This window comes from Molossus molossus, unplaced genomic scaffold (assembly GCF_014108415.1).
Source record: "Molossus molossus isolate mMolMol1 unplaced genomic scaffold, mMolMol1.p scaffold_m16_p_14, whole genome shotgun sequence".
NCBI lineage: Eukaryota > Metazoa > Chordata > Mammalia > Chiroptera > Molossidae > Molossus > Molossus molossus.
Window position 1 is genome coordinate 49,570,668 of NW_023425349.1, and position 72,089 is coordinate 49,642,756.

Below are 72,089 nucleotides of genomic sequence, written 5' to 3' on the forward strand. Positions count from 1 at the left end.
CTTACTTGATTTGGTTTGGCGGGTGGTTAGGGGAGGTTTTTCTGAGTATGCAATGTTTAGCTGAGATATAAAGGATGAATAAACCAGAATTAGTTGGAACCAAGCATACAGAACATTGTAGGCAGAGGGAGGATCTTGTGCAAAGCCTGAGGCAATGGGGAGAATGAGCGATTCTACGAATGACATTTCAATAAATGTCTATTAGTAGTTACTTAACCAACCCCACTGCTACTTTTCTCATGATACCTATTTTATGGGGCTGTAGAGATAAAATAATATCCATTTTGTAGTGTTGTATGGATTAAATAAGAATGTATTTAGAGACGTACTATAATAAATATATAATAGATATATAATATATAATAGACATGTAATAATTGCTTTTCCCTCCAATAATACCAAGGTTTTGCCACTGAGATGCTTAATGTAAATAAATTATTTCATTATTAGTTATAAATGTAAATTAATGATTTTTATACACACACAGACACACAGACACACACACAGATGCCTTACACCAGTGCTACCCCCAGAGTTCTGGTTTTGTTTGTGAAAGGTGAAGTTTTAACTTAACAAAACCTGTGCCTTCCATTTTTGGAGGCTTATTTCAAAAATATTTTCCTTGTGTTAATAAATTTTCTTGTCAAAGCCCCCAAAGTTGGCTGATATGAGAAAAATAAAGTTGTCATGATCACTACAACGTTCTTCAGCCTTACCCACTTCCGGCAATAGGCTCGTCTCTTAGGATACTAATGAGGCACTCATTTCAATTCATGACAATTTAATGTACAACAACTATGTGTTAGATATTACCCTAGTTGCTGGGTAATAAAAAATTATTAGAAGAGAGTTCTTATTCACAAGAGGAGAGATTCACATAAAAAACAGTATTCTTTAGTATTCTACTTTCTTGGAGGGCAGTAAACCAACCTTGGATGTCTGCAGTTGGAAACAATGCTGTCTTAAGAAAACTCTAATCCTGCCCTAAACTGTTCTAGTGCCATTTCCCTGCATTGCTGCTTTCTGCCCGACCCCAGTGGTTTTAGAGACCACACGGTAACATCTTGCCCATGTCAGCCCTGAGAGAACCAGGCTCTCCTGCTACTGCGCTTCGCTGAACGCCTCACCTCCCGGAGCTGCCGTATTTCCCTGTCCTCATTTCTACTCTCAGGTCTTGAATGAATGTGTTTTCTTGTTGGCACGTAGGTCACATGAAAAGCCCCAGCTAAAAGGGATTCTTAGAAATGAAGGGTTGACTTTTCACCCTCTATTGTACAAAAAAGCATGATAAAAGGGTTGGGATTAAGAATTGAGTAAGCAAGTTTGTTTCCACATTTTACCTCTATCCCGGTCCACAAAGACCTACAATTAAACTTCAAAATAACAATAACAACAAAAACATCTTCACATAAAACAGCATCATATATTATTCACTTGTTTAGAACGAACTTTAGAAGAGCAAGTCAACTTCCCAGCTAATGTTATGGCTCTTCAGTTGGCATTTTCACTTTCAGTAAAGTCAACTGTGATGGAGAACATGATAAGATCAGTGACTTCTGTGACTTGTACCTATTGCTTTAGTTCTTTTGCTATTAAGTTGAATTAATTAGTCAGAAGTAATATTTTGTGATCTATTTTAATGGAGAGTCCAAGGGTTGTGATGTTGCATAAGCATGGCTAGCAGGAAAGGCAAATATATATTCAAGATAAATGTCTATTCCAGAGAAGACAAATTACTTTCTCCAGTCCATCAGGTGGCTGGCTGGTTTCTTAGCAGTATGGTGCTAGCAGTTGGTTTCTGTGGTTGGAAGTCTGCACAATTATCAATGTTATCAGCCAGGTGAACCTTGGTGATATTATACCTATGCATCATTTCCATTCCATTATTTTTACTTGATAGGTGAATCCATTGAGAACTGTCTGGATAAGATGCCAGTTTTCTCAACATGATTATTGTTAAACACTATAAGAAGGGGTCTTTGGATGACTATTGGTATAAAATGTATTTATACTTGGTGCATTCTGAAATATCACACATATAATTCTTTCCTGATACTGTATCATAAATTCAAGTCAACAACCATCGAGACAAACCATTAGCCACTACCTTCTGTGAATTACTATAGGTCTGAATCTCCAGTCATTTCTCCTCTAGACATTTTCCTCCCGCTGTCCTTTCGGGTCAACCCTGATTAAAATAATATCCACTATAAGTCACGGCTCTCTGTGCCTTTGGCCAAGAGTAAAAAAAACTGGAGCATCTAATTTTCTATTTTTATTTTTTAAGATGTTTAAAAACTGATTTTTAGAAAGAGAGAAAGGGAAAGGGAAAGAGAGAGAAACATGGATGTGAGAGCAAAATACTGATCAGCTGCCCTCTACTGGGGATTGAGCCTGAATCCCCAGGCATGTGCCCTAACCAGCAATCAAACCGGTGACCTTTTGATGCATGGGACCATGCTCAACCAACTGAGCCACAGCAGCCAGGGAGTCATTTTCTTTTTTTTTTTTTTAATCCTCATCCGAGGGTATTTTTCCATTTTTTGTACAGATAGAATGGGAGGAAGAGAGAGGAAGGGAGAGAGAGAGAGAAACATCGATGTGAAGGGACACATTGAGTGGCTGCCACCCGCATGACCAACCAGGGCCGGGGACAAACTGCAACCGAAGTACATGCCCTTAGCGGGAACCGAACCCGGGTCTCTCCGGACCGCAGGCCGACACTCTAACCGCTGAACCAAACTGGCCAGGGCGGGAGTCATTTTCTTTATTAAAGCTCTGCAGCACAGGTAGAAATATCTAGACCACCTCTATTACCACTGTATGTCTCATGTTCTTCAAAATAGTTTTTCATAGTGGAAACTTTGTTGAACCAAAGCCCTCTACTATTTTATTTAAGGGGATCACAGTGACACCGAATTCCATAGAAATCCATTGGACAGCTAGTGTCCCAATCTGTAATGCTAACCACCACTGACCAACTTCACACCTAACCAAGAGAGATAACTATTATGGACTAAATGTTTGTCCCATCCCCTACCTTCAATTCAGATGTTGAAGCCCTAACCCAAATGTGGATGGTAGTTGAAGGTGGGGGTCTTTGGAACATAACTAGGTTTAGATGAGGCCATGATGGTGGAGCCCCTGTGATGGGATAAGTTGTCCTTATAAGAAGAAGAGAGACCAGTTCTCTCTCTCTCTCTCTCTCTCTCTCTCTCTCTCTCTCTCTCTCTCTGCCATGTGAGTACACAGTGAAAAGGAGACCATCTGTAAGCTAGGAAGAAGGCCTTCATCAAGGAACCACATGAACCAGCTCCTAGATCTTGAACCTTCCGGCTTCTATAACTATGAGAAAATAAATCTCTATTGTTTAAACACCTAGTCTTTAGTATTTTATTATGGCAGCCTGAGCACACTAATACAATAACCAACATTAAATTCCCATTTCTTAAAGGGTTCATTTTGGGCAAGTGTACCAATTTCTATGTGGGCCAGTAGACCACAGAATCTACTCTAGGTAGTTGAAACAAAAAGTGACTAATTTCAGAGAATTAAGTAGCATACCATATTTCTAGGATACCTAGGGAACTAAGTTTGGGTATTATCAGGAACAACATGGAGTAAACTCTAAACCACTTTGACATTGTTTTTTAATGGAAAATTTTCTGTTGCTGTTGCATGCTACTTGACATCTATGATGTTAGTAACATGAGAGTAGAACCTCAACCACACTCGCCCCAGGAGATCCAAATGCCTCTTCTTGTCCGAAGATCTGATCTACCTTTGTGACTGCCACCTCCGATTGTTTGGTTGCGCATGACAAGTCTCTAAGGGGGTATTTCTATGACAGAATATGGGTAATGTAGATACTAACATTTAGTCTATGAAGGCAGATACTACAAAGAGTCTGAAATGCATGTTGATTGGACCTATCTTTAGTATCTACTGTAACTTCCATGGAGTCTAATGAGAAATAATTGTGAAAACATAAATAGAGAAGATTGTCAGTCTGGTCCTAGTTTTAACATTCAAAAAAACCCTCTATTTTGGGCATTCAATCCATTGGTATTAATTGAGTCTCTTTTGAGAAACAAGCCATTATTTTAACTTTATTCTATGGGACACACAAATAAGTATCATCCTTCTATTTTAATGAGCTGCCCATTAGAACTATGTTATTGAAACTGGATGCCTCATTTCCTGACTCTAAGGATAAGCCATTCTTTCTAAGGGTGCTTTAGGGAAAACTGGTCATGGGGGAGAAAAACTAGGTTGAAACTGTAGCTGTTTCTCCTTTTTCAAGTATTACTTACCATATGAGTCCAGACTGTGTACATTTCTCAGTTCTCCAAGATCTAGGCGATCCAAGATCAGGGCTTGGTTGTTGCTTTCACAACAAGGAGGAAGTTGAAAGGTTATAGCCCACTGTCTCGCTCTGTGATCCTTTTGTATTTATACTTTTCCAATGGCATACGAATTCCTTTTTAACTATCCTAACGATAAAGTATGTTTAGTAACGAATGCTGTTTTTTGGTAATCTTTTATCTTCTGTGCAAAAGCAATTTGTCTTCTCAAGTCATAAACTGCAGGGACTTTTATTCTCCCACACGCATTTTCTCACATTCTTCTTAGGTCTGAGTGTTGAAAAAAGATCTACAATATGTATACAAAAAAGCTATTGAATGCATCTCTGAGAGCTTTGGTGTCTTTAATAGGAGCGATGTGGCCTTTATCGAGGGGCAAGAGCTAAGGGGATACTGGATGTTTTGATGCCTTGAAAGACTTTTCTGTCTTTCTTTTGTAGAAAAGAAACAAACACCCACTCAGGAACCTTGTTCAGGCATTGAGAAGAAGCTATAGACTGTTCTTTAATGAGAAATGTATTCTGCCTGAGAGAGAAATGTTTGGGCAAAAAAACTGCTAAGGGGGTAAGGATGGTCAGGCTTATTTTGTTAAGAAATGGTAAATGTGTTCTTTGGAAGGTAAAGCAATGGTTTTTAGAAGAAATTTTAGAACAGGTTTTTGAAGTGGGTCATACTTCAATCGAAATTCTAACTATTCCACTTACTACGTATGTAAGTTTGGGCAAGTTATTCTCTCTTTGAAACATAAGTTTCCACATCAGTATAAAGGGTATAAATATTAATATCTGCCCATAGGAATATTGTGAGGATTAAATGTAATAATGTATAAAATTATTTTAGTACCTGGACATAGCCAGTGCTTATCAATATTACTGGTGAATTTAGAAGCATCTTGAACAATATAAGATTGCAATGGGAACATTGACCTAGACAGCTTCAGGACAAAAACCATTTATATATAAATGTGTAAAATATTAAAATATATAAACTTTTTTAGGTATCTATAACTGATCTCTTAGTTTCATTTTTTAAATAAATAAAAATAATGAACATATATTGGAAGTTTAGATGGTTGCCTATCTCTTTTCTCGTTTTCCTAAGAAAGCCCTAATATGCCATGATAAAGAAAAACCACACCGAAACACTAGCATCCCTACAGCTAGGAGTGGTTATGTTATGCAGTTCTGACAAAGGAAAAGAAATCTGTGTATGATTCCCGGAAACATTTTCTATTCCTAATAGTGCTACCTCCTCTTTCTTTTTCTCTTTTTGGACTTTTTAGTTGGAAGGTTGAAATGAGGATGCAGGCAGAGTTCTGGTCTTGAGGACACAAGGAGACCATGAGGAAATGGGCCACGCATGAGGCTGGCAGAGCCGTGCGAAGGAATAACTGGGGACAACAATAACACTGTGCAGGTGATGTCTTGGACGTGAAGTTTTTTGAGAAACAATAACTTCCTATTTGTAATCCCTGAGGTACAGTTTCTGTTATTTGTAGCCGAAATTAATCCCTAAGTGGTGAGCTTTTCTATTTGCTGGCAGAATGCTCTCTGTTTTTCATGAATTCTCTGATTTAACCCTGACAACAATTCTATCTTATGAAATACAAATTTTACACCCATTTAAAAGATTAGGAAAGCTTAGAATCATTAAATGACTGTCTACGGTCACACAGCCAATACATGGAAGATCGAAGATTTAAACCAAGGCAGTCAGACTTCAAAACCATTGTTTATCTATTTATATCTTTAGTTCATAAAAATATCAATAGGAGATAAAAACCAAGGGGGCAGTTCCAAGGGGGAATACAAAACAGATATATGGACCCTAGGAAAGATCCATGGTATCTGAACCTTGGGTAGAAACAATATACTCATTCGTCATGGGAAACAAAGGTTTTCTTAATAGTGAATTCTAAAAGGAATTGTTAACATAGGGTTTCATATGGGACATAAATATGCATCAGACCCATATTCCCGGACCCCACCCTCAGAGGTTCTGATTCAGTAGGTCTGTAGTAGGACCTGAGAATTTGCATTTATTCCATATTGATTTTGCTGGTCTGTGGACCACATTTTCAGTAGCATAGACATAGGTCACATACATACACCCAGAGGTGCCAGCCAAGTACTGTGAGTGGGCCCTGTGTAAGACAGTAGGGAGAGGTTGCAGCTGTGGCAAATTAGGAAGTTAATGTTTCATTTTAAAGGGGCAGCTGCTTCTCCACATCAGCCAATTGTTGCCTTGTGAAAATGCAGGCAAATATTGCTAGATTTTAAACTATTTCAAGAGAAACCCAATGTTATCAAGAGAAAATTATGTGAAATTTGTATTTCTAAAAATGCTGTTCAGGTTAAATACATCCATCTCTTAATAAAGAGGTGTGTGTGTGTGTGTGTGTGTGTGTGTGTGTGTGTAGGGAGGGAGTGGAGATTAATATATTTTATTGCTTTTGTTGCAATTTCTCTATATTTTTGTTAAATTTTTTTTTTTTTTTTTGCATGTTACTAACATAGTCATTTGTGATTAGGGAGTTCCTCCTGAGATAATGTGTATTTATTGTTGTACTGTATCAGTGATTAAAGACTTCATTCTGTACCTAATGGGAGTTCTTATAAAAAGGGGTAAGTCGGTGGGCATGGCTGCAAAAACCCACTTTAACATCTTAAAGCTGAGGTGGTTGCTTCCATTTCCTTGGAGATCAAGGAGTAGTGTGAAATTTATTTATCGCAAATGATTTTTTTTTTTTTTAGTTTCTGGTTTAGACCCCCTGCTCCCTGCAAATATGTGCTAGAAAGTTTCATATAGTCTTTTCTTCAAGGTAAATTTTTCTCCCAATCAATGGACAGAAGAGAGATCTCTGTTTAAAAGTTTTAAAGTAGTTTCTTTTTGTTGACTTGTCTAATATAGTGGGATAGCACATTTATTATTTCTTTTTTTCCCCCTGGGATTTCTTTGCTTGCTTTTTATTAAAAAATAGTTTACATACTGTTAAAAACCGCCCTTTGGAAGCATATCATCCACTCATTATTAGTATATTCATAGTGTTGTACAATCATCACCACTTTCTAACTCGAACATTTTTGTCACTTCCTTTTCTCCCTCTCCTTACACTCTGGCAGCCACTAATCTACTTTCTGTCTTTATCGTTTATTTTTAACTTAAACAATATTATCTGATTGTCCTATAAATACTCTGTAGCTTGCTTTTCACTTAGTGATATAGCTTGAACATTTAAAAAAAAATTTTTTTTTACAAGTTGGTTTCATATTTTTTAAATCCTGCATAATATTTTATGGTTTATATTCATATATTGATAGATATTGATTTGTTTCTATTTTTTCACTGTTGTTAAGAATGCCTTAATATATCTTCCTGTATTTAGCGGCTACTCTTTTGTGTCAATCAAAGTTCTCTAAGACACAGATCTAACCATGTACATTTATTGTTTCTTTGATAATTTCTTTCTTTTTATATCCTGTACTTTTCCCCCTAGGACTCCTATTATTCAGGTATTGTCTTAGACTGAACCTCTAAATGTTTGCTCTGCAGCTTTTGTGCAGAAACTTTTTATAAGATTAAGGAAGCTCCTGTTTTGCTAACAGCTTTTTGTTTTAAATCATAAATGAGTTTTTAATGTCATCAAGCGATTATTTTTTACTGAGACTTAAATGACTTTCCTTTTGTTAATATGAAGAATTTCCTTGACTGATTTTAGATTTTTAAATTATCTCTACATTCCAGAAACAAACACTACTTGATTAGCCTGTATCACAATTTTTATGCATTACAGATTTGATTTTCTGAAATTTTAAAATTATGTGAATCTCTTTATAAGAGACCTTAGCCTGTATATTTTTCTCTTACAATATACTTGTTAGATTTTGGGATAAATTATAATGACTTTATCAAATAAGGTAGAAGTATTTTTTCATGTTTGTTTTCTGGAAATAAAAAATATTAAATAGTATTCATATTTCTTCCCTAAATACTTGGAGGATCATTGATGAAACCAGCTGAACTTACAAATTTTTGTAGAAAGGTTTTTAAGAAAAGGTTCAATTTTTTAAACAGACATAGGACTATTCAGATTTTCTATTTTTTCTTATGTTAGTTTTGGTAAGTTGTGTTTTTCTAGGAACTTGTTCAGTTCATCTAAAGTTTCAAATTAATTAGTAACAAAATAGCTTCTAATATCATCTTATTTTTTTTACAAAAATGTCTTTTAAATCTGTGGTGTTAAGGGTAATTAATGCCTTTCTCTTTTTTCCTTGATAAATCTTTCTAGAAGTATATCAATTATTAATCATTTTTTAAAAAGCCAACTTTTAGCTTAGTTAATTTTTTTTCTGCTGAATAATTTATTTCCCCTTTCATTAATTATTTTTTTGTAACTTTGTCATTTCTTTAATTTTTTTTCTCCTTGAGTTTAATTTGATTTTCTCTTCTTTTTCTAACTTCTAGCGATGTAGTTTTAGGTCATTCATTTTCAATCTTCGTTTCTAATATATGTAGTTAAGGTGCTACAGTTCTCTATATGAACTGCTTTAGCAGCAAATCACAAGTTTTGATGTGTTATAATTTTATTATTCAGTTAAAATGTAATTTCCATTGTGATTTCCTCTTTAACCCATAGGTTATTTAGAAATAAATTGTTTAATTTCTAAACATTTATGTTGATTTAATGTTTAATTCAACAGTGGTCAGAGATTTTTCTCTGTATGACTTCAGTCATTTAAAATTGTTGCAGCTGGTCTTATGGTTCAGTATATAGTCAACTTTTTGTATATGTTCCATGTGCGCTTGAAAAGAAGAAGTATTCCACAGTTGTTTGCTGAGTATTTTATGTGTTAATTAGGACTAGTTGGTTAATAGTGTTGCTAAAATCTTCTATAATCTTATCGACTACCTATTTTCTTGTTCTACCAATTATTGTTGAAATCATCAACTATAACATAATATGTGGATTTGTCTATTGCTCTTATTAACTTTATCAAATTTTTTCATTGAATAAAAATGAAAATTTTTGTATATTTCTGGTTGATTGACCCATTATTATAATAAAATGTCCAGCTTAATCTTTAGAAATGGTCATGACTTAAAATCTATTTTGTGTAATATTAGTATAGTTATAAACTCTTATTGGTTGATTTTTGTATGATTTATATTTTTTCTATCATTTTGCTTTTTTTAAAATGTGTTCTTTTCCTCCCCAGCTTTATTGAGATATAATTGACATATAACATTGTGTAAGTTTAAAGTGTCCAACATGGTGATTTGATATCTGTATATGTTGCAAAGTGCAATCATTTTAGTTTTATTCATTCTATATCCTTATATTTGAAGTGTGTCTGTTGTAAATAATTAGGTTTTGAATTATATCAAGTCTGGCATATCTTAGTTTAGGTCTACAATCTTATTATTAGTTTTTTATTTGTACTACCTATTCTACGTTTCTTTTTTTCTCCTTTCTTGCATTTTTTTATTAATTAAATATTTCTTATTATTCATGTTCCTTCTACTTGTGTGTTAGTAATACATTGCACTACACTTCTTTTAATGGTTGCCTAAAAATGACAATACGCATCATTATTTATTATAACCTAATATAAATTATTCTTTTAATATATCCAGGACAATGTGAGAAACTTAATAGTTTACATCCCTTAACTTCCACCAAGTGGTGGACTCATACCAGCTCCTGAAGGTTTGCTAATAACTCTTCAGGAATTTTGCAAGCCAGTTGTAAAAACATTGGTAGTTTGAAATTGGCTATGGTGGAGGTATACATACCACAGAAACTAGAAGAACTCAAAGTGGAATGTTTTGGGTTTTTGTTTTTTTTTGCAGGGGAGAACTTGTTAAACACTCACTAGCACATTACTGTTTTTATTCCCATTTATGTTACTGTTTTCATGTATTTTAATAATATCTATCTATATATATATATATATCCCACAACACATTATTAATATAATTTTTCACTATTCATATACAAACGGAAGGAGTAAAATCATGGATCCCTGACAAAACTTCCTATGTTTTTCACAAATCAGCATGTTTTCCATAGCACAAAGGGTGGAAGTACTGATAAATAATGACTTATTCAGGTGGATTGACATGAGTTGTGGGCACAAGATTTGCCTAATTTGCCTAAGTTGCTTCCTTTCATGTCAGCAACTTGAGGATTGTCATCTGTCTTCTTAGGCATTCAGTTCAGTGTTTGTTGAATTAAAGACAAAAATTAATAAATACACACTCAATAACTCATTAATTAATGCTATTTTTGAAACTGCTGCTATTACTACTAATTAAATAAAATTAAGAAGGGAATCCCTTTTGCTATGTACCTGAAACACAGTGTACATTCAGTAAATATTTGTGGAATTGGTGGGTGAGTAATAACAAGCCACAAACAAGTACCTACCCTCACCCAACAGAATCTTCCTAAAACTGGAACATTCCTCTGCTGTATTTTGAAAAGTCTACTCATCGTTTGGGCCTCAGCTTCCTCTAGAAAGCCTTTCGGGCTTTCTAAGAGCATGTTAGGTGCTCAATCATGCTCCCATACCATCCCAGTCTTCCTCTAGCACCACACGTATCACAATGCATCGTAACTGCTTATTTAATTATCTGTCATCTCCACCGTTCTGTATATGCTCTGGGAAGGCAGGGATCATGGCTCTCTTGTCACATAATACATGCTAAATACATTTAATATATGTATTTGAATACATAAATGTGGATTCCCAAGGTCTGGTGATACGTCTCACTTACTGGTTAGCACTGCATTGCTACATGGTTTTCAACTAATACTTCTTGTTTGAAATTGCCTCCCATTAAGACCATGTGCTAAGAAAAAAGAAACTGCTTTTAATATTCACTTGGACAAAACACAGAAGACTAATCTTGGCTTGAATAGCCCTGCGATGCTACTTGAAGTATTTTCCACGTTAGCGTTCCAGCTTTTGTTCCTCTCCAAAACAGGTGACTAAGCCCCTTTGGCATTTGCAAAAAAAAAAAAAGGAAAAATATAGTCACAGAGCACATTAATGATAACATTTCAAAAACAGTTAATGGTATTGGAAAGTAATATTTAGCAAAACTTAGGCAGGATTGAATCAAATATGATATCATAATCGGCCTTTAATTTAATCAGAACTGACTCCCAGCTTTATGTAACTTCGTTGCATTTGCTCAGCAGGCAGAAGGCCTTGGAAGCTTGTTCCCCATATAGCACCATGGTCTGTGTTATGCCCAACAAGTCAGAATCTAAGTGCTTCAAGCCAATCGTCATTCTTCCACAAGCCTTGGGTTCCATTGAACAACTGCTTTAACTGAAATAACATCCCCTTTGTCTTTCCATTGTGAAAGTTTAGAGACCAGAAGTACATATTTGGCACTGCACGAAGTTTACAGAACTCCCTGAACATGGCCTTCGGCTCAGAACCAATTGGCAACTCCAACTGGTTGGAAGAGTCAATTACATTTGTAAAGACTTTAGTTCTTAGAAAATCATACTCTATGAATAATGAGAGGGGGGAAAAAGAGCCTCTCTAACTTGGCTGGGATGAGGCTAGTCATGTCATCTGTCTTAAATTTAAATTTGTTGGGAATGGAGAAGACATAAGCTCTATTTTTAATGATTACAAGTCATGATTTTCATAGCCTCACAGATTTGGCAACATAATATTGTGTTAAACAGCACATAGTTTTAAAACCCAAAACGTGAGATTGTCCTGTTTTTTATTTTTTTATTTTTTATTTTTATTTGCTAATCACAGCCTGCTTTTTCTAGAACTTCTCTTTGGCTCTGTGCTATTAGAGAATCCTAATCAGACTTTCCTTAGGGATTATTCTTCTTTGGGTTGGTCACTGACCATATTCTTTTACTTAACAGAGCACTTTTTATGAGTAATTAAAACCAGAAGACGGTCTATTGTCTAGTTTGGAGAAATGATTCAGTTGCTGGTGGCAAGAAGTGGGCAGGGCATGGAAAGAAGGTGGAATCTGTGCTTGTTGGGGGAGAAGCTTCGCTGTCAGAATGCTTGCTCTCAGTCAGCATCCTTGATCTAGCTCCTACTTCTCTCATCTCTCCTGGGCAAGCGATATTCCATCCCCACCTCACATGAACAATTGTACGTTTATTTTTGCATGTTTTATTTTCCAACAGTGTGCTTACTTTCTTTGTGATGCCTATTAGTACAGAGAGTAACGGAGTGGGGTGTCAAGGTTACTTAAAGAAAGCAGGGCAAAGTCCCTCTGCTTTATAGATCCTCTTTTTTTTTTTAAAAAAATTTTTCATCTGGGGATATTTTTCTATTTATCAGTGGGAGAGAGGGAGAGAGACAAAGAGAAACATCGATGTGATAAAGCCACATCAACTGGTTGCCTCCCGCATGACCCCAACCAGGGCCAGGGACGAATCACAACCAAGGTACGTGGCTTTGACCAGAATTGAACCCATGATTCATTGGTCTGCAGGTTGACGCTCTAACCGCTGAGCCAGACTGGCCAGCTCTTACATATCCTCTTTAACCTCTGCAACAAATGGACTCCCCTGCTTCTCATCTCTGACTCATCAGCTATGGCAGAACCTCTCTGAGGCCATCTGACAAAATCTTGATATTGAAGACATAGGGTGATTTTGAACTACAGAGTAGTAAGAATGAAAATACATTGCTATAAAACCCTGTTACATACATTAAAAATATGGGACCATAGCATTAATACGTTTTTGTAATCTACTTTATAAAGTAATGTATTGTGGATAGCTTTGTGTCCTCAAAAATAAACCTGCATTGTCATTCTTACTGAATCCATGCTATTCCATTATAGTTTACTTGACCTACATCTGTTAATATAGAAAGTAAAATATTTTATTAATACAACTCTTTTGCACAGAGCTCATAGTATTTGCTATGATTTATTTCAGGCCCAAAAGTTGCTACCTCCGTACTTTGGTATATTCTTTTCTAAGTCTTTGAAAAGAAATTGTAAGTCTCTTAAGGATTTTCAGAACATTCTAAGTAAACTTAATGCTCATATCAGCTATTAACAGTCAAACAATTGCTAGTGAGGTTTAAGGTCTTAAAGAAGATTAGAATGCATTTCAGAAAAATTCCCTAACTTTCAGGACTTACTGATAAATAGAGTTTAGATCCCTGTATCTGGCTAAAGCTGGGCCCAGATCCCCTGGACAGATATTCCTTGGCCCCATCATTGTCAATGTGATGTCAGAAACAGCTGCTTGCCTCAAATATTTTGCCAATATTTGAATACTCGGAAATCCTACTTATAATAACCTCATTATTTTACCTTATATTTTTGGTCCCATGGTTATGAAATGCCATTGTCGTTTGCATCATTTATACTATGATATGACTCAGTTTCAGAAGCCTTGTGGGTTTTTTTTCTCGGATCCCTTTTTGAAAAAATATTGTGAGAGGAAGAGAAGATAAGCACATTAGGCACCTAATAAAGGAAGGTGGCCTGACAAGGGTGATGGGGTGGGGAGGGGGGGTGGGGGTCAGAGAGGTAGGTGTCCTGAACTTGAGGTCTGAAATCACCACAGGGCAGCTTGGGCAGTTTTAGTTTTGTCCACCACAATTTCTGACCGGATCATAGAAAATAGTGTAGATTTCAGGTCTTATGGTGGAAGGGGAGATTCTCTTGTCCCGTGGTCTGATTTGATAAGGAGCTTGAAGAAAAAGACTGATTTCACAGATTGGCAATGAGGAGAGATTCTCTTTAACATTTAACAGTCGACAGTCAGTTTCGTTTATGTAATATATTGCAGTAGGCAGAAGAGCCTGTAGTTGCTATGGAGGTACTAATTTACTGGCCCTTGAGCGCCCCCTAGGGGAAGGCAGAGGAGAAGATGGTCCAGGTTCCTGAATCTTGGCCCACTTTTCACTTTTCACAGTCTATGAGGCAATGTCTGAAGCCAGATGGGGATAAAAAGAGCCTCAGGGATCTTAGTCATTCATAATGGAGCAATCATAGTCCCAGCTCTGTTTATGTCTGGCAGTTGTGAGAATTAAGGTAAGTGACAGTACTTTGCAATCCATGAGGTGCCCCATAGATGTTAGTTAGTAGTCATTACTGCTAAGACCACTCCCTGTAGGCTGTTTGAGACCTTATTTGAAAGAGAATATAATTCAATCTTCTAACAACCCTGAGAAGAGGGGAAGAAACTATTTTTTTTTTTTACAAAATAAAAATAGCTTTATTTTTTGTCTGATTGTGGAAATAATTATATATAGAATATCCAGAAAATAAATATAACAAAGAATAGGGAGCATATCTTTAAAATTTCGATACATATCACTACAGAGTCCTTTAAAAAGATTGAATCAACCAATATACTAAGAAGACATGTACGAAAGCAACGTATGCACTTACAAATGCTGGATTTTTATCCATCTTTTTTTTTTTTTTTTTATCTTCACCTGAGGACATTTTTCCACTTTTTGTTCAGATTGAGTGGGAGGTGAAGAGAGAGAGAGAGAGAGAGAAACATTGACGTGAAAGAGACACATCGAGTGGTTGTCATCCACATGACCCAACCAGGGCAGGGGACAAACTGCAACCGAGGTACGTGCCCTTAGCGGGAACAGAACCAGGGTCTCTCTGGACCTCAGGCCAACGCTCCAACTGCTGAGCCGAACCGGCCAGGGCCCATCTTTTTAATTATAGTCAATCTATTGTTTTGTTTGTATTTCTTTGATTACTAGGGGGGCTGAACATATGTTCATATATTTACTGGCCCTATTTTTTGGAATTGCCTATTCATATCCTTTGCCCATTTTCTTCCTATTTTGTGCTGACTTATAAGAACTTGATGCACTATGCATATTTAGCCTTTTCCTGGTGCATATGTAGCAACTATTTTCTCCCAGTTACTGTCTTTTACCCTTGACTGAAATCTTTTTATTATTAAAAAACTTGTTTTTTGCAAATATATTAACATTTTAATTTACGGTTTCTGGGTTTATTGAAAGAAATAAAATTATTCACCAGTATGTGCTTTGAAAATAACATTTATTGGATGTGCTAAGAGCTGTGTTTGTTTCATAACATACATAATTTCATTAAAATTTTACCAAAGTCTTATGAGATAGGGTATTATCATTTTGCCCATTTTACAAATGAAAAACTTAAAGGTCAGAAAACATGATTTACTCCAGGTCACCCTGTTGAGAAGTGGTATATTAATGAGTGGAGGTCAGATCTCTGACTCCAATTAATATGAATTTTTCAAGTGTTTTATATTCTAGAGATGACTCTGCCTGAAGATATTTAATTTGAATAAATTCATAAGTTAAAAAGAAACTGTTACAAATACGTTCCTCAGAAACATATACCCAATCCTGAAAAAAATTACTTTAATAGCCTTATGCAGGCTAGATAATAAAAAAATATTAGGGATAATGGCAGAGAATGCAAGAGCTAGTCTATCAAGTAAAAGTCATTCATTTACATCATGTAAATAGATGGAATATTTTGATTATCCATATATTCTGTTAAAATAAAGTGCAGGGCAGTGTTGCCACGAAGCAGCAGATGAGCAGTCTGAGACTCTTTCTGGGCGGTAATTGTGTTCTTCTCCACAATCAGAAAGAAATGAATGAAGGTTATGGCCCCTTTTACTACAGCCACTTAGTAGAGGCAGCGTTTTATTTGTACCTTTTTACACATTTTATGTGTTAATTTATTTTTATCATCAAACTTTGGTTTCATACATGTTCTCTTCCAATACAATTATTGCTTGATACTATACGCAATTGTTTTCTTGAAATTCTTTGTCATGTTATACATTTGTGAGCGACTTCTAGCAACATCAAACCTGTCAACTATAAAATGTTCTAGAAATGTGTTATCCAGGCTCTTGCTAATATGAGAACTGGTTGGTAAATTAGGAAAAAAAAAGTATGATAAAGATATTGGTGTTGATATGATTCTTTCATGTTGATACTTTGAGTTTTGGCTACTTTCAGAGGATTTGTAGAGGAAATGAGATGTGCAGAATCACATAGAAAAAGAGTTATGAACATTCCACTGACAATTTTATATCAGAAAGAAGATAGTCTTTTTCTTGGTTGCTAATTAAACAGTTGAGGATGATTTCTAACATTTAAAACCAAGAAAAAAACCAACATGGAATACAAAGGGAATGGAAAATAGTTTAACCAGTGTAATATTAGAAAGTGCTGAAGAATAATTTTAACTTAAGAAATGTAATATATGTAAGAAACAATATCCAGGGAATTTTTGTTTTTGGGCTTGGGTTGTGCTTTAAAAAAACGGAGAGATGATCCACAAGCTCTGAAGAGGAGGCTTGCAGGCGAATGACCCCCCAGGTAAGAGGGTGCAGTGAAGTGAGTCTAACCTTTGCTCTTTTCAAGGAATGATTCTGGATATCAAAAGCCTAAATAGATTGTCCAACCACTATGCTGTACACCTGAAACTAATACAGAATAATACTGAAAGCAAACTGCAATTGAAAAAACAATTCCTTTAAATAAGCCAAATTTCTTTTGTCTGCCTGTCGTTAGAAACATGAGAGGTGGGGAAGGGAGGGAGGGGAGTTAGAGATTGAGACTACAAGGTAATAAGTTAATTTGGGGGGGGGGCAGGTGTGATCCATACTTAATGGAGAGTTATGCAGAATTGGAAGATTATGACTTGAATAATTACACAAATAATGGTTCCTTGACTAAAATGGGCTACAGGAAGGAAGGCTGGGGAAAATGGACATGACAAGGATCTGGACTGGAGAAACAGATTCATGAGACATTTATTCATTTAGTCAACAAATATCTATGAAGTACCTACTATGTGCCAGGCACATTTGGGGGAGCAATATTGTCTGTTCCTTGCAGCTTTAGTGCATAGACTAATTGAGGGAGTAGTAGGAAGGGTGCTTTGTCTCGTCTCGCACCCTCTCATATCCTCGTTGCTAAGGTGGAGAGAAAAGGTTCATCAATAGCTCAGAACTTGAAATTAATGGGTTGCAATTTATTGTGGGCATCGCCCCTATGTTATGGTGAGTGGTATTACTGACATGCTCTCTTCTTTCATCCACTTTCTGGATCCATGCTGCTAGGTTTAGACTGTTAAGGACTTTTCCCTTAACAGTGAAGTAGGGGAAAGTATTTCCTTTCTTTGCTCTGTCTTCCCCCATGGGGCTGTAGGAACTACAAAGCCAGGTCAGCTCAGAGGAAAGCTTTGGAGTTAAGCTTGCTCTTTCTGTGACTCTCTCTCTAGTTCTCTCTGTTTGTCTCTCTGTTTCTGTCTCTGTGTTGGGGCTGGCAAGGCTGCTTCTGATTCTTGTCCGTGTGGGAAGCTGTGTAAGAGAATTTGGGGTTGCCCACGCAGTGCTGGCCTTTATTGCTCACTTAACTCCAGGCATAGCTGAGTCCCAGGGCTCAAGGCTGGGAAGCAGAAGGTCCCGGGCGACCTTGAGCCGGAGCTGTGTTTCCCATTCCAGCTTTTACTAGAGCTCTGCTCTTCTAATGCCATTAGCAAACAGCATGTTTTAATTGACTGGAGATCTTTGTGTGCATGCTTCACTGCTGGGCCTTAAGGGAAGAAGGAGAAAATGGCAATTTAATTCCACTCTAAGGGCATTTAAATAACCTATACGGTATCTGAAGCCTTGGAAGTAAGTAGATAAACCAGGGCCAGTATATAAAATGAGAAAAGAAGGAAAAAAATGACAGAATTTTAGAAAACACAAAACAAAAACACAACAGAGCATTGAAGGGGCAGGCATTACGTCATATAACTACTGTGAAAGAAGAAGTAGGGAGAAGTCAGGTGGAAACACGCTGATAGTGACTGTGTGAACACTGACCCCGCCAGAGGTTCTGTTACTTCTCATGTCCACATTTGTACCATCCCCCATTTTAACAAGAGCAGCAGCTACTTATATAATAATTTAAAGACACTTAGAAAAAAATCAGATAGACTCAGTCTATCTGATAGAGAAAGAGTTTATTAGCCTGATTGAGGTAGAAGAAAACCCCTTGGAGTAGTAAGGTTTAAAATGTTAGCTGATTCTAAAATATTGCTGTCGCTCTGTGGTCTCCTGGAAAGAGGCATCTTCCTTCCACCTTGGGCTGTGATGAACCACCTCAACTGCAAGTACATGATAAGTGATTTTCACAGGTATGAACCAAATGTGGATTTTGAGAAAACGCTTGTCGTGAGGAACCATCTGGGGACCGTAAAGTCTGAGGCCAGGAAGCACATGCCAAGGCTGGGGAAAGTGTGCAAAGGGAGAGAAGAAATCTGATCTGAGCTGGAAGCATTTTATTTGTCCATTAAACAGTCAGAGAGTGCCTGTGTATCAGGGTCTATGCGAGGTGTTAAGAATACGATGGTCACCAATATCAATGTGGTTTTTGTCCTCACTGACCTTCCATGTTAGCGAGGATGCAGGCAGGTAAGAAGGGGCTGCCACAGACTGAAGATGCTACGATGGGCCATTGCTATGGGAGAAGCTGGAAGCATCTGAGACAGACCTGAGCAAGAGATGGTAGAAGTACTAGGCAGTGACGGAGATGGTGGTGGTGGAGATGAGCACATAACTCTGCTACAGACCTATGCTTTCCCTAGCTCTGGACCTAAAGATTCCTTTCCAGGCAAGAAAGTAACATTTCCCCCAAGGAACTGTGTGCTAAGCTGTGGTGCTTCAGTATGGATGTGCTGATGTTTCCGTGACTAGTAAAGAAATGACTGTTTATTAACCAACAAAACAGCTAAATATTATTGGTACTCAGCCCAGTAGCTGAATGTGCTTTTTTGTTCTGCTTGAGAAGCCTCTTTTACTTTAGACGCTGTCTGGTTTCCATACCTAAACCCAGCTGAAAAGCTCATTTGTGAGCGGAGGGTGGCGAATGCCCAGACAGACAGGCCGTTCTGCAGCAGCTGTAGCAGACTACGGCCTGTTAAGTTTGTAAAGACAGATGTCACTGTGCCACTCTGCTTCAGGGAAGCCATATGTTCAAACTCGAATGCTTTGGGGCTGAGCTCCCCCAGGGTTTCAGCTCTGTGGCAGTGTGTCTCACTGATGTGTAGGGAGCCAGGGACCTCAGAACTGTATCTCCCAGGCTTAAAAAGGAGGAAAATTGCCTGAGCTGAGACTTGAACTAGAGACCAGGTAACCTTATGGTTTTATTCTCATTGCCATATGGCTCTGAGCCTATACTATGCCAAAATATTCAGTCCGATTTCTGGTAAGCTTTTCATAGTTGGAATCGGTACATGTAAAATGACCAGGCTAGCTGTCTCAGGGGCTCACCTCTGCCTTTTGGGTTTAGAGATGCCTGGAGGTATGTGGGAGAGTGAGACATGGGACCCTAACCCAGGCCAAGCAGGGGGATGCTCCGAGAAGTCTATGAAACTGTAAAGTTGTGAGACTTTAATGAGAATTCGAATGCTCATGAAAGTACTTAGTATATATGATAAGTACTTAATACATGTTTTTCTCGTTTCCTTTATTAAAATCATTTCCCTTCTCACCCTGGCCCTCAGATCCTACCAACGCTTCTGCAGTTTGGGGACCAGAACAGGCTTTGTGGAAGCAGGACCGTGCTGGCAGGTCCGCGGTTTCTGCTTTGGCTTTCAGGGCAAGGACATCGTTTTCTCAAATTGTGATGGTTTTGGGGTTTCCTTGCTTTTGAAGCATCTCCCAGGGTGGTTCAGTGCCCACAACACATTCGGTCACTCAGGGCCCGAGGAGAGATGATCAGAATGTTGGATGCAAAAGAACAAGGTTCTACTTATAACAGTGTTCCCTGTCCCTCCCTCCCCCTCCCTCCCTCCCTGCCTGCCCCTCTCTCCCTCCCCCCTTCCTTCTTCCTCTGTCTTTTCCTATCAAAAAGAGAAATAAAGCAAACACAATTTAGAAGGAGCTAAAGGGCCCCCGAATTAAGAAACAGTCTAGCTATTTCCTGGAGCTAAGTACCAAATGTAGTTCTGGACTTGCCAGCAGCAAAGCAAAACTACCTAAGCTGTCCAGAGGCCAAAAAATAGCCTATTTTACCAACTTGGAAAGAATACATTTGTGAATAATCCTAAACCTGGCCCAGCAGAATGCATTGTTTATGCAGCTAGAGGTAAAAAGAAATAAAAAAGAGTGTTTCAATTCTCACCATCTTTATTGCTTGGCCCCTTTGCATCAGTGACTACTTGTAATTATATAAAATTGCACATTTACTAGTTTCTTATCGTCTCTCCTGTTAGACTGTAATCTGGACAAACGTGCCTGTGTTGGTTGCTACTGGATACCCCTTGCCTAGCACAGTGCCTTTTTTTTGCATGGCAAATGCTCATAAATTTTGGTGAACACGCTAATAAATGAGTTTGAACAGGTGCATTTTCTGATAGCACACAGATGAGTAAATAAAGTCAAAATGACCCCTTGAAGATGAGACCAAGGATGAGATTACCTCATGCTAAAGTTTAGGAGCGCTAAGACCAGTAATAGTTCAGCATATCATATCACATGAATCTGTTTCCAATAGACCCAAGATATTGAAGAGCAAATCATTAAAAGGACATTGTCCTCTTAATAATCATAATATTAATAATATCTCTCTTGGTTAGTAACTGAGTACCACATTTGTGTTGTCTTTCTGCTAGAGTATTTCATAGACTAGGCCCACTGAATTTCTTCCTCTTAGGTGGGAAGACAGGAACAACCATATCCTATAAATAAAGGAAGAAAGGGATGACTTGTCTAAATCTAAATGGTGACTCAGTGACAGAGATGCCATAAATGCCAATGAGCTATGGGACCTCTCCCAGGCACTGAATTCCTCTGAATTTCATCTGGCAGGTGGGTATAGTAATAGATGTCCTATGACTCGTCTCACAGGCTGATTGAGAGAATTAAACCTACTAGATGTGAAAGCCTTTCAGAGACACATTATATAAGTGCAAGATAAGAAAGCGTATGTTGTGTTTCGCCTGCCAGCAAGTAGTTCTGTATCATCGGGGAAGGCTGAACTGCTGAAACCATAGTCCTAAAACTAGTGGCTCAAACAAAAGACAACTTTCTGCCCTTCTCACATAACAGCCAAGGCTGACAGGTGGTGACAGTGGTGGTGGCCAGTGTGGGGGTAGATTCTTCCACGTAGCCATTCAAGGACTTAGGGTCACAGTGGCTCTGCTGTTCTCACGGTTGCTCGGGGCTGTGCTGTTGTTACTCAGAGGTCTGACAATAGGTTAATGCTCTTGCCTGCAAGTAGCACCATGATTTCTACTCACTGGGGAGAACTTTGTCACATGGCCATACCTAAAGGCAAAAGAAGCTAGGAAACGAGGTGCATTTGGGCAGCCCTAATTTGGTCGTCTGTAACAGAGACCAGCAGTGGGTTTTGGTGGCCAGCCAGTAGTCTCTGCCCTGTTCTTTGATTTGGATGGGATTAAATCCTCCCTTTATAGGATCTCATGGCAGCATAAAACTCATGTGTTTCACATTGGTCGAAGGCACAATTTTACGATTATTTTCTTAATTTTGCCCCACGAAACAAGGCAAGGGTCATGCCTCTTGTTCATTGTGTATCTCGAACACTTGACAGAGTACCAGGCTCACAATAGACCTTCAATCAATATTTGTTCCATGAGAAGGAATACATGACTATATCAAAAACACTGATTGATACTGAAGAAACTCAAATGAGACTGTCTGGAAGTGTCTGCCGAGGTGTTGGGGCCTTGCACTCATCAAGCATCTCTGTGTAAGTTTTGGGGAAAGGAGGTGATGTGGGCAGGATTCAAAGATGACCCCCCATGACTCTTACTCTTGTATAATTTCTTCTCCTCGAGAGTGGGTGAAACCTTTAAATATGGTGAGATATCACTCCACAATTAAGCTGTGTTGTATCGCACAGTTGACTTTAAAAAAGGGAAATTATCCTGGGAAAACTCAACTTACTTGGTGAGCCCTTGAAAGGACTTGGCTCTCCCTGAAGAGATGAGATGTGTGAGAGGGATTCAATGCAAGGGAGATACTTTGTTGATGGCTTTGAAGCTAGAGAGGGCCACATGGCCAGGAATATGGGTGGCTTCTAGGAGCCGAGAGTGGCCCCCGACTAACAATCAGAAAGGAAACAAGAGACCTAAGTTCTACAACCACAAATAATTGAACTTGACCAACAATCTTAATGAGCTAAAGAGAACCACCAGGTGAGAACTCAGGCTGGCTGATACCTTGATATCCACCCCAGAAGACCCTGGGCAGAGAACCCAGTTGAGACACACTCAGACTTCTTATCTACAGAGTTTCTGACATAATAAACGAATGGATATTATTTTAAACTACTAAGCTTATGGTAATTTGTTAGACAATAATTGGAAATGAATACAGGTTTATCTATATTTTCTGGGGGCAAACACAGATGGGTAGGGACTGGGGGCATGAGGAGGTTGGAGAAGAGAGAATGATGTCTATTTCCCTGAGGGCTTTATATAGCTGGTGCCTGAAATTTAGGATGAATAACTGTTCTGGTTTGCTGGGCTTGAGGGTTTCCAGAAATGTGGAATTTTCAAAGCAAACACCAGGATGTTCCTGAGAAAACAAGGGCAGTTGGTCCCTCTACCAACTGGAGGAGTTGCTTGGTGAAAAGCAGTGCGATGAAACATGACGACAGGATGGCATAGCCCACTTCTGCACGGTAGGCAGCAGAAATGCAGTGCTGCTTTGGCCCATACTGGTTTGTTATGTTAGGAGTGCTGACACCAATATGATAGGGTAGAACCTGCAGTGGAGGCTATGGTGAGGCAGACTGAAGTGAGGAATCTCTGGGGGGAAATTAAGTGAACCTCAGATGTAATCACAAGGACACCTCCAGGCCCTTCCCAGAATTAACCACACACATCTCTAAAATGGATCTGCAGTTCCTGCATGGTACAGATGTGGCATGTGCCAGGGAAGTTTGCACCAATGTGACCTTATTGTCACCACAGGCTCATGAAAGTAAGGTGCATGCACATTCGCTGTGCTAGGCACTGTGCTAGGTGCTTTCACACATGCTAGGTCGCTAAATCTCACCAAATCTTACATGGTAGATATTTTAAGCTCCATTTCGATAATGAGCAATTTGAGGCTTAGCAAATCTACATAATTTACTTAGGGATGGCCACCTGGGGCTATTCTACATGCATTCGAAATCTCCAGGAAATATGAAAAACAACTTAAAGAATTAGTACATAAAGCATCTGCAAAACTCAAGGGACTGCTGAGGAGAGCACAGTGGTGCTTATCCTCCCTGTTTGCCTCTGCTGACTTCGCTTGGGAGCTAGAAGCTTTGTGGAGAGAGGGAAAGAACACATTGGGCATGAAAGCCGTGTGCACAGGATTTCTGTGGCCCAAACATCTGCATTTATCAAGGATAATTTAATTCTTCTATCTGATCAGGAACTGACATTATTTAAAAAGTATTTGCAGATAGATTAATTGGAGTAATTGAATTAATGTAAAAAACAAGCATTAGCACATGCCCTACTAAATGTTTTTTCATAAAATAAAGAGTGTCTGGCAGTCAGGACAGACATCATGCTTCCTTCACATTTGCTTCTTATTTGTAATGCCAGGGCTAATGCTCACCAGAAAATGAGCATCCCTCCCTTGAGTTCTTGTTTGTGAAGAAAGATCGAGTTTCTCTTTCTCATGCTCTCTTTCTCTCTTTTTGTTAATCCTCACCTTAGAATATTTTTTCCATTTATTTTTAGAGAAAGCAGAAAGGATGGGGGGGGAAGAGAGAGAGAGAGAGAGAGATATCAATGTGAGAGAGACACATCAATTGGTTGCTTCCTGCATGTGCCCTGACTGGGGCCTGGGATCGAACCTACAACCCAGGTATGTGCCCTTGATCAGGAATTGAGCTAGAGACCCTTCAGTGAGTGGGCCAGTGCTCTAACCACAGAGCCATGCTGGCCAGGACAAGTTATTCATTCCTTGACCAAGTGCCACTGTGCACAGTTGGGCAGGTTGTTTCCTGCACAAGAGTGTCTGGCAGAGCAGGCATCTTCTTCTACTTTGCAAAGAAAAAGTGCCCAGCTGGATAGAAGCAGCCCTCCTAACCTCAGCTTGGTGCCATGCCTCTCTCTCACAGCTTAGGTAGAGCCTAAACTCTAAAGAGATGCGGTGTAGGTTGGCAGGATAAGCCCTGTCAAATAGTACTGTCCACTCTGTCTGTGGGGTGGGATGAGTATGGAAGAGATGGAATGAATATTGTTAAGCCTGTATGTTGAGAGTTAAAATTTTCATGTACTGCTTAGTATATCAGAGAACAAAATATGGGGATCACAGGAAGATATTTCTGGGTCACAGATATCCGGACCTGCCCAAAACTTATGAGGGGGTCTGAATTGCTAACCAGATGTGCAAATGATAGCTTTCTTCCTTTTTTCTGTACTACAGCTTGTCTTTATTGTCGGTGCCTGATGACAGAACATAGTCTCAGTCATTCTGTTTGTTTGTTTGTTTCTCTAATCTCAGTTATTTTAGGTTTCAACTCAGACAATTCAGGTCTTTATCTTCTCACCCCAACTTCATCAAGTGAGAGTTTATTTTCTCCCTTCTTTTCTCAGGTCCAGGGGTTTAAATAGCATGATGGTATCACAGGAGGGGTCTGTCCCCAGTCATTTCCAGCTGTCCCTTTGATAGGTAGGAGATTTCACTCATCTCATTTGGACTTTGGTTTTTCACACCTGTGCCCAGTGACCGTTGGTCCTACACAGGTGTCAGGGCACTCAGGGTCCACCTACTCCTGTTTCTAAGGAGCTGCACAGGCTACAAGCTTTTCTTAGCCGTTTCTGTATCCTTTCGAAAATAAAAAAAAACACTCAGCTCTTCTTGCAAACTTCTTGCATGGACTTGTGCAGGAGTCCTGGGGTACAGTTTAGGTTTTTTGTGGAAAATTAAGTAGGGTCCTTTCTGCTTTCTAAGCCCCATTGCACTCTGGGATTTTACTGTCCCTCTCATGAGATCTGTCCCAAGAGAGGTGGGCCCTTGTCAGAGATATTGAGCAGGATCTTTAAATGTACTTTTAATCAAGTCCTGGGTTTGAGAACGGGCTTTTAAGTAATCTGCTGTTTATACAATAAACTTTGGTCCTTGGTGCTTAAAACCCAGTTTCTGAAACTCAAAAACATCTCTTAAAGTATTACCTCGGCTGAGCATTTCAGAACTCCACACGAAGAGAACTGAGACATGACTCTGTTGCTCCCCTGTGTCCTTCCTTCCCTAAAACATAACCCTGAAGGGGCTGACTGCAGCCTGGAAAGGGAGAGTGAAAAGACTGAAGCAGTTAATACTGAAGTATTGCTCCTTGTGCTTGCCAGAAAGAAATCAGGAACTGGACTGGGCTGGACAGGAGTGGACAGATAGCAGGACCATAGGTCACGGCCACAGCTTGTCCATGGACAGTCACCCAGCCCAGGCAAATCATGCTTGAGTTGAGGGTGAGAAGAGATACTTAACCTACACAAGCTCTGGGAAGAAACCTTGTAGAATAAGGGAGAGGTAGTTGTACCTGGTAGACTCAGAAGAAGGGCGGAGCTTTGAAAAATCACCTAAGCAGCATCCACAGAGGAAAGGCTATCATCCTCAAAAGAATACATGGAAATAATAATAAAAAAAGAGTGCATGGAGAATAAAAAAAAAAAGAGTAGACTTTGTAGTCTCTGCTCCTACTTAATTATACTTGAAGGAGAATATGACCTTGGCTTCATTCTGTCCATTTGAGTACTAGGTAAATTTCTTTTCTTTTTTTAAATACGTTTTTACTGATTTTTTTAGAGAGAGAGGATGGGAGAGAGAGATAAAAACATCGATGTGAAAGAGAAACATTGATTGGCTGCCTCCTTCATGCCTCCTACTGGGAATCGAGCCCAAAACCCAGGTATGTGCCATGACAAGGAATCAAACCAGGACCTCTCAGTCCATGGGACGACGCTCAATCCGCTGAGCCACACTGGCTGGGCACCATTTACATTTCTCTTGGTGTCACAGGTGGATGGTAAATTAACATGTTTGGTTCTACCTTCCCAACTTCCAAGATATTCTCTGCCTTTAGATACTAATATGATTTTTAATTTGTTTCATTAACTGTGCAGAGAATGCAAATATCTCTTAGATTTGGTGGTATGTTATATCAGTTTTAGATTTTGGAAATAGATTATGTTTTCAATTTTTTCTATTTCTAATAATAGTTTGCTGAAAATTTTGGAAAAGCTACATTGGGGCCATCATCCTAAATGGAATGTCCCAACTTATTATTATTATTATTTTTTAAAGAACATTTACTAATAGTACAAATAGATATTTTTTATTTGCTAATTATTAAAGGCATTTAAAATATTAAAAAACAGATTGTTTTATACCATTGCTGGAGTCAAAATATCCTAAAAAGCATTTTGTTTAAAAATAGTTAAAAGTGGAGATTCCAAAATGGCAGTGGAGTGAATGGAAGCTACACAGTCCATCTCCCAGGACCAAACTGGAATTACAATGAAAATAAAGACAAATCATCAGGAAAAAGCAACAGAAAAGCAGCTTGGAAGAACACATAACAAGGGACACTGACTCAATCCTGGTAGGCTTTTGGAGATGTGAGAGGGGAACTAGGAGCCCACGCTCGGCAGCGGCCTTACCCATGAGCGGCAGCCTTAGCTGGGAGCAGCATCCTCAGGTTAAACTCCCAAGAGGCTCCACAGCGCAGGCTTCCAACCAGTTGGAAATTAAAAACCACCAAGGAGAAATGAAGAATGACATATCAGAAATAAAGAACACATTGGAAAGTCTGAAGAGCAGATTAGAAGAAGCTGAGGACCGGATCAGTGAATTAGAAGACATGGTAGAAAAAATCGCCCTGGCCGGTTTGGCTCAGCGGTTAGAGCGTCGGCCTGCGGTCCTGAGAGACCCGGGTTCGGTTCCCGCTAAGGGCATGTACCTCGGTTGCAGTTTGTCCCCGGCCCTGGTGGGTTGTGCGGGTGGCAGCCACTCGATGTGTTCCTTTCACATCGATGTTTCTCTCTCTCTCTCTCATCCTCTCTCTCCTTCCCTCTCTACCTGAACAAAAAATGGAAAAATGTCCTCGGATGAGGATAAAAAAAAAAAAAAAAAAAAAAGAAAAAATCAGCCAATCAGAAAACCAAAAGTAAAAAATAACTAAAAAACAGGAAAACAGTTTAAGAGAACTTTGGGACAATTGGAAACGTAGTAACATTCGCATCATAGGAGTCCCCGAAGAAGAAGAAAATGAGCAAGGGTTAGGGAATATATTTGAAGAAATAGTGACAGAAGACTTCCCTAATTTGGTGAAGGAAGAAGGAATTCAAGTTCAAGAAGCACAGAGAGCCCCAAGTAAGAAGAACCCAAACAGGCCCACACCAAGGCACATAGTAATCAAAATGCCAAAAATTAAAGACAAAGAGAGAATCTTAAAATCAGAAAGAGAGAAGCAACAGGTTACCTACAAAGGAACCCCCATTAGGCTCTCAGCTGACTTCTCACAAGAAACACTACAGGCCAGAAGGGAATGGCATGAAGTAATCAAGGTCATGAAAAACAAGGATCTGAATCCAAGACTACTCTACCCAGCAAGGCTATCATTCAAAATAGAAGGTTAAATAAAGAGCTTCCCAGACAAAAAACGGCTAAGGAAATACATGAGCACCAAACGAGCACTGCAAGAAATGTTAAAAGGACTGCTGTAATTAGCAGGAGAAATGGGAAGAAAAATAGAACCACACTAAACAAAAATGGCAATGAATAAATACATATCAATAATCACCTTAAAGGTAAATGGATTGAATGCTCCCATAAAAAGAGACAGAGTAGCTGATTGGATAAGAAAGCATGACTCATCTATATGTTGTTTACAAGTGACCCACCTCATAACAAAAGACTCACATAGGTTGAAAGTGAAGGGATGGAAAAAAATCTTCCAAGCAAATGGAAAGAAAAAAAAGCTGGGGTAGCAATACTCATATCTGATAAAATAGATTTCAAAATGAAGGCCATAACTAGAGACAAAGAAGGCCACTACATACTATTGAAAGGATCTATACAACAGGAAGATATAACCTTGATAAACATGTATGCACCCAATATAGGAGCACCAAAATATATTAAAAATCTTCAGGAGGACTTCAAAGGAGAAATCGATAGCAATGCAATCATAGCAGGGGACTTCAACACCCCGTTGAATAGATCCTCTAAACAAAAAATTAGCAAGGAAACAGAGATTCTAAATGAAGCACTAGACCAAATGGATTTAATAGATATCTACAGAGAATTACATCCCAAAACTACAGAATTCATATTCTTCTCAAGTGCACATGGGACATTCTCAAAGATAGACCACATGTTAGGACACAAACTAAGTCTCTACAAGTTCAAGAAGATTGAAATCATATCAAGCATCTTCTCAGATCACAATGGCATGAAACTAGAAATCAATTGCAAGAAGAACATGCAAAGACATTTGAACACATGGAAGCTAAATAGCATGTTATTAAACAACAAATGGGTTATCGAGGAGATCAAGGAAGAAATTAAAAACTTCCTGGAAACCAATAAAAATGAACACACAACATCACAAAATCTATGAGATGCAGCAAAAATAGTTCTGAGAGGGAAGTCCATAACTCTACAGGCCTTCCTCAAGAAACAAGAAAACTCTCTAATAGACTATCTAACCTCACAACTTAAAGAACTAGAGAGCAAACAAAAAGAATACCCCAGAGCAAGTAGAAGGAGGGAAATAGTAAAGATCAGAGCAGAAATAAATGACATAGAGACCAAAACAAACAAACAAACAAACAAACAAACAAACAAACAAACAAAACAATTCAAAGAATCAATGAAACAAAGAGCTGGTTTTTCAAAAAGATAAACAAGATTGATGGACCCTTAGCTACACTCACCAAGAAACAGAGAGAGAGAATCCAAATACACAAAATCAGAAATGAAAGAGGAGAAGTAACAACTGACACCACAGAAATACAAAAGATCGTTAACAACTACTATGAATAATTATATGGCAACAAATTCGACAATCTAATAAAATACACAAATTTTTAGAAACACATAGTCTACCAAAACTGGACTGGGAAGAGATAGAAAACTTGAACAGACCAAGAACACCAGAAGAAACTGAAGATGTAATCAAGACTCTCCCAGCAAGCAAATCCCAGGCCCGGATGGTATCATGGGGGAGTTTTACCGACATTCAAAGAACCAACACCCATTCTCCTCAAACTATTTCAAAAAATTCAAGAAGAAGGAAGACTTCCAAACTTGTTTCATGAGGCCAGCATAATTCTAATTCCAAAACCTGAAAAAGACACTACAAAGAAAACTATAGGCCAATATCCCTGATGAACATAGATGCCAAAATCCTGAACAAAATACTAGCAAATCGAATCCAGCAATACATCAAGAAAAATTATTCACCATGACCAAGTGGGATTCATCCCAGGGATGCAAGGCTGGTACAATATTCGCAAATCAATAAATGTGATACACCACATAAACAAAATGAAGAATAAAAACCAAATGATCATATCAATAGATGCAGAAAAAGCCTTTGACAAAATCTAGCATCCATTTCTGATAAAAACGCTCAGCAATGTAGGAATAGAGGGATCATATCTCGACATAATAAAGGCCATATATGAAAGACCTACAGCCAACATCATACTCAATGGGCAAAAACTAAAAGCATTTCCCTTAAGAACAGGAACAAGACAAGGATGCCCACTTTTGCCACTCTTAAATAACACAGTACTGGAAATCTTAGCCACAGCAATCAGACAGAAAGGAAAAAGTAAAAGGGATCCAAATTGGAAAGGAGGAAGTGAAACTGTCATTATTCACAGATGACATGATACTATATGTAGAAAACCCCAAAGACTCCATCAAAAATTTACTAGACTTAATAAATAAATGAATTTGGCAAAGTAGCTGGATACAAAATTAATGTCAAGAAATCGGTGGCATTCTTATACACCAATGATGAACTCACAGAAAGAGAAACTAAGAAAACAATCCCATTTACCACTGTGGCAAAAAATTAAGATACCTAGGAATAAACTTAACCAAAGAAATAAAGGACCTATTCACAGAAAACTACAGGTCATTGAAAAAAGAAATAGAGGAAGATATAAAAAAGTGGAAGCACATACCCTGTTCATGGATTGGAAGAATTAACATCATTAAAATGTCCATACTACCCAAAGCAATCTATAGATTCAATGCAATCCCCATCAAAATACCAATGATATATTTCACAGAACTGGAACAAATACTTCAAAAGTTCATATGGACCCCAAAAAGACCTTGAATAGCCACAGCAATCTTGAAAAAGAAGAAAAAAGTAGGAGGGATCACATTACCAGATTTCAGGTTATACTACAAAGCCACTGTAATCAAAACAGCCTGGTACTGGCACAAGAACAGGCATATAGACCAGTGGAACAAAACAGAGAACCCAGAAATGGACCCAAGGCAATATGTTCAATTAATTTGACAAAGGTGGCAAGAGCATACAGTGGAGTATAGACAGCCTCTTTAATAAATGGTGTTCGGAAAATTAGACAGCTACATGCAAAAGAAAAAAAAAAAAGGAACTAGATCATCAACTTACACCCTACACAAGAATAAACTCAAAGTGGATAAAAGACTTAAATGTGACTCATGAATCCATAAAAATTCTAGAAGAAACTGTAGGCAACAAAATTTCAGACATCATACACAGCAGAATTTTCAATGATACATCCCCTAAGGCAACAGAAACAAAGGAGAAAATAAACTCATGGGACTACATCAAACTCAAAAGCTTCTGTACAGCAAAAGATATAATCATCAAAACAGAAAGGCTACCCACTGTATGGGAGAGCATAATTGCCAATGATATATCAGATAAAGTGTTAATTTCCAATATATATAGAGTGCTCATACAACTCAACAAAAGGAAGACAAAGAACCCAATTAAAAAATGGGCAGAGGAACTAAATAGCCACCTCTCCAAAGAGGACATACAAATGGCCAAGAGACATATGAAGAAATGCTCAACATCACTAATCATCAGAGAGATGCAAATTAAAACAACAATGAGGTATCACCTCACACCTGTCAGAATGGCCGCCATCAACAAATCATCAAACAACAAGTGTTGGCGAGGGTGTGGAGGAAAGGGAACTCTAGTACACTGCTGGTGGGAATGCAGACTGGTGCAGCCGCTATGGAAAACAATATGGTGTTTCCTCAAAATGTTAAAAATTGAACTGCCATTTGACCCAGTGATCCCACTTCCAGGAATATACTCTAAGAAGCCTGAAACACCAATCAGCAAGAATATATATATGTACCCCCATGTTCATAGCAGCACTATTTACAATAGCTAAGATCTGGAAACAGCCCAAGTGTCCATCAGTAGACGAATGGATCAAAAAGCAGTGATACATATATACAATTGAGTACTATGCAGGTGTAAGAAAGAAAGATCTCTTATCCTTTGAGATGACATGGAGGGACCTGGAAAGTATTATCCTAAGTGAAACAAGCCAAATAGAGAAAGACAAGTGTCACATGATCTCACTTATTTGTGGAATATAATTAACATAACAGTCTGAGGAATGGGATAGTCCCCGAGATGTGGAAATGGGGTACAGACTGACAATCCCCAGAAGAAGGGGTGGTGGAGGAGAGATATACCACAGAACACATATGCATGTGTACATGAACAATGGACAAGGACAACAAAGGTGGGGACAGGGTGGGGAGGGTGGGGGAGGGGGGAATCAGGGGGGGAAAAAGGAGAAATATCTGTAACAAAAATAAATAAATTAATTAAAAAATAGTTAAAAGTGATAAGTAAAATACATATATAAATAACATGTGACCAACTTACCCTATACCTGTGTAAGTTGTGCAGGGTAAACGATGCCCCTGTAGCAGATTGATTCAGCAGCTGATTGGAGTAAAATTAATTCTGACATCTATTAAATGCCATAAGAATTGTGTGTGTGTGTGTGTGTGTGTGTTTTTTTTTTTTTTTTTTTTGAGAGTATTAGGTGACAAAGCAAGGGTAATTTATCTGAAAGGGAGGGGAACAATAAGATCAACAGAGGGAGGCATCTGTATATGTGTGGATAAGCTAATACAGTGACACTAATTCTAAACATTGTTTTCAATCCAATAGCCATCAGTGTAATAGTCATAATACCTTCTGGTTTTGCTATCCTTGCAAATGGTTCTTTGGGACACAATGTTGTTGCCTTTGGTCAGTCTAAATGGTTGTTTTGCCCTGTTTTAAATTTCCAAAGGTTCCAGGCATAAGATGAGCAAAGCAGCTTCCTCTGCGATGGTAGCTCCAACTCCATTTTAAAGTGGCTCCATTTATATTATTATTATTTTTTTCACAAGGGTTTTGTTTCCTACCTGTACACTGACCTGAATCCTGAAATCTTCTAGTTTCCTCCAATATATAGCTAGAATCCTCCAAATTAACATTTTCCATTTTCTCCCACTCTTTTGACTTGGAATCACTACGAAATTATACTGCCCTTTTCCTAAAGCCATGCAAACTAACACTTATTATCAACTTGAGAGAGATCACTACCGTAGCTGATATGTGGACAATCTTTGTGCCACTCTTGCATCAGAGACATTCCAACTGCAGACCAGGGAACCTGTCAGACTGTCAGTGCTTGCCCGTCACTCCATCTGAAGATGTTTCAAATCTGACATCTAGAACTCATCTCAACTGGCTGCTCTCCCAACTCAGAAACTGAATTTATAATTTGGTCAAACTATTAACCTTTGTTTTTCTTTCATTTCATAGAAATGTCTCTCATTAAGTTATCTGATTGCTCACAATATATAGAGGCCTAATTTAGATGGAAGCTCACCTGTAACACCACCTCCCGAAATAAAACATCCTTATGTTCATCCCGTCCCAAGTTATGATGAGGATAAGTTTGCCAATACTTATGTTGTGCCTGTGTAAACAACTTTTGTTTTCATGGTTTTTCTTTTTTAGCTTGATTTCTTTTTCTTTTTAAAAAAATTATAAAAAATTCCTTTTAAAATTTCAGTTGACATACATTATTATATTAGTTTCAGATGTACACCCCAGCGATTATACATTACATAACTCACTAAGTGATCATCCTGATAAATCTTGTATCGATCTGACACCATACATTGTTATTAGAATATTACTAGTTTCCTTGTACTGGACTTTACGTCCCCATGACTATTCTATAACAACCAGTTTGTACTTCTTATTCCTTCAACTTTTTCACACTTTCCCCCAACCCTCACTCCCCCCAGTCTGGCAACCATCAAAATGTTTCTGTTCTGCTTGCTTATTTATTTTGCTTTTTAGATGCAATTATTGATAGATATGTATTTATTGCCATTTTAGTGTGTGTGTGTGTATACATATATATATTATCTCTTTTTCTTCTTCTTTTTCTTAAAGAAGGCCCTTTAACATTTCATGTAATACTGGTTTGGTGGGTGATCACTGGGTGATGAACTCCTTTATTTTTTTCTTGTCTGGAAAGCTCTTTATCTGTCCTTTGATTCTAAATGATAGCTTTGCTGGAAAGAAGAATCTTGAGTGTAGGTCCTTGCTTTTCATCACTTTGAATATTTCTTGTCCATCCCTTCTGGCTTGCAAAGTTTCTGTTGAGAAATCAGCTGACAGTCTTATGGGAGCTCCCTTATAGGTAACTAACTGCTTTTCTCTTGCTGCTCTTAGGATTTCCTCTTTTTCTTTAACCTCTGGCGTTTTAATTATGATGTGTCTTGGTGTGGACCTCTATGGGTTCATCTTGTTTGGGATTCTCTGTGCTTCCTGGACTTTTATGTCTGTTTCCTTCACCAAGTTAGAGAAGCTTTGGGCATTCTTTTTTCAAATGGGTTTTCAATTTCTTGCTTTCTCTCTTCTCCTTCCAGCACTTCTATTATGCAAATGTTGGTATGTGTGAAGTTGTCCCAGAAGCTCCTTGTAGTACCCCCATTTTCTCAGATTCTTTTTTTGTGGTTGTTCTGATTGGGTGTTTTTTGCTTCCGTATATTCCAAATCACTGATTTGATTCTTGCTTTATCTACTCTATGGTTGACACCCTGTAAATTATTCTTCATTTCAGTTATTGTAGCATTTATTTCTTACTGCTCCTTTTTTATGCTGTTTAAGTTCTCATTGAGTTCATTGAGCATCCTCAAAACCAGTTTTATTTTTTGCAATTTTTGTTACAGATGTTTCTCCTTTTTCCCCTCCAGACACCCTCCTCACGACCCCCCCCCCCCCACCAGCATTGTTGTCTATGTTCATTGGTTACACCTGCATGCATATAAGTTCTTTGGTTTATCTCATCATGCCCCCCACCTCCCTCCTCTGAGGTTTGTCAGTCTGAATCGTACTCCTTTCTATATCTCTGGGTCTATTTTGTTCAACAGCTTATTTTGTTCATTATATTCCACAAATAAATGAGATCATGTGGTGTTTGTTTTTCTCTGTTTGGCTTATTTTGCTTAGCATAATACTCTCCAGGCTCCTTCATGTCATCTCAAAGGATAAGAGATCTCTCTTTCTTATAGCTGCATAGTGTTCCATTGTGTATATGTACCACTGTGTTTTTTTTAATCCAGTCATTTGTTGATGGACACTTGGGCTGTTTCTAGATCTTAGCTATTGTAAATAGTGCTTCTATGAACATAGGGGTACATACATTCTTTCTGATTGGTGTTTCAGGCTTCTTAGGATATATTCCTAGAAGTGCAATCACTGGGTCAAATGGCAGTTCCATTTTTAAATTTTTGAGGAAACACCATATTGTTTTCCATAGTGGCTGCACCAGTCTGCATTCCCACCAGCAGTGCACTAGAGTCCCCTTTTCTCCACACCCTCACCAACACTTGTTGTTTGATGATTTGTTGATGGCGGCCATTCTGACAGGTGTGAGGTGATACCTCATTGTTGTTTTAATTTGCATCTCTCTGATAATTAGTGATGTTGAGCATTTCTTCATATGTCTCTTGGCCATTTGTATGTCCTATTTGGAGAGGTGTCTATTTAGGTCCTCTGCCCATTTTTAAAATTGGGTTCTTTGTCTTCCTTTTGTTGAGTTGTATGAGTACCTATATATTTTGGAAACTAACCTCTTATCTGATATATCATTGGCAATTATGCTCTCCCATACAGAGGGTAGCCTTTCCGTTTTGATGATTGTGTCTTTTGCCGTGCAGAAGCTTTTTAGTTTGATGTAGTCCCATGTGTTCATTTTCTCCTTTGTTTCTGTTGCCTTAGGGGATGTATCAGTGAAAATTCTGCTGTGTATGATGTCTGAAATTTTGTTGCCTACATTTTTTTTATAGCATTTTTATGGATTCATGAGTCACATTTAAGTCTTTTATCCATTTTGAGTTTATTCTTGTGTATGGTGTAAGTTGATGGTCTAGTTTCATTTTTTTTTTTTTTGCATGTAGCTGTCCAGTTTTCCCAACATCATTTATTAAAGATGTTCATTGTATGTTCTTGCCACCTTTGTCAAATATTAATCAAGCATAATGTCTTATAACCAGTGTTTTGAACTCCTCTTCTAATAGATTGCTTGTCTTCATTTTGTTTAGTTCTTTTTCTAGAGTTTCCTTCTGTTCTTTTATTTGTTTCCTTATCTCCTTTTTTTGGCAGCTTCCCTATGTTTGTTTCTATGCATTAGGTAGAGCTATTACTTCTCCCAGGCTTGGTAGAGTGGCCTAATGTAGTAGGTGTTCTGTAGGGTCCAGTCACACAACCTCCCTGATCACCAAGCTGGGCACTTGAGGTGCACTCCCAATGTGTGAGCTGTGTACCCCTTCCTCTTGTAGTTAAGCCTTGGTGCTATTGGCATGTCAATGGGAAGGATTTACCTCCAGCTAATCAGCTGCAAGGACTGGCTACGACCACCAACCACTGACCTCTGACCACTGTCCTCTGACCACTGTGGAGGATCAGCTGTGCAGGGGCTCACCACAAAGAGCAGAACTTACTTCATGGGACATCTGGTGCCTACTGGGTTCATCTCTTGAGTGTGACACTTTTGGAGATGGTTGAGTGGTGGTGCTTTGATGTGGTCTGAAGCTGTCCACTAGGTGCACTGGCTCTGGGGCCTCCTAAGAGGTGCAGGCCAAGGTCTTTAGCCAACCTGCCTTCTGCCTAGGGCCACCCAGCATGAGCTACAAAGTAATCTGCAGATGGCTGCTACTTGTGCTGGGCTTAGAGGTGCCCAGGAGAGGCCAAACTGTGAACCAAGGCCAGCTGCTGCTAATTCTGGGCCTGGGACCACTTAGTGAGAGGTATGAGGCATGCTGAGGCCAGATGCTACTTGTTTGAGAGATTTTAGGAAAATCTAAAGCGTGAGCCAAGACAGGCCATTTGTATGGAAAAGCCACAAGAAACAGCTTGAATGGGGCAGGGCCTCCAGGAATCACCAGGGCAGGGCAAACAGTATGAGCCAGGTTGATTGAGTCTCAGATATGGTGCCAGCCTGCCAGCTTTATGTGGGGAAGTCTCAGAAAAGGAGCAATGGCCTCTGCCAGTACTTCTGTCTGGGAGAAAGCTGCCTCCCCACACTCCCTTCCCCAACCCCAGCTCTTGCCCTGATGCTGGACAATTTAGTTTCTCCCTGTATACTTCTGGTGCCTTTCAAGCTGCTGCCTCAGTGCTGGAGCCCAGAGAGGGTAAGCCTGAGTAAGCCCATGCACAGCCCCTTTAAGAGGAACTGCCTGGAACTTTGGGAACCCTCCGTCTTTCTCAACCTCAATCCCCACTGGTTTTTATAGCCAGAAGTTGTGGGGACGTCTCTTCCTGGCACTGGAGTTCTGGGCTAGGGTGTTTGATGTGGGGCTGAGACCCCTCGCTCCTCAGGGGGACCTCTGCAGCCAAGATGTCCCTGCCAATTTTTACTTGTTACACGTGGATGTGAGACCAGCCAGTTTTATGTCTCTGCCCCTCCTATCAGTCTCAATGTGGCTTCTTTAATTCACTAGTTGTAAGACTTCCATTCAGCCAGATTTCAAGCAGTTCTGAATGATGGTTGTTCTGTAGTTTAGTTGTAATTTATGTGGTTGTAGGAGGAGGCGAATACCACATTTACCTATGCCACTGTCTTGATCAGAAGTCAAGAATCCTTAAATATTAAAATTTTTATTACATACTGAGGTCTAAAACCATATTTGATTAAAAAAAAGACACCAGGATTGACAAATAATTTTTCTTTTCCATACTGATGATGGATAGAGGCTGCCTGAAGAACTGTGTTAAGAAGGGTTCTGAAGCCACACCTAAACTGAGAGGGAAACGGTGTCACGACCAATTCTTCGTAATTGTCATAGTCACTGGCAAATGAGTGGCGATATCTGGCGTAAAATATGCTAAAAAAAGATGAATAGAAAAAGAGAAACTAGGATAAACAATGATATAAAAACTAAATGGATTCATTAAAACAAAATTAAAGATGTCTTTCCCCAATTTGACACATTAACAGCTTAACAGTCTGTACAAAACCATGTACTATGGACTATGGGGAAAGAGGGCTATTAGCTGAGATCCCTTCAAAATCAATGGACACCCAAGCCTGAATGCAAAAACTGTTTACTTCTACTCAGGCAGAGTCTTATTGGCAGTCCTTACAAAGTGATTCCACTGAGCATTTTGCAGTATATCAAATGTAGGTGACCTTCCTATGATAAACAGGAAATTTCCTTTATTGTGTTCATCTTAACAATATTTTCTGGCATATTTGTTTCATGATCATTAATCTGTTTGGGCTGCCGTGTCAAAATGCCAAAGGCTGGATGGTTTAAACAATATAAATATATTTTCTCAAAACTCTGGGGGCTGGTAGTCCAAGATCAAGGTGATAGCAAGGTTGGTTTCTGGGGAAGCTTCTCACCTTGGGGTGTAGATGGCTGTCTTCTAGCTGTATCCTCATACAGTCTTTCCTGTTCAGTGGTTCTCAACCGGTGGGTCGTGACCCTTTTGGGGGTTGAAAGACCCTTTCACAAGGGTCGCCTAAGACATAACAGTAGCAAAATTACAGTTATGAAGTAGCAACAAAAATAATTTTATGGTTGGGGGTCACCACAACATGAGAAACTGTATAAAAGGGTCGTGGCATTAGGAAGGTTGAGAACCACTGCTCTACATGAAGAGATAGAGATAGAGAAGTAGAGGGAGAGAGAGAGAGAAAAAAGAAATATATATATTCACAGAGAGAAAGAGAGGTATCTCTGACGTTCTTCCTCTTCATTCAAGAACTTGAGTCCTATCACATTAGGACCCCCCACCCTTATGACCTCATTTAACTTTAATTACCTTCTTAAGGATCCTATCTCTAAATACAGCCATATTGGGGTTATGACTTCGACATTAATTTTGGAGGGGCACAATTCAGCCCCTATCTGTGGTCTTCTGGAAGGGAAAGACATGCTCAACTTCTTGTAATGCAGGGAGAATGAAACCAGCACCGGATAGGACACAACCAAGTGCAGAGGGACATAAGTTAGCAACGGCACAGCCTTCTCCACCTCTTCCTTATCTCTTAGCTACTTGTTTCTCCCTAAACTTCACTGAATCTGCAGCAATGGTGTTTGGGTCTACAGTACAGAGCCCTAGTGTTCCTTAAAGTGACTACTTAAAGGTGTGGTTCAGATTTTGTTAAAAATATATTTTGAGTATTAAAACAATAATGAAATAACATGCAAATGAGCCTCATGAAATAACTCATGTGTATTATGTATCATATTTTAACAAAATGAGGACCACTTATATGACAATTTAAGGTGCCAGTTCATCTTGATTTTCTATAGGCCTTGGGATTAAACCTCTGCCATTTCTGCCTAGTTGAAGAATAGCTTGAGAACACAGGAGAAGCTGTCAGAAACAGTTCACGCAAAGAACAAAAAAATACGCAAATGAATTAAATACAAAAATTGAATTTTTGTATAGAGTAAATATATATATATATATACTCTAATTTTATTTAAATCCTGATTTCTGTTTTCTTTCTTACTAAAACAAGCTTATTGACTTTTTTTTTTTTTTTTTTTTTTTATCCTCACCCGAGGACATTTTTCCATTTTCTACTCAGATACAGCGGGAAGGAGAGAGAGGAAGAGAGAGAAACATCGATGTGAAAGGGACATATCGAGCGGCTGCCACCCACACGACCCAACCAGGGCTGGGGACAAACTGCAGCCAAGGTACATGCCCTTAGCGGGAACCGAACCTAGGTCTCTGTGGACCGCAGGCTGACGCTCTAACCGCTGAGCCAAACCGACCAGGGCACAAGCTTATTAACTTAATAAAATTTTTACATATATGAACTTATAAATCATATATATGCTAATAAATTTATAGTAATTAATATTGCCTTTATACTCAGTTAGTGTAAGATTTCTTTTGAAAGCAGTGTTGTTGCTAAAGCAAGTTTGAAAACCACTGGCCTATGTGCCTACATGTATTCTATGCTGCACGTGCTATTAAACAACTAGCACTGCGAAAGCCTATCATATGATACAAACCAAACCTTGAAGCAGGATGTAAACCAAACAGTAAAGATCAGGCACGTGGAAGTCTAGGTGGGTAGAAGTACATGCCATTTAGGTGCCCTTGAGTCATTTAGTTTTACAGCCTGAGAGTGAGCAGTCATTCATTATAAATCATTAGAATTTTAATTTAAAAAATTAGTGTAGGGAGTTGAGTTGGGGAGGAACATTAATATGAGTATTTGGTATTAAGATGAGAGCAGCTCAGTAGGAAACTTCCTAATGGAAATGTCACTGATAGTAATTACTCCTTTCCAGTCAAGCAGCTCTTTGATTTTCTTCCAGCACGCGGGGACCAGGCAGCCTGGCAGACGCAGGGAGGCAAGAAGGGTGATTCAGGAAGCTTAGAAAATCTGGGAAGCTGGCTAGGGAATTTGGAGACAGCAGTGCAATGTGATATTTGCATTATCAGAGCAGGGCATTGGGTTATGCTTTTCAGTCACCGGCAGAAATTCTACAGGGCAAACTGGTGTGGGATACTGAGAGGTGGGGACAAGAGGCAAGAATCCTGGGACTGGAATATTGGTACTGGTGAACAAGGCATGTGGGCGGGCAGGAGGACCAGCCAAGGTCAGGGGAAAAGTCATGGGCAGCTGCTGTTGCCCTTCTCCCATGAGATCTTTCTAGCTCTTTAAAGGCCCAAGGTTGTTACACCAATGACCCCAGAGAAGTTTTAGAAAGATGTATATAGTGTTATCTTTCTTGTAGGCAGCATGTGAGATGTTTGAGGTTTATGAAATCTTATGTTAATTAAACTGAATGTACACAAGTTCTAAATATAGTTCTGTAACCAAAATAGAGGTTTTCAAAAAATACTTGGAATCTTTAAACCTAGTACGAGCTACATCCTATTTCCAAAGAAAATGCGCACCAGAATGAAATTTCTGATGATTACACAGCCTCTTGCCAATGGATAAATGTTTGCCCTTTATTCCTTAGTTTTCCAATGTTATTACTCCCTGTGTCTCTATCATTTCCTCCCTCAAAGAAACAGCTTTATAATTCACTCAAAATGAAGAGATTGAACGAGAATACTGCTACTCGATTTTTTTTTTCTTCTTCAATGATGAAAACATTCTTTATAAAGAACATCCAGGGAAATACGTTAGGGGGCTTAAATTATCTATATTTGCATGTGACAAGTTAATAATAAGATTTAGTTCTTTAGTGTGCCTCTGGACTATGTCTCATTTCTCTAAGAGTATATGGCACATACAGAGACATACTCACACACCACAGTGAGTAAACACGGGAAATGTACTTAAGGATTTCCATGGGTGAAATTAGACTAATGCTTTCAATATACAAATTGTTGTGTCTCAAGAAAGAAAAAATATAGCTCCTCCTCTGTATAGCTAACCCACCTCTCTGTGTTAACTGGCTGATCCAGTGTTAAGGGTATTTTTTGGTATATTTCCTAGCAATCAGAGTTAATATGACGAGTCATTGTATTTGTTTTTTTGTGGGTTGGTAATGGTTCAAATGTCTGGGAGTAATTCAAAGCTTTGCTTCTTTGAGTTCAATAATTCCATCTCCACTTAGAAATAAAATGATAGTTCTTAAAAAAAAAACCACAAATAAATAATGCATTGTGTGACGGGATGAGGAGAGTATTGCTAAAATTCACATCAAAAAGCATCCTCTGTGACACTGCTCGGTTCTCAGAGCTGTTCCATTAGTGCCCCTTTAACATGTAATATTTCCCAATTAAATGTGTTGGTAAGAATTATTCATTTTAATAATTAAAGAGCTTCCCCAGCTCCCTGAAGAGCGTTACCATGGAGGCCCGGCTGCACTGCTGGGAATAATCACAGCATGCTAATGTAAGGAGAGGGTGACAGTTGAATGCTAGTGTTGCCATCGGGTGAAACTGACTCGGGGCTCATTTTGATGGTTGGGCCCTGGGACACCTGTGAAGTGACCTTTCACTGTAGCAGGCCGTGATATGGGTTGGCTTTGTGACTATCACGGAGTGTAAATTTTGTCAGTTTATGCGTATTTAGACTATGCATTTGAGACCTACTAGGACGACACGAGAAGGTTTTCTGACTCTCTTCAGTGCTACTAAACTCTCTGGCAGTGATTCCCCAACTGGTTTTTGTGATGCCTTAGGGCTGCCATGAAATTCGGCAAATAACATTTCCTTTTATTTTAATTAAAAAGAAATGTATGGCCTTGGGGCTTTTAGGAGGGGCTGATGTAAATTAAGTTTTGAGAAGGGTATACCAAAACAGTAATCATCGATCTGTTGGCAGCAGCTATGTTGAATCAGGGTCTCTGGGTGGTAGTGACACAGTGCCTGCTTGGGTATCAGTTGCTAGTAAATGTCATCTCGGCTGACAGCATTAGGGGACTGAGAATTTCTGCACGCTTGAGTTTCTATTACAAGAAAGTTGTAGAGAACAGGAAAGTCAATGACCCCATCCCATTACTGAAAATAATAAGAATCAAGGTAACCACCACCACTACTACTCGGGTAATCATCCTAATGAAGAAGCTCAGGCTTAGAGGAACTTGCCATGAGGCACTGTTGTAAGTGCATTACATACATGGACTCACCGAACTATGAGCTCCAGAGATCAGGTCCTAGATTTGGATAATTTGCTAAAGATGTCAATTACTAGAATGGTGATTATAAATATTAGCTCTACCTCTATGATGATAATGCTTCAGTGCTACATACCTTTCAAACCATTCTCACATTTATTCATCTGATTCTTTTAACAAACTGTTGAAGTAAATAGAGCTATTTTTATGTTAATTGTACAGAGACATGGGGTTTTCCAAAGTTGCCACAGCTAATCTTGGATTCCCAGAATTTTCAAACGGAAAATAAATTACAGAATTTTGCTGGTGAGATTGACTTACAGAGAGGTTTGCTCAGGGTTTAGGTCTTGTCACTGTCCTTATGAATTTCCCATGACATCAGAATTTTTGCTTTGATTTTCAAAACTGGAACCATCATTCTTTTTTTTTTTTTTTTCTTTGTTAATTTTAGAGAGAAAGTGAAAAGGAGAGAGAAATGGAAACATCAATTGGCCGCCTCCTGCATGCTACCCACTGGGGGTCTGACCTATAACCTGGGCATGTGTCCTGATCGGGAATTGAACCAGCAACCTCTTGGTGCATGGTGGTGCATGGGGTCAGTGCGCAACCACTGAGCCACACCGGCTGCACTGGAACCATCATTCTTCAGCTTTTCTTGAGGTGAGGCAGGTTTGCTTACGTCACTCAGGAACACACCAAGAGTGAGAGCAGAGGCAGTGTGGCTTCTCTAAAGGATTTTCATTGTTTCTCCCCAACTTGGTTAATGGAGCAAAAAATAAAAGAAAGGTAAAGGAAAGGGGCCAGGAGGCCAAAAGGAAGAGCAGATGACCGGTCTGGCTTCTGACACCCTCCGTGGGACAGGACAGAACTGAACACTTGCTGGGTTCCCAGGCAATAACTGGACTGAGGTGCTGTCCCCACAGGATTCCACACTGCCGTCAGCCCATCTTGGGGTAGCTTGCTCAGAGTTTTTCATCCACCTTTGGGAGTAGTCATGATGTAGCGTGGTGTATGAAGTGATGGCCAGAAGCCTGGGCTATACGAGCCAGCTGTCGTGTTCCTCCCAGGGTGGATCTAATTCTCCATCTGTCAGCAGACCTTGCAACCATCTTCTCTGCAATCAGGGTCTGTCTTGACAGATGGTTCTTATGTGATGTTATAATTGTTTTTGTTTTGGGGAGAGCTTTCTTAGCTCTCAACTTATATTTAACAGTTTAGATAAATCTTTCTTTGTTATCTTGGGCAGTATATAGATATGATGTAGTGATTTTCATATAAACCGAGGTGTATAAGTGACTCACTAATTAATAAGTTTCAATACAACACTGCATGCATATAATATTTGTACCACCCAGGAACTGAAGGTAGAGTCATCACTAACTGTTGTGAGTAGATAGGGGAGAGGATCTCCTCATGGTTTGTCTCCTGAGTCCCTCTGTGTCCCAGTAATGCTCTTTTGCATATTTCTAGGTAATTATGGTTTGCTACTTATCTGGCTGATTTAATAAGAACACATTTGGTTGCATTGAATAACACTCTTTATAAAATGAATTAAGTTTAAACAATGAGGGATTCATAGGATATAGTAGGGAATTTCAAGGTAATCCCACAGGTGGGAAATGAAGTATAGCCTGTTTTATGGAGCTGGGACTCAGAAGTATTAACTCAGGATGCAAATGCTCTTACTTTTTCTTCCCAAAGCTTATTGTACTTGGTGTCAGTGTTTCTTGAAGCATCTAAAGACTATTTTCTGCTACTGGAATGGCCTGCCATGGCCATCCCCAAATGGCAGCTTCAGCTCCCCTATTTCCCCTGTCTTGTGGTCTCATGCTAGCAGCCAACTGACATAGACTATGTATTTCAGTCACTCTTCGTGGTCTGTGAGCAACAGAAACCACCACGGGTAACTGAAGCAGGAAAGGAACTTAATGGAGGATATCGGAGAGCTCACAGAATTATTGGCATGGGATGGAAAATGGGCAGAAAAGAAAGGAGGCACCACAGCCAGAACCACAGACAACAAACACACCTCAGAACTGGTCCTGGGAGGATGCCACTGCTGCTGAGTACGTGACTAGTACTTAACCTGCTGAGTACTAGACTTAAACCACTGATGCTGAGGGCACTGGATTCAGATGCTTCTACTACTGCCCATCCTGTTCTCCCTGAAGCAAGATTCTTTAGTATTCCTACAACCGAGATCTGTAGCTTCTAATTCATAATTCAGAGCAGGTATTTCTGATTGGTTAAGCCTAAGTGATGTATTAGTTTCTTGGCTGCAAAGGAGGCTGGGAGAACAAGTATGAGATTTTTCAGGCTCTGTAAGGGAAGGCTATGCCTCCTGCCATGTTTTATAAGGTGGGACATTTCTCAAATCTAAGAAGGGTATTTATGTTCTGGGCAGCCCACAAAACAAAACAAAAACAGAATAACCAAATGGTAACTATACTCAATGTCCCAGTTCCTTACATCTGAACAAATATCAACTGTCTATTTGAGTCAGATATTCATCCCCAGACCAATCAACCGTGGCCAATGTGGCAAAATGCCTTTAAAATAGGGCTGTACTTTCCAGGGCTATGGGTGAGTAGATTCTTCTCTCGGTGCTGTGTGAAATCATGGCGAAGTAATCATGACTACCTTTTTTTCTGCCATTGGCTCATGGTTACTATCCCAAGGTGCCTTGTATTCTGCACTCCCCATCTCAGATAACTTGCTGACTTGCCACAGGTTGCATTATTATGTTTAGATGTTTATTTAACTTCTCTAGAACAGAAGTGGTTACTGTAGGGCATTTGGTAACGTCATAGACTTAAACTTTTCCCAGAAGGCCCAATTTCTTTCCTGCTTAGGTAATGGACAAATTTTAGCCTATTCTTTGACCAGACATTTGAAATCGTAGCTTCTAATATTCCTGACTGTCTAATGAAACAACTCTTTAGAGCTTTGAGGAAGATTCGGTGGGTATAATCTTTGAAAACACTTACCTGTGAATCAGAGAAAATGGAAACAGGCTTTAGATCGATAATGCACCACTAAATAATAATTTATTGTAATTCCTTTCGCTCATTCAAAAAAATATATCTTGGGTGCCTATTATAAGATAGGCACTGTGCCAAATTTTATCAAGGTTTTTTTTTTCTTATTTTAAGGAGCAATGCTCATGGTAAATTGAAATAAAAAAAATCTTTCTCAGCTATAGCCAAATAAATAATTAGTAAAAGCCATATATAGCTTTTCATTTCTATAATTTAATAATTCAGATATTTGGGGCCTGGCCAGTTTGGCTTAGCGGTTAGAGCATCGGCCTGCGGTCCGGAGAGACCCGGGTTCGGTTCCCGCTAAGGGCACGTACTTCGGTTGCAGTTTGTCCCCAGCCCTGGTTGGTCGTGCGGGTGGCAGCCATTCGATGTGTCCCTTCATGTTGATGTTTCTCTCTCTCTCTCCCTTCCTCTCTCTCCCTCCCACTCTATCTGTACAAAAAATGGAAAAATATCCTCGGGTGAGGATTAAAAAAAAATAATAATAATTCAGATATTTGGGATTTAAGTATGGGAAGACTGGATGGTTAGCCGAATATTATAGTTCTTCCTCAAGAGTGTTAAAATTTTTTTTTTATTTAATAAATAATTCTAAACGCTTCCTGGAGTTTTTGTTTAGAGGCCTGAATTTGAACAAATACAACTGGGTATTTTCTTTGAATTAGTAACCAGTGCCAGGAACAATACTTATCATTAATGTTTACTGTTATTTGAATTTTCCAAGTGGAAAAAGAAAGCTCGTGGGAAATACCTAAGTAGATAGGTAATAAAAGGGATCTGAAAGGAGCAAAACACAAGTGAGAATATTGTATGAAAACCCCATATTGAAAAGTAAGAGTAGCAGAAATATCTTCTTAACTGTATATGGTTAGACTTTAAAAAATACGAGGCTGTTTATATTAAATGTGCTGAAAATATGTGGACTTTGAAAGGAAAATGCAGAAGTTTAAATATTATTTAAAGACTATCAATGATATACTCCATTGTCACTGACTTTACTAATTCATTTTATGACTTACGTCCACACTTATTTCTTGTCCCAAAGGTCTGTTGCTTCCTGGAAAGATGTAGCTGCTTCTCAAAAGTAATGACATAATTATGTCATGAAACAGATTGGAGGGACAGTTTTGTTTGACAGCATGATTACATATGACATGTATTATAAACTATGTTCTTTTGTACCATTTAAAACAATATGCATGATGACATGAAAAATGATAACTTGTGGATTAAGACAAATCACTATAAAATAACCTTTTTAGCCTTTGGGAGGCACTGAGTTTTCTTTGAGGAGGCAAATACACATATAGCAGCAGGTATGACTATAACTTGGAACCCCATGTTAGATAGTCTATTGGAATAAGACCTTCCTGAAATCACCCCTACTCAACAAAGTACAAGGGGGTGAAATCCCCAGTAGGTTAAAGATTAAAATCAAGCAAACTTACCACCTAACTGAGTTATCTAAAATAAGAGTTGGCCACCTTGCTGTAAAGAACCTGCTAGTGAATATTTTTTGCTGTGTGGGTCCAATGGTCTGTACTACAATTACTCAGCTCTGCTGTTAGAGCTCAAAAGCATCCAGAGATACTATGTAAATGAATAGGTATTTCTGTGTTCCTATAAATTTTTATTGATGGCATTGAAATTTGAATTTCGTGTATCATAAAATATTCTTCTTTTCCCCCACATGCATTTAAAAATGTAAAAACCATTCCTAGGTCTGTGGGCCTACAGAAACAGGTGGTAGGCCAAATGTGGTCCACAGGCTGTAATTTAGCAGCCCTGCTGTGAAGTGTACTAACCGTTTCCGTCTCTTACAGCTTCCAAACCAGTTAGGATTCAGTATACTTTTCAAGAGGCACCTTGCATTCTCTGTTGCATCACAACTTTGTTCTAAAATATTGTGGTCTAATTTTTCACACACCCTTCCCCACCCAGGTATTGATGTCTTTAATTTATGATATCAGGAATGTGAAATATAAGTAAGACTGGTCAGAGTTTATAGATTCAGTATTTTGCTACTCTCTTCCACATTATTTAATTTATCTTTTTTTCCCCCTAATTTCAGAACATAATTCCTAATCCCGTTCCCTTCACTTTTCCCTTCAAATCTAATTTATATGTGACATCTATAATCTCCTTTGGGAAAGATATTTGTCATGACTCAAACAATCCCTCTGTTCACTCTTGGTTTCTTATTCTTGAAATAAGAAAATACACATTTTAGACCCAGATGAATTAGAGGGGGAAAAAAAACCCTAAATGGACTTGAACAACAGCCAACATACAGGCTTTGCATAAGATGCTCAACTGATTTCTCTCAGCTTTGTCTGCTCTATTAATTCCCTGCCAGTTGCTTATTTTCTCACAAATCTTACACATCCTCTAGATGCAAAAGCAACATCAGTGAAAGCCCACATTTGAGCCTGATGAACTGAAAGAACCCAGCCATGCTCACTATCACACTAAAAAGCATTTCTCGGTGCAATGTAACCAATAATGAGAGTGTGAGCCTGTGCTTTTCCACATACAGTACTGTGTAGAGTGGGGGCTGCCAAAGCCTGTACAGTAGACTATATGCCCTCAGGGAACTTGCAATTAAAAAAATGCTTCTGAACATATTTAAATAAAAATAAAGAACAATAAATGTGCCACTGACCTGGCTAAGAGTGTAACAACACTGGAAAACAAAACTATTCCGTATGGCTCCTTTACCTTCCTCCTCCTTGTACTACATCATTGGAACGTTTTAACCCCTCTGAAGTCCTTCCTAACCTACTAGGTTGCTGAAGGATTTCTCACAATGCTCCTTTTTGTAGTTTCATCTTAACATTTGAAGGTTGTGCTAGATCTTCTTGAGCATGTCTGCAGTCACAGCACACGGAAGATTCCTACCAGCCTGAGTTCCTCACCTGGACAGTGCCCCATCCCTGGGAGTATCTGGTTGTTAATCCTCTGTTGTTTCTAACTGGCCACCTTGAAAGTCATGTTACAGCTGTGGGAAAATGCCTTTTGCCTATTTTTGTTACCCTCTGCTGCAAAGCACTGCCGTCTGCCCTCCAAGTCTCTTACAAATAGAGAACACAGCTCTAACATTTTTATTTCATGTTTATTGCAGCCCCATTCCCCATCTCAGGACTGAGGAACTGATCCTGGAAGATGGTGCTATGCATAACTGGAAGGTCAGGCATCGCGATATAATCATTTCTTTATTCAGAAAGAACTCAGTGACATTAAACCAAATGTACGTACTTCAATTCTCTTCTCTTAGCATGGATTTTGTTCTCTGAGCTTTCTCAAATATTCACTTGTCTAGATCCTGGGCCAGGCAAATCCCATAAGCCTCACTAAAATACTCAATGACCACACAGAGCTTCGATTTCCATTCTGGAGTCTCCCTAAACATAATTAATAGCCAGAGTGAATCACACAAACAGCAGAAGTTGTAGATATGTGTTCAGAGAGAATAAACATTGTGTTTGAGCTAGAGTTGTCAGAGGAAGAGCCTGTTAGGATCTAGGATTTGAACTAGACATTGAAAAATGGATATGGATAGACTATGCAGTCAATAGAATATGGAAAGTCAGTGTCTTTCTCCAGTGGAGCGGATTTCCATTTTAGAAGTTGAGAGTCAAAGGCCATCTATGTGGACAGATTACCAGGAGAGAGACAATAGGATAGGAAGTTATAAAAACATGAAGTGAATAAATAACGAAAGTTTAGGAGAAGAAGTCAGTGGAACAAGGCATTGCTTACCTTAGTCAGTGCTTTTGGGGCTACACACCAGAGTCCATGCTCTGCAGCAGGTTTCAATTACAGCTGCATAAGAAGTGAGCACATTTGTGTGCAGGAAAGGCTTTATGGAAGAGATGGGATTTCAGAAGTTCTGAGCACTTCCCTGAGGGTTTAAGACGGCTCTGACCAATATTAATTTATAAGATTTGTAGGCTAAAGTTTCTTGGAATACTACCAAGATGAAACCCAGGGTGAAATGTTTTTTACATTTTTTTTTAAACAGCTTTTCCACTGAATAGAGATTGATTGATCTTTAAGAGGTTGATTTTTGATGGAAAGGGAACATTGATCACTGTGGTAAATTACCCAATATGATAGAAAAGCAGAACTTGTTGAATTCTTAATGTACGGTTTTCATGATTGTGTTTGTATTGGGTCAAAGATAATGATGAGAGAATAATTCAATGTGGCCTAGGATAATTACTAAAATTGGAAACTAGAAATTAATTGTGAGGTTGCAATAGCTCTTAAGAGCACTCAAATTATTCCTTCTCTTTGTGGATAAACAGCAGCAGAGGGTATTCCTCTCTCACAGGTTTCTTCTAGGGGCTGATGGACACATTCATAGTGGACTTGTGTCATGTACAATTTTCTTGTATTGTTCCCCCTTTTACCTCTACACTAGCATTTTTATCACAAAGGAGGTCAAGGACATGGAATATTTGTTGTCAAATCCTCCAAAAGTTCAATCGTAGATATAGTTAAGGGGAAGTTTGACATGAAATCTGGTGATAGATCTATGGATTTCTTTTGTTCACGTCATCCAAGAGAAGCAGTGTAGTCAAAAGGCTCCAAGGTTTAAAGTCACAGAGCTAGTTTTGGGAGCCCAGCTTGGCCATTTAGTGACTATAGATCTAAGTCAAGTTATTATTCTCTCTGAGACTAAGTTTTGTTACATGAGTCATAGGGGTAATTAGAACAACTGTAACATATTTGTAAGATAAGGTTTCTTGAGGGAAGTGAGTTTTTTCTTTCTTTTGAACACCCAACACCTAGAACAATGTCTAGTACACAGCACATGCTCAGTTAACATGAATTTTAAACTGAAAGTGACTTGTCCATACAAGTTACCTGTATTAGTGAAGGTTCTCCAGGCAAAGGGAGGGAAGAAGGGGGGGGGGGGGGCGGGGGACAGAGAGAGAGAAAGAGAGAGAGAGATTGATTTTAAGGGATTTGCTCATATGATTATGAAGCTTTTTCTCTCAAGTCCAAAATTTGCGGTTTCCCAGCAGGCTGGAGACCCAGGACTCAGCCAATTAGCCAATATTGCAGTTTAAATCTGAAGGCTATAGGCTGGTAGAATTCCCTTTTGCTCAGAGGAGGTCAGTGTTTTATTTTAGTCTGGTCTTCAACTGATTGGATGAGGCACACCCACATTATGGAAGGCAATCTGCTCTACTCAGAATCCACAAATTTGAATGTAAATTGCATCTGCAAACACCTCACAGAAACATCCAGAATAATGTTTGATCAAATATCTAGGCACTGTGGCTATCCAAGTGGACACATAAAATTAACCATGTTAGTGCTTATTGTAAGTGTGGATTCACACATTCATAATATTCCTACTCAGCACTGGAATATTATAAAGTCATCATTACCAGAGCATAAACCCAGACTCAATTTGTTATAAGTAACCACTTTTTCTTTAGAAGGAGAAAGAGAAACAAAACCAGAGCATTTTTCATTGATGTTCTCATGTCTTATTTTTTATAGCTTTTCCTCTCAGCAATGAAAATATGTAGCTGGGCTGTATTTGGGGCTTTGCCTGATCTCTTGTTATAAGTATATTTCTTTCTTTGATGCCACCTGAAGCTATCTCCATCCTCTTCACTACTTTCCATTTTTAATAGGGTACTAATCATGGAAAAAACGATCACTAGTATTGCTAGACTTGGAAATACAAGCTTGTTTCTTGTTGTGTTTCCATTTATATTTCTTTTTGCTTCTTGTGGCTGCAAGAAGCAGAAGACCACTTATACTCATTTATGTAAAAACATACTATAAGGATTCAGGAATCTGTCATAGGAACTTAAGGGCAAGTGGCCATCACCAGTTTGTATGGCAACTAGAAAGTGTTAGAAGTTTCCCTTCCATCTCTCAAGCATTATCCGGCGTGTTCCTTTCCTAGGGCTATTGTAACAAAGTACTATAAAGTTTGTGGCCTAAAAATGCAGAGTTTATTTTCTCACAGTTCTGGAGACTAGAAATCGGAAATCAAAGTGTAGGCAGGGCTATGCTTTCTCTTAGGGCTCTAGGAAAGAATCTTTGCTTGCTTTTTCTAGCTTCTGGTGGTCACCTGCAAACTTTGGTGTTCCTTGGCTCATGGCAGCCTAGTTCCAATCTCTGCCTCTGCCTTCATATGGTCTTATTCCTCATGTTTGTCTCTGTCCAATGTTGCCTCTTCTTATAAGGGCACACACATTGGCTTAGAACACATTCTAATCCAGTACGACTTTATCTTAACTTGATTACATCTGCAAAGACCCTATTCCCAAATAAGATCATGTTTGGAGGGACTAGGAGTTAGAATTTGAACATATCTTTTTGGGGTACACCATTCAACCTACAATATCTGATATCTCATCCTTGCTTATCACATCATTGCCGTTCGGTTTTTCTCCTTCTCATTCTCCTCTGGGTGGCTTTCTCTGTTAACCAGGGTTTTGTCACTCTCCCTCCTCCCCCACGACATTGTCTTGGACATGGTTTTGGCTTGCATCTTGCCAACTCCAGCTCATATTTATCTCTCATTTTCTCTTTTCTTTAACTTCTCAAGCTGACCACAGCATTTTTATTTTCCAGTTAAAATACCTGAAAGATGATTCCAATCGGCCATATCTTCTTTTTCAGTTCTAGGCTTTAAGCTGTAGTCAGTCAAAATAGGCATCACTTCTGAGCCAAGTGATCATCTTGGTTCAAGAAACTGGGTCTAGGCACGACTTCTTAGGCAGGAGCTCTGAGTGAGTCCTAAATACACTTGATGAATGCATAGCCACAAAAACTGTATTAACCAAGAAAAATATTTTATAGAAATAGTCAAGATCATTCTAAAATTTATATGAAAAAGCAAAGGAACTAGAATAGCTAAAATAATTTTTAAAGATAAAGCCAAAATGAGGGGAATGATTCTATTTTGCTCAAGCCTTATTATAAAACTATAGTAATCAAGATTGTATAGTATTGGCAGAGGGATAGACACATAGACAGACCAATGGGATGGAACAGAGAACCAAGTAATACACCCAGACAAATATGCCCAGCTGATTTTTGATTGACGTACAGAAGCATTTCAATAGAGAAATGATAGTCTTTTCAAGAAATGGTATTAGAAAAATTGGATGTTCATAGGCAGAAAAAAAGAAAAAAAATGAAAAAAAAACCCAACCTAAACCTTATATATTTTACAAAAATAACTGAAAATGGATTATAAATTTAAATGTACACCATTCAACCCACAGAACCTGGTATCTCATCCCTGTTTCTTACAGCATTCTCATTCTATTTTCTTAATATTTCTTTTAACAGGGTCTTCTCAAAGCAACATTTTTAAATTTTAATTTAAATAGATTGATTTTTAAAAACAAATTATCTTTTTGGTATCATGTCTAAGAACTCTTGTCCAAACCCTAGATTCCACAATTTTTCTTCCGTGTTTTCTTCTAAAGGTTTTGTAGTTCTGTATATTACATTTAAATATTTGCAAACCACATATCTAATAAAGGAGTCAGATCCAGAATTCATAAAAAAACTCTCAAAATTCAACAATAAAAGAAAACAATTAATTCAATTAGAAGGTGGGCAAAAGACATGATGAGTCATTTTACCAAAGAGGATAAACAAATGGCAAATAAGCATATGAAAAGATGTTCAGCATCCCTGGCCATTAAGAAAATGAAAATTGAGCCCTGGTCAATTTGGCTCAGTGGTTGGAGCATCGGCCCTCAGACCACTAAGGGCACGTACCTCAGTTGTGGTTTGTCCCTGGTCCCGGTTGGGGTCGTGTGGGTGGCAACCACTCCGTGTGTCTCTCTCACATCGATGTTTCTTTCTCTCTCATCCTCCCACTCTTCCTCCCACTCTTTCTGAAGATAAATACAATATCCTCGGTGAGGATAAAAAAAGAAAATGAAAATTGAGACCATACTGGGTTATTACTTCACATCGATTAGAACAACTAAAATAAAAAATAGTGAGAACACCAAGTGCTGACAAGGATTTCTAATATATTGCTGGTAGGAATGTAGAATGGTATGGCCACTCTGCAAATAGTTTGGTAGTTTCTTAAAAAAATAAAATATAACCTTACCATATGATCCAGTAATTAATTTGTGCATATTTATCCCAGGTAAATGAAAACTGTTGTCCACAGTGGGGAAAACAAAATGTATGCAATGATTGCACAGCAGTGTTTTTTTAAGGATAGCTCCAAGCTGGAAATAAACAAAATATTCTACAGTAGGTGAATGGCTAAACATGATGTGGTACATATATGCCACAGAATATTACACAGCAATAAGAGGAACAAACTAGCCTTGGACAGTTTGGCTCAGCAGTTAGAGCATCTGCTTGTGGTCCACAGAGGCCTGGGTTCGGTTCCTGCTAAGGGCATGTACCTCGGTTGCAGTTTTTCCCCGGCCCTGGTTGGGTCGTGCAGGTGGCAACCACTTGATGTGTCCCTTTCACGTCGATGGTTTTCTCTCTCTCTCCTCCTCTGTCTCCCTCCCGCTCTATCTGAACAAAAAATGAAAAAATGACCTCAAGCGAGGATAAAAAAAATAAAAGAGGAACAAACTATTGATACATACAACTTGGAAGTACCACAAGGGCATTATACTGAGTGAAAGAAAGGTGATTTAGAAAAGTCACACACTGTATACATTTATTCATAAAAATTCTTAAAATGAAAAAAATTATAAAAGATGGATAATTGCTTAGTGGTTGCTAGGGGGTAGGGAGTGGGTATGGCTATAAAGAGGTAGCATGAGGGAAATGTTTGTGGTGATAGAACAGCTTTATATTTTTATTATACCAGGGTTACACAATTCTACTCATATATTAAATATAGAATTAATAAACACATATAACAATATCAATGTCCTGGTTTTGATATTGTATAGTTATTTAAGATTTAACCAAGGAGGAGAACTAGAGGAAGGGTATAAGAACCATCTAAGTACCATTTTTGTAACTTCCTGTGAATCTATATTTCAAAACTGTATTAATTTAGTCACTATACTTAACCTGAACTCAAAGCAGAAAATTTAAGAAATCAGGTTTAGTAAGTGAGGCTACCTGAAATTTCTTTTCTTCTTTGTATTTTTAAGTGTGTATACCATCATATCTGTCAAATGTATTGCCTGTTTTATCGTTATGAAATGAACCTCTTTCTCTTTAGAAATATTTATTGTCTTAATGTCTAGTTTGTCTGATATTCATATAGCCACTCCAAATTGCTATGGTTACTGCTTGTATGGAATATCTTTTTTTCATCCTTTTACTTTCAATCTGTTTGTGGCTATGAATGTAAAGTATGTCTTGTGTAGACAGCATTTCACTGGATCTTGCTTTTTATCCAGTCTGACAATCTCTGTCTTTTGACTAAAATATTTAGTACCTTCACATTTAATGTAATTATTGATATATTTAAATTTACATCTCCCATTTTGCATTTGTTTTGTATATGTCTCATGTTATTTTGTTCCTGAGTTCCTCTTTAATGTCTTCTTTTGTGTTAAACAAAGCTTTTGGTGTATCATTACTTTTCTTTGTTAATTAACAAAATGTTTTTGAGTTACTTTTTCAGTTGTTGCTCTAAAAATTACAATATGTATCTTAGTTGATCACAGTCTACTCAAGTTAATACTGAGTCAGTACTAGTAAAATATAGAAATTTTGCTTCAACAGAGCTCCTTCTTTACCCCTGCCCCTCTGATGTGCTAATATTGTCAAATATGTCTCAAATATGGTGTTGAGCCTATGTACTGAATGTTTCAATTTGGTTATTGTTCATTTCAATTCCAATTTTTTTATTGTTTCTACTTCTCTATTGAATTCTCTATTTGTTGAGTCATTCTCATATTTTTCTTTAGTTCCTTAAACATAGTATCTTTAATTCTTTGAACATGATTATATTAAGTAAAGTTTTGGTCTGCTAAATCTAACATAGAAAGATGGTTTCTTTTGACTATCTTTCCCTCCTGAATATGGGTTATACTTTCTATTTATTTGCGTGTCTTTTATTTTATTTTTTTTGTTTAAACCTAGACATCTTGGATAACATTATAACACCTCTGGATTTTCATTTTTCCTTTGATGACTTCAATTTAAGTTTTGTAATTTTCTTGGACTTTATCTGCAGAATCTCTCCTATAGTTCGTGGCTTCTAATGTCTCTTCTTCATTTTTAAGTTCTTATTTTTATTTCTTGTCTGGCTTCCTAATAGTTGTCCTTGTGTCTTTATACCTTAGTTGTTGGCCAATGATTTGGACCAAGCTTGTACTCAAACACCTGAAACCTATAAACTTGCACACTCTTCTAATGAATCAACTTATATATGTGGTCACATGTTCAAAGTTCAAGTAATTCTCATCTGTTTTGGCATTTATTTTTCTCTCAGACCATCTCAAATTTTCCTTGCACACACGCTCAGTTTCCTGGTCACATAGGGATATGTGAAGAGCTGACTGAGCTCTTGTATGGCTCCCTCATTTTTCAGGCTCTCCCTGTTAACTTTCCGATTGGTTCACAACTTGCCCCAACTGGTACTTTAGAATTCAGCTAGCACCGCTGTGGATTTTCTCCATTCCTTTTCCACTGCGTTTGCCTTTTTTACTGACAGTCTTATTGGGTGTGGATTTTCACCTTCTGCCCCAAATCAAATTAGTCTCTACTGGCAGAGAGCTGCTGGTTTTTATGGGCAGCTCTGTCTTTGTGATATTACTACAAACTGGGGATTTGGGAAGAGAGATGGGAGCAACGCTAGGCAAAAAGGCTGCAGAATCCTACTCTTTGTACCCAAGTTCAGCTGATTTTCATGAATAAAGGCTTCTCAATTTGTTATCTGCCTTCAGTTAAATTTTTAGAATTCCCCCCAGTTTTATACTTGTTTCTGTGGAGTGGGTGGGATGATTTTTGACCTCTTTATGGCAATTTTATGTTTTTAAATAATGAGAGATGCGGATGTCTTATTTTATCTACAAATTTAGTTTACGGCCAGAGGGGGAAGAACTTGCTTCCTCAGGCCAATATTTCCCCCTTTGCAGATGTATCACACCAGAAATAACACTTTGACAATGCAAAATATAATCTATTTACAAACACTTATAATTTAGGTATTTGATTTGATTTTTAAAAACCACATGTTGGTGACCTATGTTATGCTAACTGTGAGACTATTTGTGTAGGTAGTATGATTTGGTTGTTATACATGTAAAAATATTGATGAGTGGTGTACACATTGCTTAGTTTTTTAGTTCAAAGAAGATTGACATTTTATTCATCTTTGCAACTTATATATTTTAAATTTAACAATTATTAGTGTAAATAAAAGTGAGGAAAAGTGTGATAATACAAAAATCATATGCTGCTGCATTTTTTTTGGTATCTCTATAGGAAAATAGTTTTATTTATCATACAAACAATAGTTTTTAGCTACCAGGGTTAAACACTGTATATGTATTATTTAATTGAATCTTAACCTTTCTTTGAGGGGATTATTGTATTATCATCATTTTACAGATGTGGAAACTGTGGTTGAGAGAAGTTATGTAACTTGCTCAAGGATAGGCATGTAATAATTAGTGTAATGCAGATTAGAAACCTAGTTGGTCTGACTCCTAAGACTTTGTTTGTATAGTATGTGGTCATATGATGTGAAAATTTACAGCATTATTTCTAACTGGGGATATTATAAATTTTATAAGTGAGACTTTTTCATTTCTTTATTGTCCCTTTCTGCTGAACTTTTAGTATTACTTCTGATGCTGATAAAAACAGTCGACTTGTGGCAATTTTAGCCTCTTCTACCTTCTTGTCCGACAGCTCCACTGAGGCAAAGTGGTCGTTGGTTTTATATATTTTTTAGTCCTGCTTTCCTTGAGACAACAAAATTCATTGAGCACAATTGTTTTACAGTCATTTAAGTACAGGTAATGCTCTCCTTGCCTTTCAAGTATTAGAAAAACTTAGATTAAAAAAGAATTAGTGTCTTTAAAATTCACAAATGTTCACCTTGATGCATTAAATAGAATGGTGCTCCAAATTCAGCAGGTTTTCTATTTCCTTTATTATATGCAGAAGACAAGAGCATGGCATGAGGAATATGAAAGTAATGATAATTTTTGCCACCAGTAAAAAGCGTTGGGATAAACAAAGATATTACATACTATCCTTGAGTTTCATTTATTTATTCCAAACACATGTTCTTTTTTAAAAACAGCACTCGTAGGCTCTATACATGGAAAACACGTTAGATTTGAGTGATACCTCAGACATACAGGAGCAATGTCTTTGCTGAAGTTCATTTTTGTTTGTTTGCGAGTGCCTGTGAAGAGTGATGCAAGCCAGCCTGGTTGGACACACGGACAAATGGATTGAGTGTGCCAATGGGTACCTTTGAGAATACATGTAGCCTTGATCATTTCAATGATCTTCGATGCTCACAGGAGAGGTGAAGAAGATCTCATGGAAAAGCAACATCAGCTAGCGGTGTCCCCCTTGCTGCGATGCTGCCGCCAGCCGAGGGCCTTCTAGAGCATCGAGGGGGACTCTGACTCGCAGGGGCTAAAGTCACACAAACAACACCAGAAAGCCACTCTCAGTGAAAAATGAAAACAAAGTAGCTGTACGGAAAGAGTTCACTTTCCCTCACTGACTTTTCTGAGGTTTGAATCGTGGTCATCAGGGGGCTCACTTTGCACTCACAGTGGCTCAGTGAGAAGGCATGCTTTTCATGTATAGCAGGAACTAGAGAAAGAATCTTTTCTTCTGATGTTTGCCCATAAATACAGCACACTTGAAGATATTCTCACCCCCCCCCCCCCGGGATGTGTTATTTGTCCTAAAAATCACCACCATAACCACCACCTCTCTTCAGGATCCTCCAGTTCCACTTGCCCCCCACCCCCAGTTTCAACCGACTGCTATATATAGTCCTATAGAATCAAGAATGTAGTGTTATCCTAAGCAAAAAAAGCCAAGCAGAGAAAGACAAATATCACATGATCTCACTTATTTCTGGAATATAATGAACTAAACAAACTGATGAACAAAATAGACCCAGAGTCACAGAAGTAGGGTACAGATGGAAAATCCTCAAAAGGAGGGAGAGAGGGAAGGGATACACACAGAACTTCAATGCATGTACACATAACCGATGGACATAGACAACAAAGCTGGGGATGGGGTGGAGGGGAGATGGGGAGGAGGGTGTCAAAGGGGGGGAAGCATCTGTAACAAAAATAAATTAATAAAAAACCCCAAAAAGGATGTAGTGTGGTGGCTTCTAATAATGGAATGCAAACAAATATAGAAGGATTCGGTCCTGGGACCTGAGCCGCTTCCCGAACGTGTTCTCCACAATGGGCTGGGTGATGCATTCAGCAGTGGCAGTGTCTTAGCTTCAGCCTCAGCCCGGATGCACCCTTTTCCTGCGGTGCCACAGCTTTGGTGGAACCCAGGCATCGTAATGTACATGAACCCGCAGCCTTGTTCTAGAGCCACGTACTATATATAGTACAGCCAGGTTCTATATATAGCAGGGCTGTGCGTGAGGAGGGCATCAACTGCAAATGGGTGGAGGAGATTACAACGCTGGTGCAGAAAGTAGGGAACCATTTGGGCTTGGACATAATCCACACCTGCAAGCCCTTCCATATGGAGAGCCAGTAGTGGCACCCCTTCACCAACAAACTGACAATGTGGGTGGGCTGTGCCCTCGGAGCAGTCAGGATCCTGCCCCAGCCCTGGTGCAAGAGCAGTGAAGAGTTGTCCCAACTCCAATCCCAGTGAAGATGGTTCTTTCTCTTTTGGTTCAGGGGATTCCAAACCCAGGCGGACTGATGGAGCCCATGAAAGTGGGAGTTGATACCAAAGCTTTTGCTTGGGATAAAGAAGAGCTGCCTATTTCTTTTTGGTGCCCACTGCAAGGGGCAGTGATTCTGGCTTAATTCTTACCCAGTTGACATTACTGAGAGTCTTCAAGGGTCTTACCGGGTCCTCCTTTCTGAAATCCAAATTGATAATAGTGATCTCAAATCACAGTGAGGGATTTCAAGGCTGGCTTCTGGGGAAAGCCCGGGAAAGTCCTATTTCTGCAGCCACTGAGCTAGAGAGTAGCATCGTTGCTGTGAACCTCACGTTGGGCTGGCCTGTGTGCATGTGTGCACATTAGGAAACTGAACTTCATAAACTTGCCCACGGTCCCAAAAAAGAAAGTAAAAAGAATTAGGTCCTAATGCAAAAATTATGTCTTAGTACATTGTATACTGCTATAACATTTTGGACAAAGTGTAATTCTCAGGCTGCTTTTCCTAGAAAATGAGGTTTCAACACCAGGCACTTAAGAAAATTATTTAAAGCCCAGCAGAGGTTTAAGTACTGTGTGATAGGAAGAAAAAATCGAGGAAACTTTCTCCGTGTCGCCCTGTATGTATAATGCAATAGTCAGATTTGTAATTAAACTCCCCAGGAATTAAAGCACATAGGGTGGATGTTGGCGAAAATGAACGAGAGCGATTATAGCCAGATGAATAGCCTACAGGAACATTTCGGCAAGCAATGCATTGATGTGCAGCTGCGGTGTGCCCATTAACACTCCCGGACATGAGGATTCCAAAAAGGCAGTAAGTTCCCCTCAATATCTTTTTGGATAAATAATAAAAACAAAACAGTATTTCCCTTTTAATTTCAAGTCATTGTGAAGGCTGCTAAATAGAAACAACTAGTCTAGAAAATAAAAGGAATTAGAGTTGGCACTGAGATGTTTTTTTCATGAAATGCTTTGGAATGCAAAATTGACAGAGTGGAATGTCAGCTATTGTTTATGACCACACACAGCGGTGACAGTACATAAATAATAAATGTTTGCTTCATCTTATAGCCAAGAGCCTGGGATGCTGGGATGACCTCGTAAATGCTGCCTCCTTCTCACTGGCAGTTATTTGAAGACTTTTCTGACCAATCAAGCTAGAAACCAACATTCTTCCCCGTGAAACATTAGGTTCATGCCATTTGCTAAAAGAAAAAAAACAAACAAACCTAGGTTGGCAGTGTTCTGATTTATTTGAAGTGTTCATTACATTTTTCAGGTGAAACTTGCCTTTGTATAAAAATAGTAGGGATACTATTTAGTAGCTATATTATTCCTGTACCTCAGAGTATATGATAATTGTGTATAAGTATCAGCTAGGCTCCAGATTGAAACTACTCTGAGTTTAAAGTAGGATATTTAATACCAGGTTGGCTACACAGGTGGTGAAGAGCTGAGAAGCAAGCTGAAGACAGGTAGGTGATCTAGGGAGTAACAGCAACAGGAAGTGATGCCACTCTATGTTAGTAATCTATTGCTGTGTTACAAATTACCACTGAATTTAGCGGCTTAAAGCAGCAAAATATTATCTCAGATAGTTTCTGAAGATCCAGAATAATGGTGTGGCTTAGATGGTTACCTCTGTCTCAGTCTCTCATGAGGCTGTAAGTGAAGTTATTGGCTGGGTGTGTAGTCTCCCCTATGGGTACTTGACTAGGGTGAGAGATCCGCTTCCAAACTCCCTCAGGTGATGGTTTGGTAGCCTTGGTCCTTTGCCATGTGGGCCTCTCCATACGGTAGCCTTATACCAATGGCAGTGGGCTTCCCCTAGAGCAAGTGGTCCACAAGAGGGAGCGAGGACTCAAGATAGAGCCTCAGTATTTTTATATCTGAAACGAATCCCAGAACTTCTACTGTTTTCTATTTATTATAAGTGAGTCACTAAGTTCAGCCCACACGCAAAGGGAGAGGATTAAACAAGGGTGTGAATACCAGAAGGTAGGTATATTAGTTTGCTAGGGCTGCCAGCAAGTACCACAAACCGGGTGGTTTAACAGAAATGCATCGTCTCGGTTCTGGAGGCTAGAGGTCTGAGATCAAGGTTTTTGTTTCCTTCTGGGGTCTATAAGGGAGAACCTGTATCATGCCTCTCTCCTAGCTTTTGGCAATTTGTGGTCAGTCTTTTATTTTTTTAATTTATTTTAGAGAGAGGAAGGGGGAGAGAGAAATAGACAGACAGACAGACAGAGACATTAATGTGAGAGAGAAACATGGACTGGCCACCCTCCACATGTGCCTTGACCGGGAATTGAATCTGCCACGTTTTGGTGTATGGAACAACACTCCAACCAACTGAGCCACACTGGCCAGGGCTATCGGTCAATCTTTGATCTTTCTTGGCTTGTAGATGCATCATCCCAATATATCTGCCTTGTGTTTATCCAAATTTTCTCCTTTGGTAATGTTGGCAATCATATTGTAATAGGGCCCACTCTGAAGACCTCATCTTAACTTGACTATATCTGCAAAGACCCTATCTTCAAATAAGATCACATTCAGAGTATCTGGGGATTAGGTCTTCAATATATCTTTTTTTAGAGGATGCTATTTAACCTAGAACATTGAGCATCATTGGAGGTCATTTCAGAGACTGCCTACATATGTCCTTAGTCTAGAAGACAAAGAAAGGTGGTAAAGTTACAGAGCCCATTGGATCAGCTCTCATCTCTGGACCATAGGCTGACACTCTAACCTCTGAGCCAAACCGGCCAGGGCAAGATCAGCTCTCATCTGATAGAAGCTAGAACAGTAGGCTGTCTAGCCACAGCCGGGGCCATGGAAAAGACTCTGTTGCTACCAGAAAAGATATATGAGCAGAGAGAGAAAACTGGAGAATAACCTGGTTTCTTTCCTATTCTGCCCCACTCCAAAGTAGACAGTCTCATCTTCCTTGCTGAATGTCAGTTGACAAGGTGACTACAAGATCCAGTCCTCCTGGAAGACTGAGCAGAGTTGGAGAAAGGCAAGCCATCGATCTCAGGGCAAGCGTTCCCAGGACTGGCAAATATGTGTTGCATCAGATCTGCAGCGAGGTACCCCATGGTGCAGCAGCACACTCAGAGAGGTATCAGAGGATATTCACATCGTTTAAGGATAACACAGTGATGCCTGATATCAGTCGGACTCCATGAAATACTAGGTTAAGATAGTTCACAGATTCAACATGGGATTATGCTACATTCTGTTTTTTTTTTATGTTTTTTTTTATTTTTTTGAATTTTATTTATTTATTTATTTTTTTGTTACAGATATTTTACCTTTTTACCCCATTGGCACCCCCCACCGCACCCCCCCTCCACCCTGTCCCCGGCTTAGTTGTCCATCTCCATTGGTCATGCATACATGCCTATAAGTTCTGTGGTTTATCTCTTCCCACCCCCTCCACCCCCCATCCCCTCTTCTGAGGGATGTCAGTCTGTGCCCTACTTCCATGTGTCTGGGTCTACTGTATTCCTCAGACTGTTATGTTCATTATATTCCGTATATAAGTGAGATCATGTGGTATTTGTCTTTTTCTGCTTGGCTTCTTTCACTTAGGATAATACTTTCCAGGTCCCTCCATGTCGTCTCAAAGGATAAGAGATCTTTCTTTCTTACCGCTGCATAGTATTCCATTGTGTATATGTACCACAGCTTTTTGATCCATTCGTCTACTGGTGGACACTTGGGCTGTTTCCAGATCTTAGCTATTGTAAATAGTGCTGCTATGAACATGGGGGTACATATATTCTTCCTGATTGGTGTTTCAGGCTTCTTAGGGTATATTCCTAGCAGTGGGATCACTGGGTCAAATGGAAGTTCAATTTTTAATTTTTTGAGGTAGCACCATATTGTTTTCCATAGCGGCTGCACCAGTCTGCATTCCCACCAGCAGTGTATTAGAGTCCCCTTTTCTCCACACCCTCGCCAACACTTGTTGTTTGATGATTTGTTGATGGCGGCCATTCTGACAGGTGTGAGGTGATACCTCATAGTTGTTTTAATTTGCATCTCTCTGATGATTAGTGATGTTGAGCATTTCTTCATATGTCTCTTGGCCATTTGTATGTCCTGTTTGGAGAGGTGTCTATTCAGCTCCTCTGCCCATTTTTTAATTGGGTTCTTTGTCTTCCTTTTGTGGAGTTGTATGAGCACTCTGTATATATTGGAAATTAACCCCTTATCTGATACATCATTGGCAATGATGTTCTCCCATACAGTGGGTTGCCTTTCCATTTTGATGATTGTTTCTTTTGCTGTGCAGAAGCTTTTTAGTTTGATGTAGTCCCATGTGTTCATTTTCTCCTTTATTTCTGTTGCCTTCGGTGATGTATCAGTGAAAATTCTGCTCCGTATGATGTCCGAAATTTTGTTGCCTACATTTTCTTCTAGAATTTTTATGGATTCACGGGTCACATTTAAGTCTTTTAACCATTTCGAGTTTATTTTTGTGTATGGTGTAAGTTGATGGTCTAGTTTCATTTTTTTGCATGTAGATGTCCAATTTTCCCAACACCATTTATTAAAGAGGCTGTCTTTACTTCACTGTATGCTCTTGCCACCTTTGTCAAATATTAATTGAGCGTATTGCCTTGGGTCCATTTCTGGGTTTTCAGTTCTGTTCCACTGGTCTATATGCCTGTTCTTGTGCCAGTACCAGGCTGTTTTGGTTACAGTCGCTTTGTAGTATAACCTGATATCTGGTATTGTGATCCCTCCAACTTTGTTCTTCTTTTTCAAGATTGCTGTGGCTATTCGGGGTTTTTTTTGGTTCCATATGAACTTTTGAAGTATTTGTTCTAGTTCTATGAAATATGTCGTTGGTATTTTGATGGGGATTGCATTGAATCTATAGATTGCTTTGGGTAGTATGGACATTTTAATTATGTTAATTCTTCCAATCCATGAACAGGGTATGTGCTTCCACTTTTTTATATCTTCCTCTATTTCTTTTTTCAATGACCTGTAGTTTTCTGCAAATAGGTCTTTTACTTCTTTGGTTAAGTTTATTCCTAGGTATCGTAGTTTTTTTGGAGCGATGGTAAATGGGATTGTTTTTTCAGTTTCTCTTTCTGTGAGTTCATCATTAATGTACAAGAATGCCGTCGATTTCTTGACGTTAATTTTGTATCCTGCTACTTTGCCAAATTCATTTATTAAGTCTAATAGACTTTTGATGGAGTCTTTAGGGTTTTCTATGTACAATATCATGTCATCTGCAAATAATGACAGTTTCACTTCCTCCTTTCCAATTTGGATCCCTTTTATTTTTTCTTCCTGTCTGATTGCTGTGGCTAAGACTTCCAGTACAATGTTAAATAAGAGTGGCGAAAGTGGACATCCCTGTCTTGTTCCTGTTATTAATGGAAATGTTTTTAGTTTCTGTCCATTGAGTATGATGTTGGCTGTAGGTCTTTCATATATGGCCTTTATTATGTTGAGATATGATCCCTCTATTCCTACATTGCTGAGCGTTTTTATCAGAAATGGATGCTGGATTTTGTCGAATGCTTTTTCAGCATCTATTGATATGATCATGTGGTTTTTATTCTTCATTTTGTTTATGTGGTGTATCACGTTTATTGATTTGCGAATATTGTACCAGCCTTGCATCCCTGGAATAAATCCCACTTGGTCATGGTGAATAATTTTTTTGATGTATTTCTGGATCCGATTTGCTAGTATTTTGTTCAGGATTTTGGCGTCTATGTTCATCAGGGATATTGGCCTGTAGTTTTCTTTCTTCGTAGTGTCTTTTTCTGGTTTTGGAATTAGAATTATGCTGGCCTCATAGAACGTGTTTGGAAGTCTTCCTTCTTCTTGAATTTTTGAAATAGTTTGAGGAGAATGGGTGTTAGTTCTTTTTTGAATGTTCGGTAAAACTCCCCCGTGAAACCATCTGGGCCTGGGCTTTTGTTTGCTGGGAGAGTCTTGATTACCTCTTCAATTTCCTTAGTTGTTATTGGTCTGTTCAAGTTTTCTATCTCTTCCGGGAATAGTTTTGGGAGGCTGTGTGTTTCTAGAAATTTGTCCATTTCGCTGAGATTGTCGAATTTGTTGCCATATAGTTGTTCATAGTAGTTGTTAACGATCTTTTGTATTTCCGTGGTGTTGGTTGTTACTTCTCCTCTTTCATTTCTGATTTTGTGTATTTGGGTTCTCTCTCTTTGTTTCTTGGTGAGTCTAGCTAAGGGTCCATCTATCTTGTTTATCTTTTCGAAAAACCAGCTCTTTGTTTCATTGATCCTTTGAATTGTTTTTTTGGTCTCTATGTCATTTATTTCTGCTCTGATCTTTACTATTTCCTTCCTTCTACTTGCTCTGGGGTTTTCTTTTTGTTTGCTTTCTAATTCTTTAAGTTGTGAGGTTAGACAATCAATTAGAAATTTTTCTTGTTTTTTGAGGTAGGCCTGTAGTGCTATGAACTTCCCTCTCAGAACTGCTTTCGCTGCATCCCATAGATTTTGTGGTGTTGTGTGTTCATTTTCATTAGTTTCCAGGAAGTTTTTAATTTCTTCCTTGATCTCCTCGGTGACCCATTCATTGTTTAATAACATGCTATTTAGCCTCCATGTGTTGAAATGTCTTTGCATGTTCTTTGTGCAATTGATTTCTAGTTTCATGCCATTGTGATCTGAGAAGATGCTTGATATGATTTCAATCTTCTTGAACTTGTAGAGATTTAGTTTGTGTCCTAGCATGTGGTCTATCTTTGAGAATGTCCCATGTGCACTTGAGAAGAATGTGTATTCTGTAGTTTTGGGGTGTAATTCTCTGTAGATATCTATTAAATCCATTTGGTCTAGTGCTTCATTTAGAGTCTCTGTTTCCTTGCTAATTTTTTGCCTAGAGGATCTATCCAGTGCTGTCAACGGGGTGTTGAAGTCCCCTGCTATGATTGTATTGTTGTCGATTTCTCCTTGGAAGTCCTCCAGAAGATTTTTAATATATTTTGGTGCTCCTATATTGGGTGCATATATGTTTATCAAGGTTATATCTTCCTGTTGGATAGATCCTTTCAATATTATGTAGTGGCCGTCTTTGTCTCTAGTTATGGTCTTCATTTTGAAATCTATTTTATCAGATATGAGAATTGCAACCCCAGCTTTTTTTTGCTTTCCATTTGCTTGGAAAATTTTTTTCCATCCCTTCACTTTCAACCTATGTGAGTCTTTTGTTGAGAGGTGGGTCTCTTGTAAACAACATATGGATGAGTCATGCTTTCTTATCCAATCAGCTACTCTGTGTCTCTTTATGGGAGCATTCAATCCATTTACATTTAAGGTGATTATTGATATGTACTTATTTATTGCCATTTTTGTTTAGTGTGGTTCTATTTTTCTTCCCATTTCTACTGCTAATTACAGCAGTCCTTTTAACATTTCTTGCAGTGCTGGTTTGGTGCTAATGTATTCCCTTAGCTTTTTTTTGTCTGGGAAGCTCTTTATTTGATCTTCTATTTTGAACGATAGCCTTGCTGGGTAGAGTAGTCTTGGATTCAGATTCTTGTTTTTCATGACTTTGATTACTTCATGCCATTCTCTTCTGGCCTGTAGGGTTTCTTGTGAGAAGTCAGCTGAGAGCCTTATGGGGTTCCCTTTGTAGGTAACCTGTTGCTTATCTCTTGCTGCTTTTAGGATTCTCTCTTTGTCTTTAATTTGTGGCATTTTAATTACTATGTGTCTTGGTGTGGGCCTGTTTGGGTTCTTCTTACTTGGGACTCTCTGTGCTTCTTGAACTTGAATGCCTTCCTCCTTCACCAAATTAGGGAAGTTTTCTCTCACTATTTTTTTGAATATATTCTCTATCCCTTGCTCCTTTTCTTCTTCTTCGGGGACTCCTATGATGCGAATATTATTACGTTTCCAGTTGTCCCATAGTTCTCTTAAGCTGTCTTCCTGTTTTTAATAGTTTTTTCCTTTTGTTTTTCTGATTGGTTGATTTTTTCTACCCTGTCTTCTAATTCATTGATCCGGTCCTCAGCTTCCCCTACTCTGCTTTTTAAACCTTCCAATGTGTTTTTCATTTCGGATATGTCATTTTTTATCTCTTCTTGTTGGTTTTTAATTTCCATTTGGCTTATTTTCAGTGTCTCTATGTCCTTACTCATGCTGTTCAGCTTCCTCAAGATCATGGCTCTGAATTCTAGCTCTGTTAACATGCCTAATTGCTCCACATTGATCTCATCTTCGGTGGAGGTGTCTTGCTCTTTCATTTGGCTTCTGTTTCTGTGTTTCACCATTTTAGCTATCACTGTGGGCTTTGGAGCCTGTCAAGTTCTCCCTGTGGGTGTTGGTGTTCTGCTGTTTGTGGGTCCCTCTCCTGTGTTTAGATGAGCGAGGGAGGACCCACGTTGAACACCACTGTCAAGTCTTACTTTCCTGGTTAAAGTTGCCAGCCCAGGAAAGGTACTGTTATCCTCTAGCTTTTTGCCTGGAGGCTAGCAGTCTAGGTTACTTGATGAGTTTTGGGTTGTCAGTTGATTGAAAAACTCTCTCTGGTGCTCAGCCAAGGGGCTTTCAGGAGGGTGGGGCAGATGCTGGTTGTTAGTGAGCCTCAATTAGCACTTCAATGGCCCACAGGGTGGGGTTGGATCTCCGAGGGAGGGGCTGCTGCCTCTCCCCAGAGCCCTGGGAAGAAGCAATGTGGCCACCGTCCTGAGTGGCTGCACTCAGCAAAAGCTCTGAGCGCCCTCCAAACCCCGAGTGTCCCGACACAGTTCCAGTCCAGTCTGCCCTCCCTCCGCCGGAGCCCAAGGTGAGTGGCTGTGGCTGTTTCAGCCTCTGTCCCGGCTGCGCTGTGGGGCCGCCTGGGAGTGTGACCCGAGGGCGCCGCTCACAGCTAAGGCCGCTGCCGAGCTGCCGACTTTGGGCCCCCAGCCCCGTCTCGCGCCTTCGCAATCCTACCGGGATGGAGTCAGTGTCCCTCGTTGTATGGTCCTCCAAGCTGCTTTTCTGTTGGTTTTTCCCGTCGATTTGTCTGTGTTATAGTTGTAATTCCAGTTTGGTTCTGGGAGACGGTCTGTGTAGCTCCGTTCACTCCGCCGCCATTTTTCGGTTCCTACATTCTGTTTTGATGTCTTTGCAGTTGCTGTAACCTAACTACTTTAGTGAATGGAATTTTTATGTATATCAATGTCTAGAGGAGTCATAAAAAATTCCCAAGACACTAAGGACTATGTGAATTAAGAAAGTTTGAGAACATCTGACATTAGGCTTTATTTATATTATTCATCATGGTCATATTCATACGGCATACCTAGGGAGGTTGATTCTTTAATGTCTTGGAAGGTAACTTCTGGCCCATGATCATTCCATGTTTACCTAAGAATCACTGAACTCAAGTTGGGACTATGAGGAATGTGTACTTGGAATCATGTAAAGAGAATAAAAGTCTTACCTAAGAAACTCAAAGTAACAGTTATAAATTCTGGAGAGTGGGGCTTTCAAATTTTAGTGATTCATCCTTGAAGGATGCTGTTTAAAGGGAAAAAAAAATTCTGGAAATATATATCTTTCCAGCCAAACTGAATAGCTCTCCATTCCTAACATACAGATTGCACGCTCGTGCACACCTCCAGTCTTTGCAAGCTGCTGTTCTTGCTGCCAGAGCAGTCGTCTTCCTCTCTCCACCTGCCTTGCCTCCCACCAACAGGCTGACTTTTCCTTTAGGGCTTAGCCAAACGCTCTTACTCCAGGAGGGTTTCCTTCATCCCCAAGGCTGGCTAGGAGGCCCTCCCATGTCCTTCCACAGCTGCTGGTGTCCTCCCCTTTATAAGAGTTAGCACACTGGACCACAAAGCGTCTTTGTCTTTCTTCCTCACTGGTTTGTAAGTGCCACATAGGTGCTCAATAAATGTTTAAAGTACCATTGTTGTGGAACCAGGTTTGAGAAGAGCGGTAATAGCTTTTCATTCCAGTGAACCTAAGCAGATGCTTCCACTGGTAACAAAGTAGCTTTGTCACAGTCCCCAAAGATACTACATCAGGAAATGGTTCTTTAAAAGGAAATCTAGTCTAATAAGATCTAAATATTCACAGTATGACTCAACTATGCGTGACACTCTATTTATAGTGGACTGTTGTGCCCTCACTTGTCTTTCCAAGGTCACTTAGCAACTTTCAGCTTATGACTGTCTCTTCCATGTTAACTCAATCTCTTTAGGGAAAGAAAAGCTTTTCCTTTCACGGAGAAGGCAGTCTAACTTGGGGTGGTTTAAATGCTCCTAGCTATGAGAAAGCGGGAATGTGCTCTGCAGCCATCTTCTGACCCTGGCTCCCACTGCGGTGCAGCTTGTCCTGCCTGGGCGTCGTGTTTGGTACCTGTCAGGCTACTGGGTGTCAGCTAGCACCCATGGTGATGTCCAGGTCCTTTCAGGCTTGTGATCTTGAGGGCCTTACATTTTGCATCTCTCTCATCTCAAACTTAGGTCTCTTCTTGTTCACAGACATTTTAACTTCTAGAAACCAAAGATAGGTCAGCTGCCTTCTCTGGACTGCCTCAGTGTGTTCCCAGGCTTCCATGGGGCCACCTGCAAGTGCTATTTTTATCACCTAAGCACCACGTCTCTGCATTGCCAGGCTGAATGCCAGGCTCCCTTGAGGCCGCTTATACTCTTTCCAAGATATTTCCTAGAAAGCCAGGCCCAGCTGACTTTCTCTGCAATTTTGCCAAGCCTCCTTGGGGGTCCTATTATTGTATACTCCCTGCAGCCAAGGGCCAGAGAAATAGGGTGTTGAAAACTGTCTCAGTGACCCATGTAGCATGTTAACCCTGGTCTCACGTTCTCCAAATCCTCTCTACTTCATGACTTAATTTTATTAACTCTCTATCCTCAGTACTCTAAACATAGTCTGTTTTGCAACTCAAAATATAATCTGCTTTCACCTTGCTGCTTAGCTCTGACTCATCAAAAGCATTTTGGTTTTTAGAGGATTATTTTTCTTCTGGATGTAAAAACATTTTATTTGAAACTCAAAGCCAAGCAATGACTCCTTTGTTATAGGAGATATCTACCCTCATTTTATCCGGTGAACCTAGACTCATGTTCGTGGCTCAGCTTTACTGGTGGGAAGGATAACAAAGTTCAAAAAGCGAGGCGGCCCTGGCCAGTTTGGCTCAGTGGTTAGAGCGTCGGCCTGCTGTCCGGAGAGACCCGGGTTCGGTTCCCGCTAAGGGCATGTACTTCGGTTGCAGTTTGTCCCCGGCCCTGGTTGGTCGTGCGGGTGGCAGCCACTCGATGTGTCCCTTCACGTCGATGTTTCTCCCTTCCTCTCTCTCCCTCCCATTCTATCTGTACAAAAAATGGAAAAATATCCTCGGGTGAGGATTAAAAAAAAAAAAAAAAGCGAGGCGGACAAGGACAGGCAGGGAAGGAATTTTAATATAAAAAAAGTTATTCTACTATATTTGTAGTTATAACATATATTGCATTTGTGTTACATTTATACAGAGCTTTATAGTTTGCAAAATGCTTTTCTTTATGTTCTTTTGAAGCAGTATAGAATAATGGCTAAAAACCCAAACCTTAGACGTGGGTCTTGATCATGGCTCAGCCATTCATGAGTGGTGTGATATTGGGTGAGCTAATTTAATTTACTTTATATGTAAAATAAAGGTAAAGTGGATAATCACAGTACCATACTCATAAGGCTATTGGCATTGAGTAGTTTCAGGTATATAAAGAACTTAGCATACCACTGGGTTTACATTATTTATAACTGGTGTGACTTCTACTACAAGAAATGGGAGAGTATAAATAAGGGCCGCACTATTGATTTTTAAAAGCCAGTATTCATCTCTTTGGAGCTTCCTTCTTCTGTCAGATTGTTCAAACTCCGACCGTAGTCATGGATTCCCTTCTCTTTCTCTAGAGTTGGGTAAAGAAAATAGTGGTCCTTAATTACTACAATGTTTCACAGTTCACGGGTGCTACTATCGGTATGGTTATTCCACATGCTCCTGTGTTGCTGCCAGGCTAGGCAGGGTTTGAGGGCTTTGTTGACTGACTCTGGGAACCTGGGAGTCTTCAGCCCAGCTTCCCTGTGCGGGAGGTTGGGGGCAGGAGGGCTCCATTCTCACCAAACCTGCAGCCTGGTGGATGTTGCTGTACCTTTCCCTTCCTCACTTCCTTACCCAGTGACACTCCTTTCCCCCTGCCCTCTTCTGGCCAACCTAACATAAGTTCAAGAAGTTCATACTTTAGGAACAGAAGCCAGGAAGAAGAATTGATGTCAGAACATTTCTACTTTCTGTGAGGCAGCTCTTGTGTGCAAACAAAGACCTGCTGCAGCCAATAGGAAGCACACATTAATATCTCAGAGACCTACCCTGCCGCGCTGGATGGATGGGAGCAGTGACTATATGACTATAGTTGTGCCACAATAGGACAGAATGATAAAAACATTCTGATTTACACTTTAATCACTTAACCTAAATCCAATGAAAGACTTTTAGGAATGAATATTTTGAGGATACTGAAAATGAAGATAACTTAATTGTAAAATTTCTATCAGATTTATAGAAAAAAGAAAAAGAAATCAGTCCAACACTGAATATTTGAATGGTTTTAGGAATTTGTCCTCATAATTGAAACAAATTTAGAAATCTGTAAGTAGTCTCTATGATGATTAAAGATGGGAAGGCAAATA

At 39.1% G+C, this 72,089-nt stretch overlaps 1 pseudogene; it reads left to right on the forward strand.

Annotated features, from left to right (window-relative positions):
• Positions 1 to 18,903: 18,903 nt before the first annotated feature.
• LOC118629305 lies at positions 18,904 to 59,353 on the forward strand (annotated as a pseudogene).
• The last annotated feature ends 12,736 nt before the right edge of the window (positions 59,354 to 72,089 follow it).